Genomic DNA, 72,089 nt, shown 5'->3' with positions numbered 1-72,089 from the left:
GGTTGATTAATCTAATTTAGAGTTAAAAACTGCCCTCTAATTGTCTCAAATGGTTTCCTTTAACAGGCTTTTCCCATTTGTTAATGCATTTGCAGCGTCACAGGCTATAAATGAGAGAAATATCACAATTTAATTGCAGGCCTCTGTTGCTGGCCAGATGACAGGATCGCAGCACTATTAAAAATGATGGTGACCGTGTAATTGTGATGAATGTAGTGTGTCAGTGTGCGATCCTGATGGAAACTCTAGCCTCTGGGCTACAGTAACCCACCGGCTAACTCTCGCCAGGCCCTGAGGAAGTAATGAACTCAAGTAGTCAACTCAGTTCCCTAGATGTCACAAGGTATTTCATGATCATGATGTCACATCATTGTGCAGCCTGAGATTCCCCTGGCATGCACATGTGCAGAGAAACATGCACTTTTTTTCTAAAGTAAAAATAAATTCCTAAAATTCCGTCTTTGCATATATGCAGAGCAGAGAGACAGTCGATAGTTTCTTCAGTCACAAACAACACAATCTTTAATTTCACGACATCAAAGAGCCGTTTCTTCCTCTCAGTCCCAAACCTTACTTTTATTTCCTCCACTGAGATTCAATTTTCCTCTTGAGTGTAATTTCTATGAGCAGTACGGCTTCTTCAGCCTTTCATGTCTGTGCTTATGTTATTTTTAATGCCAATGTGTGTCTTTAAAAATGTAAAGATGAAATGTCCAGAGGATGATTTAGATGTTTCATTATTTGCTTTCCCTTTAATATCTACAAATGCTCAGGTAGATTTGTTTTGGCAGAATCCTCTATTGTTTTATATATTGGTGTAAGGTAATAAAATCTGATACAACATCAGCAATTTTCCATGTGAAACTCAATTTCAGCAGCAGCAGAAGGAATTCCTTGTGGTGCACGCTATGGCTGCAATTTCTTCTTTTTTTTATGTCTCACTTCAGTGCAGTCCATTACAAGTATTTGCTATCAAGGGAGTTTATTACGGGAAAGAAAATCACCATGATCCTTCCATTTCCACCTACTAGTGTGTGTTTGCTGTGATGGCAACCATACGCTATGACATGTTTGTAAAATAATCTGTGCTGTGACCCCTCCTGACAAGGGGTTATGAACAAAACCATTTTCCTGCTGTTTTACAGTCTCCCCAATGATTTCTGCTCCTGCTGGCTGGGTGCATTTGCTGTGTGCCCCTGATCCGTCTCAGCATGAACCTGAGGTCGCCCTGTAATGTCACAGCAGCGTTTTCATGCACGGAAAAGAAGCCTAATCTGTGTGTTTGTTTTATTCGGTTAGTGTTATTTTGATGGATGGGATGCGCAGCTGTAAAGAAAATGGTCATTGCCTTGAAAAGTGGTGAAACCGTATTTGTGCAATTCATCACCAGTACTGGCACACATTTACGGACATACACACATGTATTTGAGCTCACCTATTGCTGCACAAGTGTAAATATGTCTCCTCACGTCTGCAAGTCAGAGATATTTTTAAGAGTTTTATGAATTTCTTCTCTGTAATGCAAAATCCTTCAGTAAAACTTCCTTTCCTTATAGTTTACAGCTATCAGAGTTATCAACCTTGAGTCATTAGACTGACATTTTAATTTTCTATAAAGCCTTGATTTGCACGACATCAGTTATTGCAAAACAGATTGGACACTCAAAGAGGAGCTTTGATGTTCCATTTGCTGTGCAGAATGTGAGAGTGCTTGTAATTGCATGCCTTCCTTTCATACAGCCATACTGACCTCCACCATTAAATTACAAGCAGACCCTCATATACAAGCCTTGTACCTTATCTTTGTCCAATCAAAGTTATTTTTTTATTACCTCAACCTTGTTAAAAAGTTGCCTTGTCATTAAAGGAATAATTAGACATTTTGCAAAATACACTTATTCGCTTTCTTGTCGACAGATAGGAACAAAAGTGAAAAAACAACAGTTTGTCATTTTAAGTTGATTATGTGCAGCACATGCGTAAACCCCTGTAAGACAACAAATTATAATTTTTTACACCCCCATTTTTGTTCGGATTAAACTAACAAAATATGACATGTTAGTGAGTTTTAGAGGTGTATTTCCTGGCTGTTTCCCTTGTTTCCAGTCTTTATGCTAAGCTAAGCTAAGTGGCTGCTAGCTCCAGCTTCATAGTGAACAGACAAATATGACTAAACTGAAACCTAACGCTTGACAAGACAGCAAATAAAGAAATTTTCAAAAATTATTAACAATTCTTTTAAGACCTTTCAGTAAGTCTGTTTCGTAATCTATAATCTGCTTTCTTCCCTTTTTACCTGATATATAAAAATAATCACTTTTTTGCTGCTTTTTGTGCTGTGAAACAATAACCAAGGACAGACTTGGCTGACACTGTGTAGTCCAGTTTCAGGTGTAACAAATATCCAACCTTGTTCAGTCCAGGATATCTGGCCTTGACTTCTCAAACAGATGACTCAAACAGATGATCAAATCTGCCTTAAAGGGAGATTTTATTCATTTACACAGTATCAGTATCTCTCTTTAACAAATGTGTCACATTTCCATCTGTGTAAACAGAGCCAATCCATTAAATGTCACCTTTTCATGCGTAAAATGCGGCCATGCTGGATTTCACTGACAGCTCTCGTGGACACCTCATCCCCTGTGGTTAGCCACTGATCCAGCCATGGGAGGTTCAGTACACATCACAAACACACCCACACACACATACACACACACACACACACACACACACACACACACACACACACACACACACACACACACACACACATACATACACTCCACAATACACAAAACACACTTCACTGAACACTTTACCTCCTGTGTGGTTCTCCATTGAGTCTCCTTCAATCTCCTCCATGCTGCGATGCACAGGCACACATCCTTGACACTCATACAATTAGATATATATCCAACCTACAACATACAGTCACACATACATCCATATACAGAACCACACATGCACACAAACTAATGCACGTAATGCACTTCAATGCAGACAGGATGGCCCTCACTCTACTGGAATCGGTGCCACTCTTTTATCTAGAAATATAGACAGGTGTCTACATTTAGTTTGACACTAAGGACTTATCATTCTGCAGGTTGCAGGTGATTAGAGAGCCTGCTGGTTTTAAAGCTTGTGTGGATTCAACTAATTTAGTTAATGTGTCTAGCCAGGGAATTTTCACAGCAGACTGATAGCTTGGTTTATAACATTGAGACTGTCTTCCTTCCTCGCTGTATTGCTCACAAGCTCTCCTTCCCTAAATTTGTCAATCACCATAATCTAATAATCATCCCTGTTGGTGGTGAAATGTGCAACAAAGCACCTAATAATAATAATAATGATTCATCTGAATAAGGCTGGTGATCCTCTGAGTTAAGCCTTTCTGGTGCTTGTTGATACATTTGGGTTCACTCAGTTCATGAATTGACTCATTGCAATGGTAATGATAGTTGTTTCTGATCTGACTGTCTTGCCAGCCACATCCGCTGTGTCAGATCATGTTCTCATTAAAATTGAAGCATCATTGCCTGTCCTGCTAATGTCAGCACAGATGTATTTACCACTTGCCATATTGGTCTATCCACTATGGCTGCATATCGCCGGCAATTACCTGTCTTGGCTCCTTTCACTGCAGAGACAGGCTCTGTTGAAAATTTCACTAATGACTTAAATGTGGCCCTCTCTAGTCCCCTGGATTCAGTTGCACCTCTTACTACCAGAACTAGGCGACTAAAGAGGTCTTCACCCTGGTTTAATGAAGAGACACATGCTCTTACTATTGGCATTGTCCCAAGAAGTTTTAAGATGGCTCTGGCTCTACTTAAGAAGGGTTAGGGTTAAGGTTACTAGAGAGAGTTGTGTCTCAACAACTTTCAACCCATATAAAAGAAAATTATCTATATGAACATTTTCAATCTGCTTTCAGGGCTGGTTACTCCACTGAAACTGCTCTAACCAGAGTGGTAAATGATCTTCTACTTGCTATGGATTCAGATCCCACCTCTGTGCTTCTATTACTGGATCTCAGTGCAGCCTTTGACCACACTGATCATACTATTAGATAGACAAAATTGTAATTTTTGTGTCTCTGGCCTAGCTCTCTCTTGGCTTAAGTCATACTTATCTGGAAGAACACAGTGTGTCTGCTATTATAATACTACATCTAAATTCTTTGATGTTGAATATGGAGTACCTCAAGGTTCGGTTCTTGGCCCTCTGCTTTTCTCTCTTTATATTTCGACCAAGTGTGGCAGCCAAGAATCTTGGAGTTACGTTTGATCTCAGCCTCTCCTTTGATGAGCATGTTAAAGAAATCACCAAGATTGCCTTTTCCCTCTAATACATACATTTGTTTCATCTGGACTTGATTACTGTAATGTTCTGTTTTCTGGTCTGCCACATGCTAGTACTAAAAGTCTTCAGATCGTTTAAAATGCTGCAGCTAGAATCTTAACTAAAACAAAAAAATTACCATACCATACATTACCATATTACGCCGATTCGAGCTTCCCTTCATTGGCTTCCTATCTATGTTAGATTAGACTTTTAGGTGCTTCTGATGACATCCTCCTAAATCCTAAATGGGCATGCCCCATCATACCTAATCTCCTTAAACCTTATATTCCATCTCAAGCTCTCAAATTGCAGGGCTCCTGTGTGTACTCAAATTAAAAAGACGTCAGCAGGCAGCAGGACCTTTTCCTAACGGGCTCCGTTCTTATGGAATAACATCCCTGCTGACATCAGTCAATCTGAATCTGTTGAGTTCTTCAAATCTAAACTTAAAATTCATCTTTTAATTAACCTACAATTATTTGTCTTTAATTGAGTACTTCATGACCTTGTAAGTTCTATCCTGCCGATGAGATTACTGGTTATTGCAACTATTTTGATAACCACTGAATCCTCTTCATCACATTATTCATATATATTATAAACTATTAGGATTCTGTTATTCTGTTATGTTCCATGCTGCATTTCTGTAAATTGTCTTTCTTGTTCTATTCTGTACACACATCTATTGCACATCTGTCCATTCAGGGAGAGGGATCCCCCCTCTGTTGCTCTACCAGAGGTTTCTTCCATTTTTTTTTCTTCTTGTTAAAGTTTTTTTTTTAGGGAGTTTTTCCTCTTCAAGGGTCTAAGGAGGATATTGGACTGCTGTACAGATTGTAGAACCCCCTGAGGCCAATTTGAGATTTGTGATATTGGGCTATACAAATAAAATTTGACTTGACTTGACTTAACAGGCTCCCAATTTCACACAACACACATACTGTATACCGGTTAAAAATTCATGCATGTTTGCTCTACGCTTCTGGGACTCAGTGCAGGTACACTACAGTAGCTCCACAGACTTAGTAGTGGGGTGGGATGGAGGGAGTTTTAAAGAAATAAGTTTTTTTGTGCTGAGGTACTGAATGGATTACCACAGAAATTTGAACTGATGTATTTATTCCCCAGAACATGAATTCTGATCATCCAGTCAAAATTTCAATCATTTTTTGGAAGACTCATTAGCAGCGAACAAATTGTACAACATCGCCTCCGCCACTTCTCCCCTGATGCTATGGGTGTATCAACACTGGCTGGCAAGGACATGGAGATGTTTACGCCACAATGTCAACAAGTTTTTAGACTGTTAGCATTTCTTAGCAAGCACTGTGTAAATAAACAACTCTTTCTCTGGCAATTTGTGCAATTATCCTTGTAATCTAGTAGAGAAGGGTCATATAAAAGTGGAATTCCCAAAATGGCAACAAATATTTTCTTCCCATAGCTTTGTGGTCCACCATCGTAAGTTTTGCTGCATCACCATAATTATCACCCTCATTCGCATAAAGTTCAAAATTTTCAACTTTCGACCCCTTCCGTTTTTCCCGCCGCTGGTCCTGGAATTCCACAATGCCTTGTGAAGCAATTTGCTTGTCTCTCATAGAAAATGAATGGGGACAAACTTCTGACACTAGTAGTCATTTATGTTCAGTTTATAGAACAGATTCACTGTCAGTCTTCTAATAATTACAACCTTCTTTTTCAGTGGAAAGAAGCAAAGTACTATGTACAGATTCTGGTGAGCCCATCTGCATATTACATGTCCTCAATTTGAATCTAACATATCACCATGAGTGTATTATGTGCTGTCTCAAACACTGCGTCACATGTTGTTAATGTATTCCTTGTTATGGATGAGTTAGTGTTTCTGCTCCCTCACAAAACTCCAACTCCAAAAAGCCAATCTCCAAAAAACGTGGTTATTCCTTTAAATTGATCCAGCTGACTGTGTTAGATTCGCGTGGTACAGTACAGTATCTGATGTGTGTGTGACGTGTGAAAGGGCTGGTGGTGCTGGCTTGATGGACCCCTGCATGAACAGTGAAATGGGCAGAATGTCAGAGCCATATGGTGGCAATGAGGGAGCTGATTAATAGCTTGGATGTGTGAAACGAAGGGGTGATTTTTTTGTCTGAACCACTGACTCAGTGAGAGAGCATGTGGCGTACATGTTGGTCCGTGTGGATACAGAATGACAGTGCATGTGTGGACATGAATGCGTGTGTGTGTGTGTCATGTGTCTACCAGATGGAGCTCTTGACATGTTTCGGGGTGGGGGGGGGGGGTGATAGGCGACATTGAAATGATGTCACTCAGTCCTCTTCCTGTCTCCCCCCTAATCAAATAAACTCTCTCTCTCTCCGTCTCCCTCTACCTCAGTCCCTCACTCTATCTCACTCTAATTCCATCAGATCCGGATCCCCTTGCGTACATTGCAGGGGCATGTGGTGTGTATGTGTGTGCATGTGTGTGTGTGTGTCTTTTAGGAGCACAGGGGGTTAAACATGCGGATAAGACAGCGGGTGCAGTAAATTCATGGCCTTTCCCGTTTGACAAATGACTCTGTCAGCCTCTCGAAGGGCAGCGGCCTTCCATCGACCCTCAAGGTGCCCTTCCACACATTCAACTGCGACTGAGGATCAAAACCACAAGTGCACTGAACTTAATGAACAAATATGCAGCTGGTGACTCTGGAGAGCACTGTTAACACATTTTATTGTGTCCTGCAGTGCATCCACCTTTAGCAGGGTTGGCTGCAATGGAAATCAGACCTTCAAGAGAGCTCAGTTTATGCTGACTTATCCAAAGTGATTTCCAAAGAGAGAGCATTAAGTAGGTGGTACTCAAAGTAGACACATCAGCAGGCACATTGCTATTGCAAGAATTCAAAATTTGACCATCCAGAATTGATAAATTGCTTGATTAATTGTTATTTTTCAAGCAAAAATACCAAAAATTCTCTAGTTCCAGCTTCTTAAATGTGAGTATTTGATGTTTTTCTTTGATATATATAACAGTCAATTGAATATCTTATGATTCTTGACTGTTGGTTAGACAAAATACCAGTAAACAAACAGAAGACCTCACAGTAGGCTTTAAGAAATTTCACTACTTTTTAACTTTTCACAGAACAAATGATTAATTGATCATGAAAATAATCGTTAGCCCTACATTGCTGCTGTGAAAGTTACATGTATCTCAAAATGTCTTTGTTCACAAGCAAAGAAAAGCAGCCTTGTTTTAGGCATTCGTAAAAATGCATTTTAAGATTATCCAATCGTTATTAAAGGGTTTTATCAGAAACCAGAGATGCCCTTCTCGTTATGGAAGGGCGTTATGGGTAATTTTAGGTCATAGAGGTTTGCAGAGGAACTAATGGGCAAATCTGTGTCAAGCAAGCTGATTGGTTGATTCAACTCCTTTTGGCAGAGAGGTTTGAAAAGGAGAAGAAGAAAAGAACATTAGGGTGCTCTCCATTCTGCTAATTTATGCTTCCTCCCATCCTTGCTTCTCCATCCTCTGGCCTTGACCTGAAAATCGTTTTCCCTCCGCAATCATCAAGCATCAAGGATCTTCAAATCCCTTAAATGCACCTCAGAAAAGACAAGGAGAGAGGAGAGAGGAGGCTTCTGGAGGAGCTTAGAATGAAGAATCACAGGTGTGTATCAGGTGTATAAGTTTTTTACTAGATGGCAACAATTCTTTGATTGAATGTTTTTATTGATTGCTCAGCTGACCTGTCGGGACAGTAAAAAATCGGGCTGCTGTGGAAAGAGGTTTAATATATTAATATTAACATATGTGATTTATATTTTTATATTTATATATTTATTTACTCATATTCATAAAATAAAAATTACATGTGTGTAGAATCTGAATCATGAGTCAATCATAAAAAATACTACTATAACTATAACACTATAACTTTATTTTTTCTTCATAAGTCAGAAGGCTTATTTTCTTCTCCTTTTCTGTGTCAAGTACATCTCAGCTCCTTCAGAAAAATATGATATAATATAATATCATCCTGAGCCTGAAGGATATCAGTCTTTCACAAACTTTTTTTTTATTTTTAAAATTTTCTGTAGGCTACAGCTGTTTTTATTGCTCCTTTACATCCATTCTGTTGTCTCAGTAATTAACAGATTTAATTTGTCTACTTGTGTCTTATTCAATGACAGCCAGACGGTGCTATAGATCTACAATGAAATAATAAAAAATTGGAGCAGTTACCAGGTGTTTTCCTTGTTGTTAGGCTGCTTAATAATTTCTACATATTGATAGCTGATATCTTCATATTTGACAGTTAAGATGATGTGCATCATGAGTAGTTGTGGTCTCCTCAAAATGACGCTGGAGTGAGCGAGGACGTCCCGTTTGGTGATTTAAATTCCTCTGTCTCACATTGCTCTCTCGCATCCTTGCTGGGAGGAGCTAAGACGCAAGGAAGAGACTCGAGTGAGGGAAGCGAGGAGCCATGTTAGCCAAATGGAATGCACTCTTAGTGTCATACAAGTTGCAGTACAAGTATAAAAGAAGCAGTGATGTAAAAGTTATGTGCATGTTTGCCTACAGCAAGCCGGAGGAGCATGTTTCAGCCTTAAAAAGTGTGATCATTTTCCTAAACCCCAGTTAGGACCCTTAACCTTTCAGTTTATCTGAAAAATTCAGAAATCCCCAAATTTGGAGATCACACTCCAAACTCAACATGACACAAAATGATGTTCCTCGAAACAGGGACTCAATAAGTCAGAAAGAATCATGCAGCTTTACAAAGTACCACTTTGATATCTTATTCACTCATTTTAGCCAGTTCTTTTTTTAAGTTAATTGACATTAGATATTGTTGGCATTTCAAAATCATGTCACCCTGTGTTTTTTATTTATTCATTATTATATTTTCATTCAGAAAGAATATACAAAAATGACTCACAGAAAAAAGACCTACGCCAAATGTTACCCTTTCTCTACTAATAAGTGTGATTAAATAATATAACTAATAAAAAAGACAACTGAAAAGTATAATATTATTGTAATATAAAAGAATTCCATCATTCTCATTGTTTTTTCTTCTTCTTTCTTCTACAACGACAGCATCGGAAATCTGTTTTGCTCCCTTTTCCTCTATAAAGAGGAATAATTGTGCTAGTATAGGCAAGACTAGTTTTTATTGCTTTAGATATTGAATTTTAAACTATAAAACTAGGAAAAGGCAAATAAAATTAAATTGGTGCATAAATGATGGTGTAAAATAAACCTTGATCTTACACTGCAGCCATAGCCTTCACTTGTTTTCCCTGCAGATCTACTAAATTACTGAATTATTTGTCAGTTCTCCCAAATTGCTGAGCTAAATCGCTTTCATTGCCAAAACATTATTAAAGAACTAGTTTTCACTTGAGACATTTGGGAATTCGAATCTAATCAAAGTCATCAAAACTGTAGCTTGTCTGCTCAACGCTCTAATATTAACTTTATTTTTTATACCCATTACAGAAAAAAAAGTGTGGATTTGATTTTCAAAGCAATTTTCAACAACTGCTCCATAACAGAATGTGGTTTAGCTGAGTGTCAGCAAATCATATTTAATGGAACCGTTGGGTTGCTTCCATTAAGTTTAGACATTGGGTGACAGCGGGGGAAATGAGAGCTGGTTTAGAGTAGGCGGGTGGGATGTGACTCCCTGTGATGGAGAGGGATGAGGGGCTCTGTTAGATAGAGTTTGGTCAAAGTGGGCTGGTACAGTTGAGCTCTACAGTTATGAGAGCAGCTCTGAAATGGAAGCGTGTGGGTGCCAAGTGCCTCGCTGAACACCCGCTTATCTAATTGCATGTCGACAAGTGTGTGTGTGTATGTGTTGGGGGGAAGGGGAAGGAGGGGGGGTTAAGAGAAAATTAGCTGTGTGCATATGTGTGCGTGTCAGGGTATGTGTTCATTCATCCCATGCCTATTGTAATCTCATCATATGAAATCCATATTATTGCCTGTGTGTTTTGTGGTTTCCAATGCCAGCTTGTGTATTTGTTGTCACTCGCTTTGAGGACATAATTAGGTTATTTAATCATGTAGTTACAGAACATTTGCACTGTTAATTTCTTCTCTGCATGTGTGTGTTTGCTACAGCTTATACTGTACTTTCATGTGGATGAGCTCCCCTCTCCCTCTACTCAGAAGTAGAACTGGAGTGACTAGGATTGCGCAGCATGGATAATTGCTGCTGGGATTCAACACAACAGCTCCCCCGGTGGAGGATTCCCAGGTCAGCATCGCAGTCAGCACTGACTCCGTTGTTACACAGTGCTGCAACAACAATGCTTTGCTCTTTCACTGCCAAACAAGAACAGTCCTCCCCCTATTTGTCCCGTCTCCCACAGTAGACACTCACCTGACACTCTCTCAAGGAATGAAGACCTGCAATTGCAGAAATTACATTATTTTTGTTGGTCTTTTTATTGTTAGGTTTCTTCAACAACAGAAAACCACAATTTGGAGTTTAGAGTGACCATTTTCTCAACATGCAAGGCAATCAAAGGGAGGCCCAACAAGCTCTCAAAACGACAAACTACATACTGAACGTTAAAGCAAAAAATTCACTCCTATGACCCTTTTCTGATCTGCTACAGCTCTGGTCAAGGTTTGACAATGTTTAGACAAAAAAACTACTTGGTTATGGTTAAGAAAAGAGCATAGTGTTAGTTTAGGCAGAGCACTGAGGTTGCACCTGCGTTAGCTGCTTCATTTATGCTTCACAATCATCATAACGTTTCTGTCTGTACATTCAGTGTTACTCACCAATGGATTGTGTGGATCCTTGAGGCCTGACAAATGTATTGAATATATTTACTTCTTTATAAAAGATTTTAAAGAAATTATTTGAAGATTTATTATTTGTGTATTGTTTATATCTGTTTGCTAGCTTGAAGTCTTCTTCTTCCTTTCCATTGTTGGAGCATTGCTAAGCTTCCTTGCATGTTAATGCCACCAATTATTGACAACAGGAATAGCGTGAACCCAGCAACAGGAATGTGTATCAGATTGTTTGATACAAACAAAACAGGGACCTGCTCAAAAAACTAATCCCTATAGCCTTCCTGTTGGTCAAACTCCTCAGGGTAGCTTTAAGGTTACTTGACAACTGTTGGTCATAGATAAAAGAAAACATCAATGAACAGAAGTCTACACACTTGACAAAGAGAAAAGTCATGGCCCCCACAGTAAACAAGAACAAACAAATGCCATATTTTTTCTTGTGAGGACAATCTCAGAAGGCTCAGTGTAAAGACACTGTGAATCAAAAACATGCACTCTCAAATGGAATAAGTAAATTTCAGCATTAAATTTAGATTTTCAGTTGATTCAGTTTCCTTTCTTACAATGTGATTATACTAAGTCTACAGCAAATACAATTACACAACAACTGGTTCGTGGATAGGGACTTTGACATGCGAATGATAAAACAGTTGTGACAGGTATGACGGGCAAAGATGCAGGAACCACTGGCTGACAGGTCAAACAATATTGGCGTGTGTGTATTTCAGTGTGTGCATGTGCTCTTGTAGTCCTATCTTTGTAAGGACCAAACTAATTTTTACACCTTGAGAATGAGGACATTGTTGGAAAGTTGATGATCCTCGCTTCCTCTGAGGCTCCTTAAGACTTAATCAAAGGTATATCCAAATTTAAGTTAGGATGAAGGTTGAGGTGTGTAGTTATGTCACTGATGGTCCTCACAAATGCAGAAATCCAAAAGTGTGTGTGTGTCTGTACAGTATTAACAATGCTGTATAGAAGTCCTCTACTGTGATCAGTATGTATGGCACACTGTGCACCTGCTGCATTATTAATGCAGAGCGTGTGTATGTGCGCGTATACATCCATGAGTGTGGAACACCAGAGGAAGATGAAAGAGAGATTCAGAGGTTCAGACATGTGTCCCTTCCAGTTTCCTTCTCCTTACTCTCCTTCTCCAAATTTCAGTTATGAGACATTCAAGTGAAAAGGTCAACTTGAGTCCTACTCCTTCAGCCATTTACCTTTCAGACCCAGCACATCTGTCAATACCATAACATACAGATTGAGATGGGAGATTTCCAGCCTCCCCATGTGAGAACTAACAGGGGATGCAGCTGTGGATGTTTCAGTCAGAGAAATTAACGATGAGCTGGGACACCGTCGACTTCATGTTTCATTCATTACTACCAGGGGCGAACAGGAAGAGTGCAAAGCATGAGATCAGGTGTGCAGCTATGTGCTATGTATGTGTGTGGAGTTAAAGTTTATGCATGCACGCTGCGCCTCAGAATGTCTTTTATGTGCGCATGAATGAGCAGTGGTCGACAGGAGCTAACCCCTGAGAGGAACGCTTGTGTGCATGTACGCTATGTGTTTTGCATGAGTGAGCCTTTGACTGTGTACATACACATGCATACTGTATGTACACATGCAAAGATGCATCTCAGTTTGTTTACCTTGGTTGTTCATATGAACAGATATGCACGCTTGTTCTCTTAAGACTCATGCTGTGTGACTAGCAGTGATAAGCACTCAGATCATTCATCTCATGGAGGACAGTCCTCGATTCTTTTTGTTTAATTAATCACTGAAGGATGCATCTGGGACTAATCTGCAACTGTCAGTGCTTCAAAAACATCTCTGAGCACCACTGCAGCATGGAATTTAAAGTTGTACTCCACCCAAAATCTGTACTTTGAGTCTCAAATACTCACATTCATATTTACCGTGCAGTTTCCAAGAGGCTTTTGGAGCTGGTGGTATCAAAACACATCTTATTCAATTCTCTGTAACATTGGACTGCACTCTTAATAAATGACCCCTTTAGTGTTCTTGTTACTCAATATCAAATGAAGAAATGGCTGAATATGTGTATCTGCTGAGGCTACTCTTTGCACTTCATTTTCATTTATGATTTGCTAGCATGAGTAACTGCAGGTTAAATTTCATTTTCCCCATGAAACCTTACATTTTGGTGTCATCTCCTGTAGTTGACTTCTAAACTAATGGAGCTCCTGCACTTCAAAGATGCACGGTGCAAGTGTACCTTGAGGCTACTGGCTATATCTACAGCTGACAGTATGAGACACCCTGAGCTGAGATTTTATCTTCTACAATTTCTTCATGATGTGTGAGTTCAAATACTGTGATCATCTCCTCTCTCCTCATTCCTCTCACCTATATGACAAAGCAAGTAACTGAGCTTAAAGAGTCAGTTCATCCAAATTACAAAAAACATATTTTCTTACTTACCCTCAGTTATATCTATCCATGCAGATGCTTCACTTCAGTTAACCGTCTCTGGTATTTCTGACTCCTCCTCAGTACATTGGAGATTAACAGATTTTCAAAATTTGGCCATTTTAAAGATATGAGAAGGAGGAAGTGCAGAGAAATTACACTTTCTGATATTTGTTAGATAATATCTTTAAATGTGACTGTTCAGAGACAAAAAAGCAGGTATTTCTCCATCAGAATAACAGGCAGTGTGGACAATTCTTTGAAACAGCATGTAGACCTTCTTATTGGGCAGTGGAACCCAACCAGGCTTCCTTCTCATCTTTAATTTATGTTTTAATTACTGAATAATATTACCTCTTCGGGGCTCTAAAAGGTTTTCAAAGAAAATATCTTAAAGGGATCCTGCAAGTGCAAACTGAAGAAATAAGCTGTGTCTGAAATCATTCACTCATTCACCACTCCGTGCATGAGACACTCAGTATTTTACTCCATAGTGAGCACTAAATTGAGATTTGAGAGATATTTAGATTGATATATTAAGAATCTGCAATATATGTTGCACTGCATTGTGGGATTGTGAGCAAAAAGTAGTGGTTGTGTACATGCCATGGCAACCATTTTTTCACTCTAGTGTTGAGTGTTGAGTGTGACTGTTTGAGGGCACCAGTGTCTGACTTTGGACACTCAAACAAAATGGCGGAGGATAAAGTAGGGCACTATATAGTAAATAAGGAGTGAGACAGAAAATTTAGAGAAAATGTTAAATATAATGTGAAAACTTTGAGATTGTGTTGGGGGAATTAGGACTCATAACATCAGTATTTCTCAAATTCTGCCTGTAAGAGTGAGGGAGATGACATGTGACTAAAGGCCCCATTCAGAATCAGACAGGAAGTTGCAATTACATGATATTTGCTTTACACCACTATTCCACAGTGACACCCTGAAAAATTTATCAGTGACATATCTTTTCAGAAACGGTGTCCCAGTTACTCTGGATAATCCCCAGAGCTCACTGTGAACACTGTTGTGTGGAACAACCATAAAGTTCCTTTGAAAACCTGTTTGTTTTGTGGATTATCCAGAGTAACAGAAACATTGTGCGTGGAAATTTTCAATAATCAGAGCAAGAGAAACAAAATTCAATACAAATCCAGTGTATTGGTGTGGATGCAGAATGCTCAGAGATTAAAATCTCAAGACTTGAGCAAATGAAACCAAAAATATCAGCATAGATACCACAAGAGTCAAGATGCTTTAATATGTGCATCTACTGCTGGTGACATAACACAACAGACACGGCGGTTGTCCTGTAATAATCCTTTATTGCTCTCCTTCACCTGGAGTAACTCTAAAATGAGGTCATCTATCTCCCAGTTTAATAGTTCCTCTCAACTGGTGCAACGTCTATTAAAAATTTACATGTAACCCCAAATACTTAATTAAAGGATAGGTTCACAAAATTTCAGGTCTGTCAGGTAAACAAACAACAGTCAGGTGTCCATATGGATATTGAAACAAGTTTTGCTTGCTGTAATCATTCTTCCCGTTCATACTGACCATGAGAAGATCCCCCAAAATGCACCATAGTCTTTGTTTTGAGCAAAATTGTATTTAAAAGTTTATCTGATAATAATATGAGGCTTTACCATACAGTTTCCAAGAGGCTGTTTTATGACACACTTGAAAAATTGTGAACCTATCCTTTAAGACTAGTTTCAAGCCATTTCTGTGGAACCATTTTACTTATAGTTGCTCACATTACCCATTTAAACCTTTGTACCCTCTCCCTGGTTCTGACATATCCATCCTATGTTTCACTTTACTACCTTGCAGAAACCCAGCAATAGGCTTACAAATAGATTTTCTTTACAGAATGAGACTAAACCAATGTCATCTGAAATTCTGCTGTAACTGTTGATTTGCTTGAGCAATCTTGTGTTATCTCCTGCAGGGCCAGAGCAGTGCTGATGGCTGTAACCTCACAGCAAAACACGTTCGCTTTCTCAGGGCCGGAGGTACAAAAGAATGTGTTTTACTTTAATGGCTTATGCATTTTTAAACAACATCTCTTGTACTGAGTGCCCGAGCGTCTGAATTTTTTTTCCCATATCTTGATTCTCATCTGTGTCCTCCTGTAGTCCAGTTCAGCAATTTCAGAGCTGGAGGGGATGGTGGGGGGTGGTTGGGGGGGTGGTGGTGGAGGGGGGGGGGGGGGGGGGGGGGGGGGTACAGAAACCTTCTGTCTGATGTTTACACCATGCACCCAGCATTGAGTAATGAGTAAATACTGTATGTACGTTAGGCCAACATGTAAATGTGTTGCCTTTTACTGTCTCACTCACTACAGATGCTTTTTTCCTTCTTCCTCTCTGTGCTTCTCTGATTTAAGGTTCACAATCATCAGTAAATCACTGCACAGCACTACTAACAATCAATTAGTCCAGTTGATTAATTAATCCAATATCTTGATGCTAATAAAACCAGTGCAAACCTGAAATTGTCCCTTTTTAACCTATTACCCACTCAGGCAGGAGTGAAATGGCCATAGCTAGTGTTGTGTCTGATTTTCTGTCTCCTTCGTGTATTTAAATAGCTGGACAAAGTATTGTAAAATCACTTTTCAATATAATCCAGTTCAATGCAACACCTGCACTAACTAAAACCTCATACTGTAAGAGGGAATCAGCACTTCTCTGACACTGTCAACAAAAACTGAACATCATAATCTTCACAAAGAGAGAATTGATTGCAGCACACTGCACAGAACTGTGTAGCAGACTCACCAAGTTCATTTTGATGCCATTCCTCTCATCACATATCAGGCACAGTGACCATTGACTCCTCAAGATTAAATACATTTTTCTGTCTTTAGCCTCTTCGAATCTTATCTTGCCCTTTCCTTCCCCTGACTGTCCAAGCAGCTTTTCTCAAGGTCTGCATGCTCACTGGTAAAGCGATTAAGATATTAGTATGGTGCAGCATATTGGGATAAGGCTTGGGAAATGAATAGTGGACAGAAATCACTGACTGTCTTCAGGCCTTAGGGGAAGAATCATGACCTTTCACTCGTTTTAGCTGAACCAAGGGATTTTACCTTGAAACAATAACAGAGATATGCTATGTGAGCATCTCTCGAAGGTCGGCTGAGGCATAAATCTGCCACAGGCAAAAATCTGAAAATTTCCCCAGACAATCAGAACACTATGTTTTTTATTTAGAAAAGGCTGTTTTTGAAATGAGACAGCAAGGACACCTGGGGAAATCAGGAAACGCAAAATGAAGATTCTAATGGGTTGAGTCAGTTTATGTACATAACAGAAATATAAAAGGACATTACTCAGGTTAATGAATGTTGTGTTACTAAATATATGCTGCTGCATAACTTGCAGACATGGAAAAAGAACAGAGGCAGCACCAACAAAAAGCAGGTGCTCCTGACGCAGGGGGCTGCCAAAATACTGTCAAGAAATGGAATTAATTCACTTAAAAATTCAAGGCACACTGCTTTGTACAAAAAGTTGCAAAGCCTTTTATCGTGGCTATGTGATTAAAAACAAGACTGAAGCATGTGTGTGATGATTTGAAGCAGAGGAAGACTACTTTTAAGAGGCAGTGTGATGCAGTGTGGCTTGAATTCTGGAGGGAATTCATTTCCTTTCTTGAGAAAAGCACTTCTAGACTGACCTCAGAGTCTGAGCTCATCTTATTTATTCAGTGGTGGCAATAATAGTTCCATTTTTTCCTGGGTTGTGACTTGGTCTGACCCATCCTGCCCTTATGATTTTGTTATATAACATGCTGGTGAAAAGAAATTTACTCTCACTAAAGCTATATAAAGGTGGAACTTATGAATCTTTTTGCTGATTAAAACAGTTTCATTCAGTTTAGTTTAAAGATTCAGAGTCATTTTTAGCCATCCTTACAGCATGGTTGGTCAGTTAGTCCACCACTTTTGTCCAAACTGAAATATCTCAACAATTACTTGGATGGGTTGCCATGAAATTGTGGTCATTTGTGGTTCCCAGAGGATCAATCCTACAGACTTTGGTGAATATATGGCTTTTCCTCCAGCACCACCAGACCAGGAGGATGTAATTTGTGGTTTTGAGTGAAATATCTTGACTGTATTGTCATGAAATTTGGTACACCCATTCATATTCCCATCAGGACCAATTACCTGACTTTTCCTCTCACGCCAATATTTGTCCAATATTTTGGTTTGTGATCAAATATGACATTTAGTTACCTCACAGAGCCACTAGCATGGCTGTAGACTCTTAGTCTTGTTCTTCTAAGCTCAGAGATCACATCACTATTAAAACATACATCAGTATATACATCAGTATGCAAATGCAGATCGTGCTGAGATACCAATGCTGCATCTGACTGTCTTCAGTTCAGTCTGTTGCTGGTTCAAAGTGTTGCGTTCAGCTCAGTACAAACTTACACCTGCAGAAGCACTAATAAGCTCTGCAGCCACCAATTTGCAACTGAGTTATCACATCGTGATTTCAATAAGCTTTGAAACAGGAAGTAACATACTGTGTATCACGACTGAGCTGACAACTGTGCTTTCGGTATAATCAGTTTACAGTCAGAGTACATCTATTTTTGATTTTAACACTGTTTGTGTACAGCAGGCTATGTGCTTCACGTGTACTGTGACTGAACTGCTGTATGGAAACTCAAGGTAAATTCTCCTGAGGACACAAACATTGAGCACAATCCAATTATCCTGCTCATAAAACATCCTCAAAGCTTTGCTGTTGCTTTTCAGTGTTCATAGGCATTTTACAGTCAGAGCTTTTTTTATTAAAGGTCTCCTGATATATATTTGATGACCCTTAGTTTAATCAATTATTTAACTACAATCCAAGGCTAACAAATGGTAACAATCATAAATATATGATTGAATTATGTAAACACGTATGTTTTTGTGGCATGTATGTAGACTATAGAACAAACGGTCATGAGTTTTTCCAGTAGCTGCCCGAATCGAGGACAGTCTGAGGCTGGCTGAGTGTGCCGGTTTCTTAGTAGTTACTCTGTTGATTAAATCATCAAGTAATCAAATCAATCAAGTAATCAAATCTGAAAACTTCTCCAACTGATGGGGCACACGGTCGAGTAAGAAACCACAGACCTCCACGGAACAGCCAATCTGATTAAGTCCCTCTCAAACACAATTTGTCTGCTGTTAATGAAAATGAATGTAACCTGCCTCCACACGCTGTTTCAACAGCACCCCAGTAAGGATGCAGAGCAGTGTAGTTAGTCCAATCACTTCGATGTAAACACATATCCCAGCTGTCAGTGTGTATTTACGTCTCACCGTCGCCTTATTTCCATTTCAGTATTTTAGACTTGAGGCTCTTGTGTGGAGGTAGCTTATAAAGATAGACACGTGGAGGAGGTGAGTGTCTGTGGCTGCTGTGACTCGAATTGGGTTGTGAAATCTTTCATTTTAGCTGCAGTATGATCCCTTTAACTAAAAAAATCCTATCATTGCTCTGACAGCTGAGCTGGACATTAATATGTCTGTCACCAGAGGCATCAATGTGACAACAGCTGTAATGAGATTCATTCCAAAAGGTAAAATGCAGCCACATATTGGTGGAGTCAGCAGAAACAAGATGTATATGTGTGTGTGTGTGTGTGTGTGTGTGTGATTGAGTGAGTCACTGACTTGTGCCTGACGTACTTGTGTCATAATGTTGTTGACACACTTGCCAATCATAGGTAATGACGCCACGGGAAGAAGTCAGTCTTGCGATCATCCCAGGTCTCGACTGTCACAGATGTTACTGTCACTCTGCTGAGCTCTTGAAGGGCCCCCTGATGTGAGGAATTACCTCTCTGAGTTGTGAACAATGCCCTGAAACATGCGGTGAGAACACAGGCCAAAAGGAAACATGATTCACAGTCATAAAAGAATAAAATCTTCCTCTGCGCTCAACACTTTATGCACTCACTGTTGTGCAATGTCTTCATTTACTTATCAGTGTGCCTAAGGTGCTAAGCTGGAGGCTTATTTTATGTATTGTGTATATATAGTTCTGTAGTGGGTTTTACCAAAGATAAGCATGCTAAGGGTTTTCAGAGAAAGTGCAGTGAATCCAATATGTTGCAGCAGTTTATGGGGAGAGATTTTTTTTTTTTTTTATTGGAACAGCAGCTACCTGTGTTCAATGATGTTTGCTCATGTTTCACACTTCATATGAAGCCAGTAGCTGCAGATAGTGTGGAACCAATAAAACATCACATAAAATACAAAGCTGCAGCTCTTCTCCGGATAGTGTTACATGCTGCAGTATCTCCTGAATCCAGCTTTCACTAAATATCATGAAAACTGAATGAAAGCCACTGTAGCTGGTGTTATTAAATGCTTGTTTTCTTTATGCAGTGTGCAGCCACCTCTCCTCGTGTAGCTGTGCAACAGCTATAACCATACAATCTTTAACATCAGAGCTTTTTGTTGGCAGTAGTTCAAAAGGTCACCCCTTGAAACAAAAAAAAATCAAACAACCGACTTTTTAAGTGGAATATTGATTTGTCATGGGAATGATATTCAGAGGACCAATTTCATCTGCCTGTTTCCCCTTTATGGTAAATTAGAGCGTGGCAAGTCTTATCAAGTGCATTTCAGGACACTAGACTCGCTGTGAATACTGATGAGAGAGAGGGGGGTGTGAAGTCTCTGCCCAAAACTGGAGCTGAGTCAGTTAAAGGGTAATTCCTCTCAATGTAGGAAATCGTTCATAACAGAATAGAGTCAACACTTGTTGATGCCCTTGTAAATATTTCAGTATGTATCATATTAGCCAGTATATTTCTGGATCCATTTATGTGCATGTTTTGTCTCCAGCCTCTAACCAAATTTGATTTTATTATGAGATATGAATTTCCTCTTCCTTTTCTTAGATATGAAATTCTGGCCAACATCTGTAAATATGCTCATTTGAATACCCAGAGATTCTGACTTGCACACCATTTACTGCATATTGTAATTGGCTGTAAAAGTCCAAATCTATGACCTGCAAACATCTGCAAATCACTCGGCAGGCAATAAGAACGAGCTCCGTCTAGCAAATTAGATGATTAAAGATGTTTGACTTTTAAGAGGAAATTTGCCTCTGAAGTAAATCATTGCAATAACCTAACATATTTTTAACAAGCAGCACAACATTAGACTCAAGTTTACTTTCATGCCTCCAGGATGATGGAAGTGGTCATGACAGCTGATTCAGTTCACAGAATCAACATTGCGCTTTATAAGTTGTACCATGAATATGTGCTGTGGGTCATGCTTGCACAATTCAAGTCATGAAAACCATTTTCTGCTTATCCTAATTACACAAATGTGCTTCTAGGAAACAATTACCTCACAGTTCAATAGAGCCAGATGGCAAAGAATCACTCTCTTCTAAACCTTTCAGCATGCAAAAGATATATTTTTATTCTTCCAACATCTCAGGTGCCATATTGTCTTGTTAGAAACTCTGCACGTACGCACGCACATTAGCACATACTGTACAATCAGCTTTTCACTCAAGGGCATTTTAACATACAATATAAGCCAACCTCCTCCTCAGCCGATAATTACCATAACACACTATGCTGCAGTAACATTGATATAAGCCTTTACAATGAAAAAGACTTTCATCAAATCCTGGTGTGAGTAGATCACTTGACCCACTTTACTACCACAAGGTCTCAGAGATTGTTACAGAAGGTCGCCAAACCTCCCTGAGGACACGCTTTTAATGCTCCCTTAAGTTTTATTAAGTCCCCTGTAATGGACTTGGCTTGACCTCGACAGCGGACATGGAGTGAACAGAAGGACACACGTTGTAGCTGCCCCACCCATATACTGTGCTTTACAGCCTCTAATTGCCATGGAGAAATGTGATTAATTCATGTGCTGCTTGCTTTAAATAAATCCACTCTGCCTCTGCTTTGGATTCATAGATATAAAATGTGATCAAAAATAAAAAAAATGTGCCAAAGTCAAAATAGTGAAAATTGTGCCCACAAGACGTTTTGTCACAAATGTTCCTTCCTGCCAGGGGACTTGAAAATATGCTTTTTAACCACAGATGGCCATCTCTTTTCACTAACTGAGGACTTATGGTATTCCCTCTAGTGCAAGTTACTGCATTAGCTGCTTTAGCAACCCCCGCCCCCCACCACCACCACTGCTGACAATCTAGTCACAGATGGTCAGTGCGAGTGTACAGGAGGATTATATGCACGGCAGAGAGAAGGCTAAGAATAAAAAAATTGAATTTCATTGAGAACTCAAAAAGAGTCACATTAGCTTTTTTAAACGGTGATGTGAAAGATGCGGTTCACTCATTTAAAATATCCTGTATGTGTGACAATTTTGTCACAATGCTTAATGAGAACAGACTGAGACACAAATAATAAATCGCGTATGCCAAGTGGGAATCATGTCATAGTATTAGGGTGCAATCAGTTTTTCTGCCGGTGCACCAGGGAGTGGACAAGAGATACTGTAATTGCTGTTGTCTGAATGAATCCCATAGGGACTTGCTGGGTAAATAACACAGAGTGAAAGTGACTGGAACTACTCCCAATAGATCGAGATACTGGAGCTATTATAATAAACTACAGAAGTCACTGCCTTTGGTGTGTGAAAGAGAGATGTTAGGTAAAGGCTCGAGCAGTGTGCACACATGTTCTTTTTCAAAAGAGCAATAGTATAAACATCAGAAAACAAACATAAAGTCCTTCCCTTTTCATATCTGCTTGATGTCCCATTTTTCCCCATTTAACTTTAACCTGAACTGCTGGCCATTAAAAAGTTTTTCTGAGTAATAAATGCCCGCTCCACTAAATTGGCTTTGTAGCGCTGTACTACCAACTATTACCTGAATAAACTGCTTTCTCAAGTGAGATGGAAACGCAGAGGTCAGTATCCAAGGTACAAATGACTCACTTTTTGGCTATACCAATTCGTCCCCAAGCAGTGATTAACCTCACCCAGAGGCTGTAAATCAACCTGCCAGGAGTTGGATAAGCAAGAAGGTTCAGGGCACAGATGCAGCTTCGACACAACTTACATCCTGGCTAGCACTGCATCATTTTCCCAGAAGACAGACTGGCATTGTGGCCAGTCTGGGACATGTGCACTCAACATTTGTGTGTTTGCCAGATTGGAGAGCCTGTTTGCTCAGCTGCTGTTTTTTCTTGAAACTGGTGAATGTGCGAGACAGCATTTTATTGGTCATTATTCTGCTGCACTGATATAAAATCTGTTCAGAGTTTTCAGTTTGGCAGTCAAGCTCTTGTTGTCGTGACAAGTATTGTGTCCAAAAACATTCAGTGCTAATTAAGTGTGTGACCTAAATACTGCTTTGTTAGTTGTTTCCTTCATTTTCATGTCTTCAGATACAAACTACAACCTCCTGCATTTATTGCCAAGGGGTATGTGGAAAGATTGTGGAGCAGCTCAACTAATTTGCTAAGAGGAATTTGTAATTTGTTTTAAAAATATGTCCACATATTTAGCCTGCTATAACAGCTGAACAATGTTGCAATTAAGAGTGTTTTAAAACTAGTTAACAAGCCAGGAGAAATTTTTGAAACAGTTAGCTAAAAGTGGATGGATAAATGATTGAGATGACTTAAAGCAACAACCATTGAAGCGATGGTTGGAATATCTTTACTTTAAGTACAAACCGTTGAAACTATATACTAGCTAAAAGCAATGGATACATGGTTACAGTAGCTGAGAGCAATGGATAGCAGTTGAACAGTTAGCTAAAAGTAAAAAAATAGTTAAATAGTTCAAAGAAATGGATAAATGGTTGGAACAGCTTCTGCCACTCCAAGTATGAAAAAGCAGACTTAATCAAACTGACCCTATAATGGATAAAAAATTACTGAAATAAATAAAAGCATTAATGGAACTGTTGGACAGTTAGCTGTAAGGAATAAAGTTAAAAGTAATAGATAAACTGTCAAAATACAGTTAGCTTAAGGTATTGGGAATAGTTAGCTAAATGTATAAACAACTGAAATAGCTAAATATAGCTAAAAGTAATAGATAAATTATTAAAATAGCTGAGAGCTAACCGTTGATATGGTTAATTAAAAGTAACAAATAAATGGTTTAAATAGTTTAATTTGGATAAATTGTTGGAACAGCTTCTGTCTCTTCAAATGGTACAAAACTGCAAACTTAATCAAACCAACCAATCCACTTATTAATAATTAAATAATATCCTGTTTAAAATCAGTTCAAGTGAACACATTTGGAAGATGACGGGTATCAATGAAGACGTTAATCCGTCAGGGCTGTGTGAGTATGTCTGCTAACGCTAACCTATAGGCAATAATGTCACTTTTGAATGAAAATTTTTTTTCTGCCTTCAAACTGAACAGGGTACCTGCAGGTCAAAACATACATTTTATTTGTTGCACTTCAGTTCCTCGAAGGTGCACTCACTTACTTCCAGCCTCCTCAGTCCGGAGAATCACTAACTTACAGCAGCCACTGTTGTCTCATCTCAGCTCTTCTGGGAATTGCTTTCTAGCATCTGGGTATAATAAAAGTTTGAATTATTTATCAATTTTAGTGTGCATGAAACATCCACCACTCAATCAGCTGTCACAGCACTGCACTGAATAAGCCTGTGTGCACAGCTAATCAGATTTATTTGTGTTGGAATCAATTTAATTTGATTGGATACACCTGAACAAAGTTTGGAAACTGACTGGGTAGAGAATATTAAAGCCAACTGAATTTTGTACCAACATGCTGTGGATTGATGAAGTCAAGGAAAGTTGGAGTCAGACCAGCAGAGTTTCTTGTAGTATTTTCAGTATGTGAATGCTTCTTATAATTTGTAGAAGTTTGAGAGCATGTCATATAACTCACACTCGTTTTGAAGAGTATTACCCTTTTAGCCTCTCAACTGACAAATGATTAGTTGACGTCTCATGTGTCACAGTTTAGACAAAACTCTGTCATCTAAAAGTTGTGAGGATGATGGAAATCAAGAAGAGGAGCTGAGACATCTTCGTGTCCCAGAAAATATGTAAATTTTCTGAAAGTATGCAAATTTTCTGGGACATGAACAAATCTTCATTCTCGAGCCTCTCTTTGAAGATTACTAAATTATCCCACATGGTATTTACTGAATGTGTTACTTAGGTAATCCAGAGGGGGAAGATGAATTAATATGATGAAGACTGCTAACTGTGTGAGCAATGCAAGGCCATTTGGAGGATCAAAGGTTTCAGTTTTAGTCGGCCGAGGCTGTTAAGTGGTGAGACTGCATTTATTTAAATTATTTTTTTCACGTTTCAAAGACAATTATCAGTAGTGTTAACTGTCTTTGACTATTGGATTCATCTCAATATGGCTACTGTACCCTTCATCAGCACACACACACTTTAATACTTTGGCAACATTGTTCTTGAAACCTTCATGCCCCTTTTAATTGAATTGAATTGAATTGAAATTATTCCATTGTCACTCACTGAAGGTTTCACCTGTATGAAGGCTCATAGTAGAGCTGGTGTGTGGGAGGGATAAAGAAAAGACTTTTATTTTACTTAATGATGAGGAGTTTACAGCTTTGCAAAGACTCAAAATGAGTCTCTTTTCTGTACCCATATTCTTAAATTTGTAACTGCAAAAGTAATAAAAAGGATCACTTATTCTTAAATCTTTGCACCACTGAAGCCTGTAATAATATGGCTCTAAGACATCTAACTTAAAATATTTAGGTCATCCTTCTTGTCTAGGGTTTTTTGTAGACCTATGAAGACACAGATTTAAGCACTGCTTCTCTCTTATTAAAAGATTGATCAAATATTTATTAGACAAGCACGCCTTTCACAGGAGAGACGAACATGCTCATAAAATTTCAGTCATGTAGCAGACCATAAATGATTCTGTCTGCTTCACTAACTCTTCGCTAAAGTCTTAAACAATTCAGGATCTCTTCCATTTAAAGCAAAAGAAAAAAGCCCTGTGAAGACAATTACTCATTCAAAGCAGCAGCACCCGCTCCCGAGGTGCATCATCTGCTAATGTGCACTGAGTGATTTTGTATTCACAGTGGTAGGATTGTTATTCAGATGGTTTGAAAAAGTCTTGGTGGGGAAACCCAATTAGGATACCAAGAAGGGCAATGTTGTAATAAGATTCTGTCACTCTATAATGGAGTGACAGGGCTGGTAATAAAGCTGGCACATGTTGAGCTCTCACTCTGAGCAGATTTCAATCAGGGTCGCCATGGGAAGCATGACCAGCCCCGAAAAGGGAATATAACGTCCTCCCCTTCTGGTTTAACAATTCCAAAAGAGTATCTTTTAAATACATAATTACTCATTAAGCAATTTCTACAATACTCGATACATGTACAATAGCTGACTGAGAGGGTTGAAACATTTTGTAACATATCCATGATTGATTAATAATCAACTATTCCAATGCTACAATGAGCCCGAAATGAATAAATAATTACATACGTGAATGGTGGCTGTTTTGACAACCCATTAACAATTTAATTAATTGCATGCCAAACATTTGCTGGTTTCAGTTTCTCAAATATGAGGATTTACAGCTTTTGTCTGTGTCATATCACTGTAAATTTAAAACTGCTAAATATTAAATATGGAGACATCACCTTAAACTCTTGGGACTTGTGATTTAAAGGAAGTGAAAACCTGAAAAATCGTTCACAATCAGCCTCTTATCATGAGCGCTGGGGTCTACACAATTCTCAACCAAGTTAGAGCAGTTTTGGATATTGATTTCACATGAAAGATCTCTGTTGTTGTGTTTTTCTCTGAGCTCTTTGCATTGATTTGAAGAGGGCGGGCAGAATTTAGTAATATCTGAATCAAAATCTGATGACAGTTGTCATACGTGAGGATTTTTTTTTTTTTTCAAAACTTCATCTTTAATTGTTCCTTGTTTAGTCATTAATGTTGCATTAAGAGATTATTTGGCCTCTTGGGGGCAGTGGAAACAAGCTGTAAACACAGCATTTACATAGTATCAGCCTCAAAGTTGTTATACCAAACTTCTTAGTTGCTTATTTAAACATCCAGCACAGAGCAACATCTGCATTCATTCGAGGTCATGTTTCCACCTGACAAATTTAAGTCCAACATTTCCTCTCCTTTTTGCTCAGTTTTTGTCTCCACCAGGTCCTGAGACAAATATTTGACTCTTTAAGAGCTAAATTCTGTTTTATTCACCAGCTAGTAGCTAACTTTGCCTGTTGTGGCTCAAAACAATGTTGAGAGCCGTGAGAGTGAATAAAACTGAAAAATTTCAGATTTCAGGTTCAAAACCATTAGCTGATGATAATTCTCTGTGGGTTGGAGAGACCAATTTTCACATTACACATTAGATCTTGATCCATTGTTAATATAAACATTTTTATTAGATTTCAAACATTTTTAGGGGCTTTAAGATACTAATTCTGGGACATTCTTGAAACAAGCTAAACTTTAGCAAAAATTTAAGAAATTTCTGCACAGAAAATGTATTTAACCCAAACTTTTCTATCACACTGTTTGGAAGCAATATCTTTATCTAACTCTGTGTGGTGTGATTCTGAACTAGATTAAGGTGTACAGTGAGACTGCAGCTGAGATCAATTGAACTATTTTTTACTGAAACCTTCTCTCCAAGAAACAATCTATATTCTTTTATTGCTCAGGTTTATCTCAAACACTGTTTTGAAAATATTTTATAGTGTAAATAACTTAAGGTCATAATACTGCTGACAATATAAGTGAGTGGTGAAAAAAGACCCCTGAGATGGTATTGCTTTTAATGTAAGCAATCTTTTGCAGTAGGGGTGAAAAAGCTGAGAAACATTTATCCTGAAATAACCTTTTGTCAAGTGGAGAATGCTTACTTTATAGAGGTAACAGAACCAATACACGCCTCAGTCTGCAATTTTAGCGGAAAGGACACCACAGCAATAAAGAGCACTTGAATTGATATGTGGTGACTCATGGAGAAAGCAAAGAAAGAAAAGCAATTGAGATTCTGTAGGGGAGAGCTAAGCACTATTTACCTAGGCTGCCCAGAGCAAGCCTGTGGGCACAACACAGCTGACACCACGAGTAAATGATGCCCACCCCGCCTTCTCATGGTGATCAAAAGGACATTTTTAAAATCTGGTAGGTTCTCTTATGACCATTTGGACATTTCCTGCTGCATAAAATGTCATGTGGTACCTCAAGGTCTTAGACATTGGACATTGTCTAATTAAAAGATTTGTGTGAAAATTTTCCTACCCTGATATATTTCTGTGTCTGTTTTGAAGACAAATTCTGCTAATACATGTGAATAAAATAAGTAGTGTGCATTTACTGTAAAAGACAGCATCCGGTGAGGGAGGGAAACTCCCACTCCATCTTGTTCAATATTGATGGTCTCTTCATTAGTGAGTGCAAACTCACTTAACACTTTAAAAGTGATATCAGCTCATGGATACACCTTTATTCATAGTTGCACATCCCAGATGATCTCTTACTTCACAAGATCATCCAGCTCACAGAGCTAATGGCACTGTGCTTTAGAGAAGCGACAAATTTTGTGCTCATTGACTATGGATGAGCATCTGGTCAATGTGGATGTGTGATCTGATCCCTGTGCAACCTCCTGAGAGTGTCTCACTGTGTTTCTCTATGCACAGAGACAAACATGCAGACATACAGAGCCCAATGAGTCACGCTCTACACCCACAACTGCTCCTATGGTGGCATACAAATGCAACTTTCCACTATACATGACAATGAACTATTGTGAATGTGAAAGAGCCAAGCAACTGGGAAAAGGACCTGTATTATAATAATAATAATAATAATAATAATAATAATTTTATTTATAGAGCACTTTTCAAACAGTAAGCACAAAATGCTTTCCTAAGGAGTGGAAATTCAAAACATAACAACATTAGCAATAATTGCAAGCAGTAAAATAATGAAACACAGTAAAATTTAAAAACTCTCAATGATGGAGGAAAAAGATAAAAACTCAATAAAAGAAAAAATCAAACAGCTCATGACCATAGAAATGTAGTCTATCAGCTGCCATTCTATAAATGGTAAACATCACACTGATTATTCATGTGTTTGGACTGTTAGACTTTGCGAATAAGTCTGTTTTATGGATAGAAAAAATGAACCAATATTTCAACAATATCATTATCATCAGAACAGTCCAGATGCTGGTGTATCTGATAGCAGCACAGTAGGTACTGTAATAATCCAAACAGAAGATTTAATGAGATACAGCTGCATGTTATTACTTTATCCATTTTTCAGCAATTATATAAAACTTATTTGGATTGCTAGAAGTATTCAGTGGTGGAAAGTAACAACATATTTTTACTCAATTCCTGTACATATTTAAAATTTTAAGGTACTAGTATAAATACTCTACTTCACTTGAGTATTTACTACATCACTACTGTTCAGAAGGAAATATTGTACTTAATTACATTTATTTGACAGTTATAGTTACTAGTTACTTTGTAAATTATGATTTTACCATCAAAATGTTTAAAATATGATACATTATTAAGACAGTATACTCCTCAGTATACTGTAGTTCATATTGACTAGTTTGATATAAGGTAAGAGCAGGTAAAGCTCCAACCTGGCAACACTGGAGGTCCATCTACAGTACCAGTCAAAAGTTTGGACACACTTTCCTATTCACTTGAATGAGAAAGTGTGTATATGAGTGTATATGACAGCAACATCAGGTCCATCCTAATGTATGGTTCTCGATGCTGGTGGGAAACCGAAGCTGATATGAAAATGATCACAATCTTGGAATTATACAGATACCAAAATCAAGAGCACTATAATAGAAAAAAGGTACAGTACAGTTGACCACAATGAGACCGTCCTCCCATGAAAAACATCTGCATTTGTTGTTTCAGCAAATGCCTGAAAAATACATGAGTTTACGATCAAGTGACAAAGCGCTCTAGCAGCCGTAGTAATTAGTCTGCAAAGAGAGGAGGTCGGGGTGAATGGGTCTTTCAGTTTGTTTTTTGTTTCCTATCGACAGTCAACATTGGTTTCTTTTACCCATGACTGCAGTCATTCCCTAACTCTAACCAAGTTGTTACTATTGTAGCCATATTAAAGAAGGTCCCCTACCCTTAACAAAGTAGTATTTTTAATCCAAACCACAATGTTTGCCTAACCAAGTTGTTTTCGTGCCAAAACCTAACCAAATCTTAACCATAGCATTGTCAGATCATAAAATGGTTTGATTTTGGAAAGTCTTCATGCTGACAGCGGCATCAGATCAGAATATGCATGTGTAGTTCTGGAGAGCATGGACCAAAAATATATTTTGTTGTTTAATTTGGAGGACTTGTTGACTGCGATGGCTGGGCCATGTGCTTCAAATGGAGGTAGATGTCATCCTGAACATTGCACTGAGATGGAGTCTTCCAGGAAAAAGGAAAAAATTGTAAGGCCAAAAATGACCTGATGCTGAACAAACAAGCTAGCAATGTAGGGAGAAGAGGAGTAGGAAGTATTGTGTTCAAGAAGTAAACACACTCTGATGTTAAACTACTATTCAATCTATCACAATAACATTTATATTTCAAATACTTTTGTCCTGGTTTGGCTGGATCTCCTCCATTTCAGACAAAAAACTGAAAACTGATTCAGATTTGTTAGGGTTTACAAATGTAGCACTTTTTAAAAATCAGACTAATGCCAAAATCTGCTCCTCAGCCATTCTTTGTAGCCACAATCTCTCATCCCCAGTCCTCTGCATTGGTCGCTGTCTCTGTCTCCAGCCCCTGCTCACTTCTCCATTTACTGTCCTCCAACTCCCCAACTCCACAGACCTGCAATCCTCAAGCTGTCCACCAGATGCCCTTGGACTTTCCCTCCTTTCCCCATGTACACACCTGTTCCCACTTCTCATCAGTCCTGCAGTTACCTGGCCTACTTCACCCACTCCTCACCGGCAACTCATTTCCTTATCAGTCACTCACTACTCATGCCGGTCCACTTCCATTGTTCTCTGCCAGATTTTTACATTGCCATGTGCTTCATGTCTTGCTCTCTAGCCTCTGTATCTGTGTTCTGTTCACCTGTTGTACCTGAGACCTGTTATCTGCTTGTTTTGGACTTTGGACTTTGGACTTTTGAGTCTTGCCTGCCTCTTGTCAGATTTATTTGCCTGTTTGAACTGTCTTCTCTGTTTTTGACCCTTGCCTGCATCACCATTCCAAAAGGCTTTGTACCCCCATTTTTGAACTGCATCAAGCTCTGCCTCAGGCATCTGCATTTGGGTCTTTCCCCTGTATCCCTGCTACCCTGCTTGCACCAGCCATGGCAGAACAATCTGGTCAATAATGGACCCAGCGGATGGATTGTTTTCTCAGGAACTACATGAGGTGACTTATAACCTTTTGTGCCTTTGTAATGACTGGAAATATGCCTCCAGTAGTGAGGACAAAGATGCAACCTTATCATTGGCACACCAGGCAGTGTCTTCAAAATCTTGATTAAAGAAATTTTATTAACACTCATGAATCCCAGCCTGCACCTCAGTCAGCTAACCTGCAGCATGCTCGTCACCAGTATCATCCCCTTCAGCTTATATCTCAGCATGCACTCTAGCCTGCATCTCGGCTAGCACTCTGGTCTGCTAGCCTTCAGCCTGCAGTTGATTAGGCTTGGGTTCGTGAGCCTGCAGTCTACCTGTCCTGAGCCAGTTAGCCTGCTGCCTGCGCGTCCTGATGCTGCATTCCCTGAACCCCTGGAGCCTTATATGGACCAACTAGGGACTATGTCTTTGAAGGGACTTGCCTTGCCTTTTCCTCGTGGTACCATGGAGTCTCCAAAAGGAGGCATGTTCCACATAAATAATTTAACAGCATGAAGCTCTGCCTCAGACATCTGCATTTGGGTCCTTCCCCATTATCCCTGTTACCCTGCTTGCACCAACTGTGGCAATTAATCCATTTCCCAAGCCCAATTTAATGACAGAGAAAAGAGCAAAACAGATTTTCCTTCACAGATGAATCCATCATTATACAGTATAATGTCTGTATGAAGAATGGTCTGTGATTTATTCCTTTCCTCCTCATTTATCTGAGTTAATTTTATCTTAAGCTGGACAGAGGTCATTTTGTACTGTCAATGAATTACATAATCAAATTTCAGTTTTCTGCTATTCTTTGCTGTATGACTGATTTGCTCTGGACATCTTCAGATGTATAATGTCTGGAATAGCCCTCCTCTAGACTTCCATCTCGATAGCCAAAATCAAGACAAAATAAACTAGTTTGCCACTGACCAGTCTGGTAAATGTGATGACTTCAGCCCACACCTAGTGGAAAGGGTCAAGAACTTTAATTTCAAGAAAGCAGTAATCTGGAGTTTTCTTTACTCTCACCTTGAAATTCACTTTAACAAAGGAACAAATCAGGTGACACATGAGCTGGTGAATCATTCTGTAGGCTGAAATATCTCTGGCTGTTGAGGTGTTGAACACAGTCAGCAAATACATGACTGGAGTCCCCCAGAAAAGGTGAAACAGCATTTTCTATATGGAAAAAAATATTGCACTCAGAGACACACTTGTGATTTCAAAGAATTTATTATTTAGCAGTTGCAATAATTAAGTTTTATCTTACCTTTTATTAGCAATAATACATTTGTCCCTTGATGTCAGCATCTCTGTGTTCCCAAACACTCTACATTTTGATAAATCAGTTTATGATGAAAGGAAGTTGGTATTTAAAAATTGATCTGTGATTACTTTTTGTCACCCATGCATATGACGGGCAATGCAATCACTGCACCAAGAGGTAAAAATAGTCAAAATTGTACAGTAGTAAATAGACAACTCAAGTGAGCATTCAAATTAACAAATATACAGTACAAGTGATTATAATATAAATAAATAAACTGAATTAACCTGACTTATCCGTATCAATTGACCGTTCACTCAGGCCCGCTCTCCTTAAATACTGTTGCTACACGTGTCACAGGTCACATTATCACATAGCAAATATGTAGTTTGGGGGCAGAATTACCATTATTTCCAGTAGTTTTTGAAACAATGGGTTCTTGACTCAGACAGAGGTAGACAAAAGCAGGTTTCTCATTTCTAGTGGACCATTTTATCAACTGTAGCTCCCAGTTGTCCCATTTGAGGCTAGCTAATTAAGCTAACATTAGCTCCATGAGTTAATTGGTTGAAAACACTGTTGCCAACTGACTTTTTAATGTTTCAAGCTGACCTGCTTCAAAATGAGAAACTTGTAAATTGGGCTTTAAATATGAGCTTGATGAGTACATACATGTTAAAATATTGAGGAGAAACCTGCATGTCCATAGAAAAAAGTCAGAATCCTCTAATTAATGATCCATGTAAGACACTGAAATAAGGAAACAGCATTGTTCTTGAATAGCAATGTAGAGCTAATTAGGCCTGGTGACCAATTATAAGAATCACAAAAAAAATGTAAGATTAGGCAGGTTCTAACATAATAATTGCTGGATTTCTATCAAAATGTAGTGCAAATTTAAACAAATTTCCAGATAATCGGAAAAAGAAAATTCAAATTAATGCTTAATGTTTCCATCCACTACTGTTATGTGAATATTTGGAGTTGGGTTGTGGAGATAACCTGCTGGTGCACCTTATTTTTCAGTCAGGGTCCATTGAACCATTGCAGAAGAAGAGGGCCCAACAAAATGACATCATTAAAAGAATGTCATTAAAACCTAAAACAGTGTAAAAACAATGTAGAAAACATGATGGAAATATGGAATTTATGTTTGTTTCATGTTTTAATTTGAGGAGTGTGACAGTCTCCTCATTGCTCCACAAAGATCAGATGTTTTTGTCTGCTGCGATTTTTTGTCTCTTCAGTAGAATGGAAACTTAAGTGGATGTTTATTCACTAAGTCTGTTTCCTTTGCAATTTATCGCATTTTGCTTTTATCAATATATCAACTTTTCCACCTCAGCCAAGAGTAAAAACATTTGGCAATATTTTAGTATTTTTATCAAATTTATGGCGTTTCCATTAAAACCACCACTAATTCCACCACTTTTTATGCACACTAAACTCTGACAGCCACAAGCCACAGTGTGCCAGTCATGAACAGGGTTTTTGTTTTTTGTTTTTTTTTTAATTCGAAACCTGTAACCACACAAACTACTGTAGTGTGTCAGTTAATGATGTGCTCCTTCACCTTTAAGTAACATTAGTTTACTATTGTAGGTAGTAATTTGTTATGTTTGTTACATTAGAGCAGATATGAACAAACTGCTCATCTATTCTTACACTTTTGCTCTTGTGTTTTTTGGTTTAGGAAAGACTAACAGACACCACCCTCACAGCTCAAACTCTTTAAATGAGTATCACTCTTATTAGTGCTCTGTGCACACCACCTCAACGTGTGCCGACAGCCTGACAGCCTAGTTATGGTCGACAATCGCTATTAAGGGGAGGGGTTTAGTGAACGGTCATTTCAAGTCAGTCTTATTTGTGACTGCCACTTTGGTGCTTGATTAGCTGAAAGTGTAGTTGTTTGAGATAATAAGAAAGTTTTTGATGCAACTCTATGAACAGAAGTGAAAGAAAGAAGCACAAGGGCAGAAGAGTTAAAAGTCAGTGGGGGGCACAGATGGTGATCTATCAAAAATGACTCACAGTATGAGCGGATGGATGGCTTATTGGCGTTGTCCTTCTATTTGTGGCCATGGACAACTTAGTAGAGAGCCAGTAAGTAATTGTAAAATACTGGACAAAATCTGCAAGAAAAAAACATATCACAGTAGTCTTTATTTATATGCAATGCCCATCAAGCCTGATTCAATTTTTTCAAAATGTTTTTTTAGTCTTAAAGGTAGTCAGCAGAAGTCAGCGGTCTGCATTCATTCTGCGCAACTTGGGGGGCAGGCTGTCCTCTGGTCGACCCCCTACAAAGGGGATCTGGACTGGTGTTGGGGTTGGAGCAGAGATGGTGCTAATGGCTCCTGGCAGTCTGTGTTTCTCCAGCTCACTCTCCTCAATATCTCCATCCAAGGACAACAGCTGGACCTGCTCCTCCAGCTGTCCTTGCCTAGCAGCAGGGATGGAGCTGGACCTCAGCCTCTGAATGCTAAGGGGCAGGTCTCCTGTGCTAGAAGCCTTCCCCCCAGGCAAGGCTGGCCCCGTCTTCAGCCCCCTCCACAGGTGCTCTTCCTTGGTGGAACTCATGCGCTGGAGTTTGCGGGGCAGCCTGGAGGCTTGATCCTCGACGTGTTCTGCACAGTCAGCTGACAGGAGCCTTTCCCTGCGGCCTCCGCGGCCACCGTTACCAAGCAGAGGGGATGAGGGGGTGGGTGCAACAGGTAGAGAGCTGGGCGACGTCAGCGAGGACTTCTCCTCCTGCTCTTTGACACTGTAAGGAGGCGTAGGGACCTCAAAGGTATTGTGAAACTGGGAGTAGTCAACTCTGAAGAAGCCTTCTTCCAGTGACATGACGGGAAGGAAACGATGGCCCCACAGGACTTCATCTTCAGTGTAAGATGTCCGGGCCTGGCATGTCATACCTACAATGTGGAGTAGAGACAGTAAATGTTGAGTAACGTTTCAAATACAGACAAGAAAAAGACAAAAAGGAGATGACTATAAAGGCTATGCCATTACGAAGAAAATTGTAGAAAGTGGGCGATTAAATAAAAATGAACAGACAGCAAGACAGGGAACTGAAATAAAAAGTGGAGAATCGCTTCAGGGAAAAGAGACATTAATATGAACAAAAATATGACAGAGATGGAGAGCTTGTGCTATTGAATAATTAAAGACCATGAAATTAAATATTCTGTTGAATATTTTATTTTATAATACTGGGAAATATTCTATGCAACAGGCTAACTGACAATGAAACAGATGATTAGGGGAAGTGAAGCTTTTTCAAAGTTATTAGTAAAAAAAAAAGAGATACTCAAAAATAATAATTTGCTCTAACCAGTTGTCTCCACGATGCCTTCTAGGATGACAACAATCTCAAACTGCTCGTTCATGAGTGAGCGCTGCGACAGATCGAAGAACGGGCTCTTGGTGTTGATCTCGTGGCAGATGGTAAGGGGCGACACTAAGAAGAGTTGGTCCGCTCCTGTACCAAAACCCACATCCAGCTCACACTGGTCCAGAGGCAGGAACTCACCTTCTGGGGTCTGCCGAGACTGTAAACACACACGTGATCAGGACATATTACATTTTAACTTATGACACAGGATAAATAATTCTTTTTAAACTCTGTCCTCCGCAGTTGGGTCAGAGCACAGGGTAATGGAAGCAAATTATATCCATAATACCAATTCTGAATGTTTCATGCTGGATTTAGACACCACTAAATTTATAATATTTAAATATTTTACTTTGTGAAAACCATCTGTCTAAATTGATGCCAAAATGAACATTGACATATTTTTTCTTGCTCTTCCTGTTCATACTGGCCTATAAGAGATTCCTTTATAATCTATTTTCAATCTAAGTGATGGGGGGAAAAATGTATTTAAAAGTTTATTTGAAGCTAGCGAGACTTCAGTTGCCCAAATTTGTTAAATCAAGTCAATATCTTTCTGTCTTTTTGGTGCCAAATTCACAGCCATGCTGATACTGTACCTACCCACCTCTCTAACATCTCTGACCTCTGTTAGGGGGCCCAATCATTATTGCTTAGTTTTTTATGGAGCAGTCTGTTATAAATATAAAACACAACAGAGAAATCCCTACCGGCATCTGACAAAAATAATGAACAAAGCAGGTGTTCCTGATTTATGGCAGCGGTGAACAATATCAAAAAGAGAGCCAATGGAATCCGTCCAAATTCCAAGGCACTGCTTTGTTGTCATACAAAACAATGTAAAGGCCGTTATCCACATGGCTACAGGGTTTTTATGACCCTGAGGATGGCTGATGTGCAGTCTGCTAGGCCGCTTTGCCTGCCAGGACAGTTTTTATGATATCTCTGTTGGCTAATATGTGTCACTTTGTAGGACATTTTTCATCCAAAGTCCCTACAGTTATGGTATACAGTATATATGCATGCATTTTTGCAGGTGTAACCCTGATGGGGTTGTAACTGAAACAGTGTTAAAGGTGCCATGAAATAGCTTTGAGAAAGTAATTTTCTTCCATGATTTGACTTGGTTCCACATGAAATGGGGTGTTGAGGTGGGACCTCAAGTGGAGAGGGACTTGATTTTAGAGCTTAAAAGCAGGTGGGACGAAGTCTGCAAAACTGAAAGTGATCACAGCTGTTGAGGACTGCTCCTATCATCCGCACTGAAGGAGTAAGGGGATGAGGATGGGTGTGTTTGTATCCCTTGTCTCAGGCCACATTGATATTTTTGCAAAATGACGGCACTTAAATACAGAGAACATGCAGGTCTGTCAAAGCAGGTCTGTAAAATGGGAGGCTGAATCTTCCCGAAAATGTACAAAGACATTTTATTGAATGGAGTATGTATTTTCCCCTGAGAGCAGGATGAGTCAACAAGAAAATCTTGACACTTTTTGTAGAGAAAAAAAGGATTTTGATGTAAAAAAACAAAATACACTACAAATACCACTACCACTGAATCTTTTGACATATATTTGGCATATAGTGATACCATACAACCTGCTAGCAACAACACTAAAAATACTCTCATGTTGCTCTCTGTTCACTGACTGGCAGACATGTTGGATAAAGGTGAGAAAAAGGGTGTAAAAAACAGTGGTCTCCCACTTCCCCGACATCTCTGTCAGACAACATGGGTGTTTGGTAACCTTCATATTTAGAGACACTCTAGTAATCTTTTACTCTGTACAAACCTCCTCATTGCCAGCACATTAGACTACTTAAAAACTCTCTGTGGTGGCCTGGCCTCCAAGATAAGTATCAGTAGATTATAGAGAAGTGGTTGCTCTTGAGAAACCAAACTCAATCAAATAAAGTACTCTTTTAACTGTTAAATTAAAACATGGAATAGGGAGAAGACTCAAGGAAGTGGGAGAAAAATGAAATTTGAAACCTCTTCTAATTTCAATGACAAGCCTCTTATACTCTAGTAGATATGTCAAAAATGGATGATTCAAAAAAGGAAAACGTTTTTGTTTCAGAAAAAAAAAATATTCCAGTGGCTTTCATGCGTCCAGAAGACAGAAAATTGGTTTTGGGGAGGACCCTGAAGGTCAGAGATAAAAACTCAGTCAACACAAGTGAATAAAAAGCACAAAAATGCAGATTAAGTCCTCTTTCCCAATAGATAACATTCAGCATACCTAAACTCACAGTCAGTCACATTCTGCTATGGCGTAAATCAAATAGCTCTTCCTGTCACCTCATGTTAACTTGTATGCAGAGTAGTTTCCCTGGACCTTTGAGTGAAGAGCCACTTGGTCCACAGATGGCAAACAGACTGTCATTTGTATTCACTGTGATGTTGAGGACAGAAGGGTGTGACATTTCACAGGAAGATGTCTGTTCCCACAGATCCCTGGCTTGCCTTGGTGAGGGAAAGCGTCACCCATTATGGTTTATCAGTGATGGGTGCTCCCTGAATATGCAGACAGGGAGCCAGTGTCACATGTCTATTAATGTTAAATCAGGATAAAGCTCTGTAAGCATTACAGAACAATACTGGAACTCCTGAACACTGAACTCTTGAAAAGCTGTAAAGAAACGTCACATGCCTCCTCCTTTAACCTGGTATTGGTATTTCCTATAGTAAAAGATATAAACCCTCCACCATCACAGTATTACAGTTAAAGAAATAGTTCAACATTTTGGGAAATACGCTTAATCACTTTCTTGCAGAGAGGATTGATACCACTCTCATATTTGTGAGCTAAATTCGAAGCTACAGCCAGCAGCCAGTTAGCTTAGCTTAGCTTAGCTTAGCTTAGCGGGCTTTCAGACGGGAAACAGCCTTGCAGTAAAACAACACAAGGGATTGCATTAGTTGGGGTGTGTTGATTCAGGTATTGGCAATTCAGGAAGTCCAGTTTGAGTAATAGATCAGTGTGTTTGAAGACATAAATAGGGCCGCAACTAACCATTATCGATTAATCTGTCGATTATTTTCTCGATTAATCGATTAGTGTCAGAAAATGGTGGAAACAATGTCAATCACTTTTTCCCCAAAGCCCAAGATGACATCCTCAATTGTCTTGTTTTGTCCCGAACAACAGTCCACAACCCAAAATATAAAATAAAAATATTCACATTTGAGAAGCTGGAATCAGAGAATTTTGACTTTTTTTCTTAAAAAATTACTCAAAACGATTAATTGATTGTCAAAATAGTTGCCAATTAATTAATACTTGGCAACTAATTGATTAATCGACTATTTATTGCAGCTCTAGACACTAAAACACTTGCACGGTGGTTCACAGTACTCTGACACATGATTTTACAACTTTGGAAAATTATCAGTCATTTGTCATTTTATCTTTCATCCCGACAATCATGAGGTAAACAGTAGAAAAATTCAGTCATCCCAATACGAAGTAATTTACCAGGAATGTGTGCTTGCATGTATTTGATATATTTGGACATTGCAGCACCTTGCCAGATGACATCACATTGTGGTCCTACAAAAGTTGAGCCACTTTCAGTTTTTTTGCTAGACAACCCTGCGTTTCCAGCTCCATCGCCAGCCTGACCTCATTCAAATGAATGAGAGGGCTGCATGTTTTCACACAGGGCTACAGTCAGTCTGAATGCAGACTTAGCATGAAAACTGGAAACAGGGAGAAGCTAGCTTTATATTTTGTTTAATCTATACAGCAACTGAAGTGTAAAATTGACAACTTGTTGTTTTAAGACTTAAATGCCAGACAGAATGACTTTTTAAGTCGTTATGCTACGCTAAGCTAACAGGCTTCTGGGTGTAGACCTATATTTAATGGACATATATGAAAGTGGGATCAATATTCTCATCTGAGTCATTCTACAAAACAGGTGCCATTTGGGTCTGCAATGTTTGACGAGGTGCATAAGGCACAAAAATGTCAAGAAGTAGCCAAAGTGTGTTTCCAAAGCTTAAAGTTATATTTTGTAAAAAATTTATGATTTGTGTGCATCCCTCAGTTTGACTTACAACCACATCACACTAACTTGTTTTGTGTAAATAAATAATGTATTGTTGCTTTAAGTGACCACAAAGTAATCACAAAGAGGAAGTGATATCATTTAAGCCTTTGAAGCAGCCAGGAACAAAAGCTGGCAAGTTCTGACATTCTTTTACATTATTTATTTGTTGCTTTTTCATGTTAGACCAGATCTGTCAAACTCAACCCAACCACCCTGTCACGCAAAATAGATAGGGAAAACTGTTTTTTATTAAAATTCTTACACTATTAATGCAAAGAAAATGGAATTTCAAATTGAATGCATACCATGTAAGTTCAGGAACCACATGGAGAACTGTGGCAATTTTAGGATGAAATTTACCACCCTGTCACATGACTGGGTGGTAAGGGATGTGATGGGGTGGTTCTGCTTCCCATTTGAATGTGAAAATTGATTGAAATGGAGCCTATTCCAATGTATAGGTTAAAATGCTTTGAGTAGGAAAGCTCAAGGATGTGTGCTACAAGATTAGTGTTTCTGATGTAGGCTAATCACTTTATTTTCTGTTAAGCCTGTTTGGTTCCTGCCCCCTGTGGAAACCCATAGGTACAGAGATACCTTATCTTAAACACAGATCCCTCTCTTATTTCAATTACTTGCTCATTACCACTCACTCACTCACTCATTCACTCACTGGAGCTGGTGCCAACAGGTTCTTCTGGCCTGCACGAGATGACTTTCTGTGGTACCTCTTTGATGAGGTCCTCAAAATCATTCAAGCAGCACAGCCTGTGACATTTCATCACATGGAAATTCAGAGAAATGTATGGAGGCGACTCTCCCAGTCACTGCCATGATGCTCTTGAAGCTTTTGAGGATGTCAGAGTTCCCACTCTTTTTAGGAAATCATTTTCCAGAAGATTCTCAATCGCTCTGTGAATGTGTAAAGTAGGAGCACCCTAATATAATATGCTCATTTATAGTCACATAAGATTAGATAAGATAAAAAGGATTAATTCTGCAGTTTCATTAGGACAAGGAATGTCAGATGGATTGCTCCTCTGGGAGAGGATTTTTTTTGGAAAAAAAATTCTCATTTCTGGTGACAAATACCTCTACCTCTCTTTTCAGTTTTTCAGGCCATTACCAAAGTTTTCCATTACATTTCGAATTTTAAATATCCCCCTTCACTTCCCACAGTTTTCAAGGACCTAAAGTTGTTTTTATTTATTTATTTATTGGCCTATTTGAACCGTTGTTCATGTTTCATAATTGTTATTGGTCGTTAAAAGTACCTTAATGAGAATGAAATGCTTATTTAATCAAATTTTTGAATGCTGCATATTTGAATTACTGATATTTTTATTCACATTTTGAATGGTCAGTATTTGTTTAGCTTAATACAAGCATAGAGACTACATTTGCACTTTTTTAAATAAAGCCTAATTTTGATATATATTTTGGATCTTGTATCATTAAGTCATGCCTACAATTATATCCAGAATTAACAAAAGTTTCAAATGTTAGATGAAGGCTAAAACCAACAGATCATATAGAGACAGTTTGTCTGTACCACCCTGTCACATCAGGTACCACCCCGTCACAAGGTCATTTTGTTAAAAAATGATGGAAAGGGAGTGAAATGCTTCATAAATCAATGTTGAATAACATTCTTGTTTGTGGACTAATCAAATGAATATAACTTTTATTTGAAATTTTGAAGTAAATTACTATTTTTTGTGCAAACAATGAGGCCTTTAACATGTCGCATTCAAATTTCAAGATTAAGAATCTAAAAATAATAAGAGGAAAACATTAGATTTTTAAAATTTATTTCATGTTTTACTACTTAGAATGTCGGAGTAAAAAGGATAATATTAATAAGGATTTTATGCCTGAGGTGGGAAAATATGTTTTCTCGGAGGATTAGCATAACTTTCATTTTATGGATTTTTTTTTTTTTATTTGCTCTTGATGAAAATTTTGAAAATTGCAAAGTGGAAATGGCATCTGTTTCATAGAATGAGTCGTAGAATGAACTTTAAGCAAATAAGCTTATATTTCAAAATGTCAAACTATTCATTTAACTGCACATTAAAATCACTTATGTTAATTTTTATGTCATGTGAAATATTTGTATTATACTGTATATAGATTTGCTCATTGATGCTCCTTTAAGTTCAAAAATGCAAATGCAAAAATGAAATGCAAACCAGTGGGGAAATAACTACCCTGTTAAAATCTTAATTAACCAGCTTCCTGCTTCAGCAGCATCTCTTAAGATAAAAGGCGTCAAGAACATGCAAAATTTAGGGATTTTGTGACATCTAAATATACATTACTTCATATCTCTGTATATCTCCACCTCTGGCACTGCTTCCTCCATCTTCTGTGAGTGGGAGGAGAAGATGAAATCATTTTTAAAAACTGTCATATTTATATATGAATTTATTTATATTCCCCCAATCATTTACAAATGTAAATTATTATTGAGATACTGCAGGCAGGTGTCCCATTTGTCAGCAAAGCTTGCACAAGTCAATGAGACTGGAAACCAATTTCCTGGGAAGTCATATTCTATCATTCTAGTTATGAAAGTAAAGCTTCTATTTTTCAGATACTGTTTAAAGCTGCATTGACTAGCAATATAGTGTTGCGACAAAATTATGCCTCTGCCAAGGAAGGAGAAACCTGCTTGACACTGAATGGTTTTAACAAGGTGAAAGCCCTGCGTGATCACGTACTGCCGCTAAACAGTCAGTGCCACAAGGGGGAAATTAATGGCCTTTGGAAGAGGACCCGATATAAAGGGAGTGCTTAATTTACCGAGCCACCTGAGATTCAGGTTGAGTGAAAGCAGGCCCTATCCCTGGTGACTCACTTCCTCCTCAGTGAGTGTGTGTGTGTGTTTGTGTGTGATGTGAAAGAGATGCAAAGAAACACAAACAGTGATGGTGAAAGTAAGAAAGAAGCGTGTTTGTGCATTTGTCCTTGTGTGTTTCCAGCTGTAACCTTTGCGCTCTGAGCCAGACATCAAACGTGACGCTTGTACATCACATTTGAGTTGCCGCTCTCAATGTATCGACAGCAACATTAAAGCTAATTCAGCTGTTTCTTTCTTTGTTCCTTCTTCTTTCTACTCATCCTTCAGACAGTGGCAGATGTGGCAAGTCGTGCTCACATGTGTGCCTGCCTGTCTATCTATCTGCTGCTACTAGCATTTACCATTTATCTCCTGCTGAGGACCAACCTACTGAGACGAGTTTCTGTCGACATTGACGAGCACCGCCCAGCTGTCACTCTCTCCCTCCGTTTCTCTTGTGTTTTTGTTCGGTCCTGTTTTGCCACATTGCTGCTTTACTTTACTGTTTCTTTGTTGCTTGTTGGAGCACTTTTCTCCTGCAAGGATGAGGGTGTTTCCTCTCTGCACTGCTGTCAAACCAGATGCAAAAATGTTTCTCTGCTTTAAAATTATATGCTGCCAGTGCTGCAGGGGTCAGTGCATCACTGTATTGTATTGGTTTATTAATGAAAGCTGCATTAATATTTATGGCAATTCAAGGACATTTATGTGGACAGTTATTATGCATTATGTATATAGATAAATGCACAGGGAATCATTTTTCCAATGATAATTAAATATGTTCTTTAAATCAAAAATTGAAGTGTAGGCTATCTCGACTCGGTGAAGCATGTCTAACTTACTGTAACAATAATTGCATCTTATAATAATAATAATTGAAATTAGACACTTCTTGATGGATCATATTACATATTTATCATACATTTTTGATAATATACAAACAAACATGACCAGGTTTGCTAAAAAGTTATAGCTGCATCCAGAGCTGAGTCAATAACTGATTCAACAGAAAATTAATCTGCAGCTATTTTGATAAACAATTAATATAAATAATTTTGTTTTAGTAAAAATGCCAAAATGTAGCTGTTATTATTTGCTGGTTTTCTAGTCATCTATAATTGCAAATCTAATATCTTTTGGTTTGGGACTGTTGGTTGGAAAAAACAAGCATTTTCAATATGTCCACTTGGGCTTGGGTAAATTGTAATCAGCAGTTTTCTCTATTTTCTAACATGTTATACACCAAACCATTAATCCGCTTATAAAAAAGAAAGAATTGGCAGCTTAATCAATGATTAAAATAATTGTTGGTTGCAGCCCTAGCTGCGTCTATGCATAATAAGTGCTATTGTACTGTAAATAACATGAGCGCTGATCAAGAATGTGGCCAACTTTAATTTTTTGGCTGAAGAGTATCCACGTCCCATAAGAATTTACAACCCATGCGTATCCCTTACTATCCCTGACAATTGATTGCAGTTGCCATGTCACAGTGCATTTACACAGCTCCATCATTAGGATTTACTGCACCATGCCTCATTTCTCCACTCAGCTTTGTGGGCAACCCATCAGACAGTGACCTTGAGCTATGTGCTACCTGAAAACAAGCCACAGCATTGTTTCCACAGAGCAGGTATAGTACTACGGAGTTGATGTAGAGTCAATTTACTCTACAACACTCCACAGTACAGTCTGATGCTACAATGGCTATGGCTTTATGGGCTCTAAAACATCACTGTTTCTCTTAACATAGATTAAAAGACATATTGGAACACTTCATCTCTTCAGCAGCAGTGCTACAGTGGTGAACTGCACACAGCAGGCTTCTTAACAGCACATTTCATCTCGCTCACCTCTCTGAAGAGAGGTTTGATCTTTTAAAAAAAAGTCAAATCGCTACATTTCTTCTAAGATTTTATCCTTCTGTTCAAGATAAAGAAAATCCATGAAACAACTGATACTGCACTGGATAAACGTGAAACTGTTGAGTGCAAACAGGAAATTTTTGGTTTGTTTACTTTTTGCCCTCTGTATATGATTGATGGCACATGAATGTGACGCTCCGTAGCAGCCGATTGGGAGAGTCCTGGATGTCCGACTTTCCACCGGCACGTGAGGAGTTGTGGCTTAAAAGATCATTTTTTCATAATTTAAAAAAAAATCATCATTTGCCGACAGCAGAATTCCCAGGATCAAGATCATCACCCTAAATCTAATCAACTGATCTTTGAAAGAAAGCAAGAAACCCAGAGAAACATATGGGTAGCACTTAAAACACCTTCTGTACTTTGTTTTGCTGTAATTACATCATGCTCAGGCAGGTTCATTTACTTAAAAAAAGACCTTCGGTTATAGAGAGAAGTAAAAGGCAAGACTGAGTAAGATACAGTGTAGCCAGTGTATCTATTATTGCAGCTTGTTCTGCTTTAGTTTGCTACCAACCACAACTCAATAAGGCGCAAATTTCAGTTCAAACTACTAGTTCTACTCTATACCGTTGGGCATTAAGGTATCTAATACTGAACATAATCTAAACAATCCCAACAATATCCACAGCAATATCTGTAATATTGGCACATTTGTTGTGCGGACAAATCTGACCGAGATCAAACATGACTGCGTGCCCCATGGGTAAATAACCTACTGCTTTCATTCTGTTTGAAATAACAGAATGAAAACAGTACAGCAGGCGTTGCAGACAGAGTATTAAACCATCCAAATGTATAAGCCTGTGTAGAGGGAGAAAGTTGATGATATTGCATTTTGCGCCTATATGATGCTGCTTTGATTAATTGCAATTAAAGACACCACATTTTTCTATGCCTTCCTAGGCTATTAATAAAGGCGCAAATGATAATGACATGACATCAAAATCCTCCTCATAGAGAGAGCTGAAACATTAAGGATAAGTTATTGAGTCGTGGCTTTTAATGTGTCAAACTAAGTGATTTTTATTTTGCGGAACAGAAATAGCTACATGATATGACAATATTTGCCTGGATAAAATCAGAGTTCAACGCAAAGCATCAAGTATAGCCATATGAATACACTAATAGTGATATTAAAATACCGGGAGCTTTCTGGTGGCTTTCCCTCGAGGGGTCAGAAAGTAAACTGTCACTTGAGATCATCACGCTATTCCGCAGAGGCGACAGAAGCACGACTAACTCTCCCTGTCACAACAAAGCACTGCTGCCCCTTAGATATCTGCTAACGTTGGACTGGAGAAAAGCAGATTTAATGTATAAGAGATGCCTGCTAAAGCGAGCAAATGAAGGGGACTACACTCTATTGAGTAAAAGACATTTTCTGATGAATTGTGATGATGAAAATATTTTTTTTCTCTACCATCTGACAAACAATCAATAATGATAATGCTGAGACATACTCTCGTAAAAAATAATGATGTGAAACTCCATCTAGAAGTCATAAAGTCTGCAGAGAATAAAACATATTGTTGATGGGAATTCAGAAACACATTTCCAAGCAGGTGTGAATTGGAAAATGCAGTGATTGACATTGCTGTTTTCATCTCTTTCATTTATAAAGTTCTATAACACAAAATGCATTTCTCTTCTCTTTTATCATAGCCAGCAGCTGCCTCAGCTCTCCTTTCATTCTCAGGAACCAGCTTTCATACAAAGCTAGATCACTGTCAGCTCTCAGTGCTTCAGAGTAGTGGCATTTGTGTCTTTAGGTAAGAGTGGCCTTAAGAAATACGTTCTTTACCTCATTGTGGCCCACTGAGTATTGGTTCAATTGATCTTTTAGTCAATAAGTGCAGTTTCCCACCTACTGTCCCCTGGGGGCCCATAGATCTCATCTGCGGACATTTGAAGCAGAGGCTGAACTTAGATATACAGCCAATTGAGAGATGTTTTGCTGACTGAGGGGGGACAGTTTATGATGACCCTGACTGTTGCAGGCAACACACTCCTGCTCTGCTCCTTCGAGGATGAAGAGGGAGGAGAGCAGAAACACAAGACGAGCTGTGTGTAAAACTGTGTTCATCATGAAACCAGCACGGAAATAGTTGCTGCAGGGGGTAAATGTAAATGGTCACTCATTAAAATACATCTTATGCTGGAGCCTCATGTTAAAACCATAGCCTCTCTGCAAATCATTGTGGCCCTCAGGGAATGCAATCAATTCTGAAGATGAATGGAAATTCAATGCATGAGTTGGAAAGCACTCATAAAACATAATGAGAGCAATTTCAGAACAAATTAAGTAGCTGTCATTTAGTCTCAGCTCTTGATAATGGCCTTTCAAGAGTTAAGATGCGGGGCGAGGGGCAGATGCTCACTGCGCAAAAGTGCGCCTGCTTTTGTAGTAATTTTTTTTTGTTTTTGGAAAATGTATTGCGCTCCTCAGCTGTATAACCTGTAGCCTACCTTGATGAGTTTGCACCTGATCTGCGCGGACACCATATGGCTGTTCCGCAGGTTCCCCACTCGGAACATGAGGCACAACTTCCCGTCCCGCTGGGAAATGACCGCGTCCTGGCTGAACATCAGCGTCTCCGCGCGCTTCTTCGGCTGCGACATCTTGATGAACATACAGCCGATGAGAAAGGCGTCCACGATGGACCCCAACAGCGACTGGAAGAGGAAGAGGATGATACCTTCGGGGCACTTCTCCGTGATGTAGCGGTAGCCGTAACCGATGGTCGCCTCCGTCTCGATGAAAAACAGGAACGCGGAGGGAAAGTTGTACACGTTGGCGACGCACGGAGTGTAGGACGAGTCGTGGCCGCCGTGGCTCAGGTCGCCGCGGATGTAAGCGATGACCCACCACATTGAAGCCATGACCAGCCATGCAACTGTGTAAGTGAGGATGAAGATGAGTAGGTTCCAGCGCCACTTGAGATCCACCAGCGTGGTGAACAGATCGGAGATGTACCGGCTGGTCTCCCCGCCAAGGTTACCGTGCTGGACATTGCAGCGACCGTTCTTCTCCACAAACCGCTGCCTCTTTCTCTTCACCGGTGCGGAAAAAGTCATACCCCGATTGGTGTTTACCACCTGGTAGTCCTCGCCAAATTTCCTCCGTAAAGCTGACATTGTATCAATCACCTACTTGTGACAAGCAATCAATACTTGTGCCGAATCAGGCTCTTTACGCAAGTTTGGTACCCAGTGCCCAAAAGCATACAATAACATTCAGTGCGTTACTCGCATCCTGTGAGATGAAGATGCGCCTCTCTCATGTAAATTAATCCTAAGTGAGCAGAGATTCTGCGCAATACATGATTCAGAGTCGATCCTTTACGCAAAGGAGTATCTTGCAAGTGCCAACTTTTTGCTCAGGTCTCCTCCATTGAGTAAAAACAAAAAACATCACATAAAAAAAACCTTTAAAACAAAAGCTGCATTCAAATAGCTGGATTCAAAGGTGCGTGTATGTCCTTGCGGATCCACTGAGGTGCAGCTACAGTAAACCTGTGAATGTGAATAACAGACTACAGTGCGCTCTTGTGCCTGAGGGAGCACATTCGGGTAGGAGTGACTTCAAATGAAAGACTGTAAAGGATCAGCAGCACGGGTGGCAAATTTCTCTTTCACTTGAGGAGGGGGGGGTCCTGATGTGGAGTTAAAGAGAGGGAAATGATTTTTTGGCTTGTATCCAGTCAGGTAAATCATCAGTTCGAGCAAACAATGTGATAGTGAAACCAAGCCCGTCAACCTTTTAGTCTTTCATTCATTTTTTTTTTACACATTACTTTGTCATTTGTTTCCTGATGCCCAATTTTCTCCTTCTTGTGGAAAACACTGTACTGTAAAATTGGTTATAATGAATAGGCTACTTGTGCCTATTAGCAGCTATTTGGTGCCCCCTAGTGTTACTGCGGTGGAAGTAACACTGGAAAAATGCCAATATGAACCACACTGTATTGTTCACTAGATAGAATACTCCTGTGTCTGGGGGATGCTGAAGAAATATCTCAACAAAACTACGGGTTTATCTGAATATTACTGTCAGGAAATACGATAGGTTGCTAATAGTCAATCATTTCACGCCAAATTCCCAGTGGAATATGACCAAATTAAGAAGCTATTTGTTATTTGTTGTAAAAGCTATTGACACAATTGGAATATGGAATCATTGCTGTGATTATGTGTGGCTGAGTGCTGTATCGCTTTAATTTACAGGTCCTTCAATTCTATACCAATTTCCTTGATATGTTGAAGTGTCATTTGCAGGTATGTAACAGTCCATTTTTAGGACATTTTACAGACAGGTGGTGCAATTTGTTACAAATTACAAGAAAAAACAGAAAAAAGTGGTTTAGTTGGTTAAAGCTATCTCAATATGTTAGGCTGGTTGTTAATTTGCAAAATATTCTTAATAAATTAGACTTTGACAATAATACACATTAGCATGTTAGATTTTTTTCTTGAACATGCATTTCCCGTATACTACTAAATGACATAACTCTTTCAAAGAAAGGTCCTAGGAATTAACAGATACACAGCTGCTTCTTTTAGGAAAAAAAATATCCTGGAAATTAGTAGGAAAGTAAGGGATCCGTAAAAGAAAGTGTTAATGAGATGGTTGATAGACGCTCACTCATTATAGAGTTTTTAAGAAACAACCTAATGTTCTAATATATCGCTTTACACACAAACTACATGCAGAAAACTACATTTTTTTCTCACAGTCCACTTGCACTGCTGTCTAACTGAAAATAAAGGAATATGAGGATGATAGGGAGCGCAGAAAAACAGAAACATCCAGTGGGAGTCAGGCAAGCGGGAAATGAAGCATTCCACAATGAGTTGTTCAGTGTTAGGTGGGAAGAGTGCTTTTGTTATATACAAAGTAAATAGTAAAAAAAAAAAGATAGTACACCTACGCTTGTTAATGTTGTTTTTTTTTGGGGGGGGGGGGGGGGGGGGGAGGGAGGTTATGAACAGTGGAAAATAATCTGTACCCAAAATGGGAGACCCTCAATTATAATTTTTTCAAATGCAAGTTCAGTTCTCAAACGTTAACTTCAGTGTTAACTCAGCTGTTCCATGTTCATAGAGAATATGTTATTAGTAACACTTTTTTGGGGTTTGATTTTACCACAACACCATCACCAACACTCTCTGACACAATATCAACAAAACTGAACATTATAAAGATCACAAAGAAAAGATTTATTGCAGGACTATTATTTAATTGCATGAGATTAATCAGATGATCTTAATAAACTGGCAACTCAGAGCATATTCGATGAAGAGTTCAGATGTGAGAATGGCTAGCTATCCACTATTTTAACCTTTATATGGTAATAGGTGTTGGGATGTTTTGTTTGTTTGTTTGTTTTCATTTTTTTATGATTCACCTAACACACATATGGCACATGGCAAGTCTGCATCTCTATCATGGTTCAGACGACAGGGGAGTGATGAGTCAAATAAAATGAAATACCCAGAAAATAGAAGCTACTAACACTAACATGTTTTATTGGACTGTTAAATGATTGCTGATGATTGTAAATGATTGTAAATCTTTAAGATGATAACTAACAATTACAAGTTGATAATGAAAACCCCATTTATTTATTAAAGATGAGATGTTGTGCACTTTGACTGTTTTTGCTGGAGGCTCTTGACTATTGACAGGAGAAGACATTAAGTGAGCTCTGAACAGCAGGAAAAAAAAAAAAAACAATTTTAACTTCTAAAACTTGCCAATATTAAATATCAAATGAAAATGCATCAATGTGAAACAGAAAAGCTCTCAGGGATCATTATGCAAGCAATCAGAATAACCAGTTCCACCTAAAACCACAAATCTAGTGCTTCTACAGTTTAAAGGAAAAGCACATTCTCATCACGGTGTATTTTAGACCCAAAGTTTTATGTACACAGTGTGAAGACAATATAAACAACTAGATTTTAACACAGAGTCCCTTTACATTACAGGGCCAAAAGATGAGGTCATAATGCAGGACCCACCATAGCTGATATTGTACTTTAATGGTGCACATTTCAGGGATGAAATTCGCAATTAATCAAATTATCTATAAACAATTCACAGTGAAACTGGAGCTTATAGGGAACTTGGCAGTCTGTAGCACTGGGATGGTTGCCTGCTTTGGCCTGTTGGCAATCCAGAGCTGTTTTTTTTGTTTTGTTTTTTGTAGGGATGCACCGATCTGATACACCAGATCTGTATTGGCACCAATATTCACCTTGTTAAGTGGGTTATCAGCCATATGTGACTGATCAACATCAAATACAGTTTCCTTGGCAAAAAATTGCCAAGTTTTTACAAATTTATTTAAGAATATCTGTCAAGTGAGCACAAACTAAACAAATGTAACTAGGTGTTAGGTCATAATTTACTTAATTAAAATTAAATGTTGATGCAGTGCCCCTCTACAAAACAGGGCAACAAAATAAAGTAATAATGCAGGACTCGCCTTAGTTGATATAGCACTTAAGTTGTGCAAATTCCCTATCAAATTTACAATTAATTAATTTGCCAAGATCAAAGTGACTTTCAGTAAACCTGGATGGAGGCACCTGGAAGTCCTGAGTCAGTTGCCCATTTTTCTTGGTTGGTAATGAAGCCTTGATTAAATTAAGTGTTTCTACTGTATCATTAACTGACTCAAATAGCAACACAATCCCCTGGCATGGTGTGTTACATCAACACTACTTTTGTTATTATTATTAATTGCAAACTGCACATACACTATGAACATTTGCACACTCCCAGTCAATATTTTGTACATTTAATTTCATTGTCTCTGATTTGAATTTTAAACCTGTAGCAGCTCTTCTCACTTAGAATATATTTTACACATTTTTTATTGTAAATTATTATTTTAAAAAAAACCCTTGTTCTATGTTATTTAGGATTACTTGATGCACCACAACACCAAGGCAAATTCCTAGTATGTGCAAACCTAGTTGGCAATAAACCTGGTTGTGATTCTGATTCTCATGAGGAGGAGCAAATATATCTGTGCAGGCCTCTATTTGATTGCATAATGATATACAGAGAGGCCTCATTTGGGAAGCCCCCTTGGCTATAAACAATATATCATGCAATCCTATTTTAAGAATGCAGCCTAAATAAACATCCGTGTTCAGTGTTCTCAATCTGACACAGTCTTTACAACAAAAAGATCAGAAAGGCGGGGTTACTGTATTGCACTATACTGCATTAATACTCACGTTAACGTGGCCACATGTTTTCAGTGTGTTTACATCAGTGTAGCTCACAGGGCCATCTGAAGTGTCCAGTGCGGCTCTCTCACACCTCTGCAGCCTTCTTCTGTCTCCTCTCACGACCCGTCCGCTGCACCCACAATTCCCCGCGCCAGGACAAGATGGAAGAAAGCAGCGACCGCCGGAGAACAATGTTTTGGCAATAAAAAAAAACCCAAAAGCGGCGACTACGAAGGGATTATAGGCACGTTTGAAACCAACTGCGGTCATGTGTAGGTGAGTGGGAGACAAAATGAGCTTTTATTCGATGCAAAGGTTGTGTTTTTTGTCGAGATATACGCGGCGGAGTTGTGTGTCTGGGCGCAAACGGGGGAGATGCGGTGAAAGCCAGCATCATTGTTTCTGTTGCATGGGCCGTAATGCGGGTTTTCAGTCGGGGGCTAGCAGCTAACTAGCTAGCTCATGGCAGCTTGATTGTTATGAACACAGCTGCCTCACAAAGCTCGCAGTTTTTATTTAGCTCAAGTCCACATTTACCGCGGCCGTCGAGGAGTGTTTCGCTAGATTAATGTACCGGTAAGCATTATCCGCTTGTAATTACAGCTAAAGTTAGCTATCAATAAATAGCGCCAGCGTCGCTCGCAGCCAGACAGATTTGATTTCACGGGCGTCATCAAAGCGTTGGGAACCGGAGAATGGAGCAATCCGTGCTGCTGACCTTGTTTTAAAGCAAACTTGCTGTTTAATTTCACCTTCTCGACTGTTATTATTATCCACCAGACACTGGTTCATGTTATTTGATGTTGAGAGGTAACCCCCCCGCCCGTCCCTCCTCATATTAAAAGCGTTTCAAGAGTCACCATATGCGTTAATAGCATCCAAACAAGGATCCTGTTTCAGCGTTAGCTAGCCTGATAGCACCACTATGTAACAGCCTAAAACGGCACGTTACTTTGCTTATATCGGATCGGAATTTAATGTATTTACTTTAAATGCGGTTTATTTCAGACCATATCGCTTTGAATGTTGGTGCAACTTTATTTGAATGGGCGATTTTGGTTTGTAGGGCGTCGTAGCCGATTGTTTTGATTGAGGACCTCAAGATGCGTTGATTGTGTCTCATTGTGGCTAGCTAACTATGCTAACTAGCTGGCTAACTATTATGCATCACAAAAGCTCATCCGCTTTCTGGTGAACTGAGTGTCGCGTAGCCAAATGGTCGGCTGGTCTAGATTAAACAATAAATCCTCACTCCATTTGTTTTCTGTGCTTGTTTCGACAAACCTCCCCGCTTACTCACCCAGCTGCCTAAAACGAGTGAAATGTCCAGCTGGATTTGACCTAAATATCGTTTGTTTTAGGCAAGTGTACTGAACCGACTAATTTGCCAGTATTGCGACCAATGCCGCCAGCTTTTGCGTTCATGTTGGGTTATTAGCCGTATAAAGATGGCAAGTGGTGTTGTCCAGCTTGCATCAAAGTGCTAAAACAATAGAGATGTCTGTCTACAAGCTATTAATCTACTGCACAGATTTTGGCTACAGTCCAAGTCACATGTGGAACAATACGAGATGTGGATGAAATATTTCAGAGGCAACCTTTGATGTTTTTTTGGCCCCCTTGAAGTCACAGAAACGTGGTTTTTTTATTGAGTGCTGTTTTTAACTTTAGAGCCACTTAATAAAACCCTCATTCAACATAGATCACAGATGTTATTCATCCTTAATGCATGTCTCTCTAAAGCTTTTTATCCAGATTTTTAAACTTAACAATACATAGTCATTGATATAAAAAATATTGTTTATAAATTCATATTGACTGCATTAATTCATCTTATATTAAAACTATGTTTGATGGATGGTGTAGACAAAACCGCGTACTTTCACATTCAAGCTTAGATGGCTGTCCTCACTAGTCGCATTGATTGTTGTAGTGTTTAAGCTTTGGCAGATTACTGAAGTAAGCTGTGATGATATAACTTAAATAAAGACTTGGAATGACCAGTAATTGTCTTGATTTTGTCAGTAATGTTTACAGTATATCGAGTGTTTCCATATTATCCCTCCTTCTAATGTTAAAGTTAAAGATACATAACCAACAATATAAACAGTATTTATTCATTTCGCTGTTCAGTTTTTCAATATGCACACAGTTGTATTTCACAAAGTTGCAGCCAAGCGAGGGATTTATTTTAATTTAGATTTTTGTCATGGCAAATATTTTCTCAGTATAAATTAAGTGTATTTTAAGGCTTCCAGCTACTGTACACAGTGCTTCCGTTAGGTAAAGCCCAATAAATCCAATTAAGTAATTAATGGGCCACTGAGAGGAAATTCAAAAGAACATTGTACTGTACACAGTACACACAGTGAGGGCTTTGTAGCTGACTAAATTTACTTAACTGCTAAGACTTGTCAGAGATAAGATGCTATAAAGACAGTATGCCAATTATGTTGGATTGCAACTTATTTCTTCATGTCTGTAATTATCTATATTTAACATGACATTTTCTGTCTGTCCTTTTTTTCAGGATATTCTTCTCCTGCATTCCTCTTTAGATTTATTGCCCTCCTTCTCCCCTGCACACAGCAAAACCACCACCATGAGTATTATTCAAGACAAATTAGGCAATGAGTTTTTGCGCAACGGTGGCATGGACCCCAATTTTGCACCAGGTATGCTTATGTTCAGCCACCTGCCGCCAGTCACCAGCTTTACACGGCTGGCCTCCCAGTCTGTTATGGGCGAGCTTCCCCAGGAGATGATCCTGAAGAAAGAACGTGACTCGCCCCCAGAACACCAGGGCACAACTGCTGCGAACACTGGGGGCTTCCTCCACAGCATGGGCATTAAGCAGGAGCGGCTAAGCGAGCTGGATTACCGAATGCCCCTCTATGGCGGAGGTGGAGGAGTAGGGGTGAACTGTGCTGGAGGGGGCGCGGGGAAGAGTGGCACTGACATGCCGGACATGTCTTTCGGCAACCACCACCAAAATCACCAGAACATGCTCCTGCATGATCTCAGCCTCAGCAACGTCCGTTCCCTTGGTGAACCGGTGAGTTGGGGTTGTGGTTCTGAATATTGTTTCAAGTGATATATTGTTCCCGTTTTGTTGAACCTCACATATTCCTTTGTCTTTGTGCGTAGTTTTCCCCCTTACCGCATTGACAGGAATTGTAATGTACAAACTTTTATTTAAGTCACCTTCTACTCTGCCTTTGTCTGCCATCTATAGACTGTGGTATATTTAATTTGTTGTTTGTCTTCAGATGTCTGGAAGATCGGGTAAAGAGCCAAAAGAGTCCTCAGGTAGAAGAGGGCGTAGGAGCAATGGAGATGGACAGGGAGGCAAAGCCAGAAGGAAACGCAACGATGCTGCAAAGGTTAATCATAAGTTTCCTCATATCCATCATTATATCAGAAAATTATCTCTAACTTTGGGCTGATGTGTTGTTTTGATGAAAAATATCTCATGCCTTTTGTGCCCACAGCCCTTGAATTAAGTTTGAACAATGCTATCATGTGGACAAGTCAACAGAATTTCAGCGTTTTTTGTAGGACCAGCTCCAACTACTTGTACTCATTGTTTTGTTCTTATAGGCCATGATGTTGGATGCAGATGGAGCCTGCCTGTCCCCCAACTCAAAACCACATATCTGTGAGCACTGTAATGCTGCCTTCCGCAGCTCCTACCACTTGCGCCGACATGTGCTCATACACACAGGTGAGAGACTTTCACTGCTTGTTTGTGCTTTACCTTTTCCTAAAGACTGTCAGTATTTTCTCAAAATTAAGTTTGAATACAGTTCAGGTCAAACAGTTTGTCACTGGCTTCAATCTTTGACATAACCATTGATCAAGCTCAGTAAGCTCCTTACTTATCTGCGATGAGAGGTTGAGAAGCAGTTTTAGATCCACATGTCAACTACTCCCATTTATCAGACGCACCATTGTTCACTTTGTGATCAGAGCTTGTATGCTGACAAAAATGTAAAATGCACACAAGACATGTAAGATCAGAAACAGCAGATATAGCTAAAGAAGGCACTATCTGCTTCCTTTCTCTACTGTACATCACAGAAGTTTGTGTAAGACAGTTTGATAAAATATACAGCCCAAGGCTACGTTACCAAGGCTTGAGAAAGGAAATGTAAAACATGATTTACCATTAATGAACATAACACTTCTCAGAACAAAATACATTTCAGACATTGAATAGCTGCACTCTTCACTACACTTACTAATCTCTCCTTCACCACGAGTGCTTGAGACCTTATTTAAAAACCAGACAATCTCTAATGCCAGAAATGACTCAATGATTACTCATGTGTTTCTGGATGTCTTAGTCATTCTCTTTGCTGGGAACTCATCACTAGACTCTTTGAACTTGAACTCATGAATGATTTAAAGGAAAACAACCTGGGTTTCTTTAAGTCATTTCCCTGGTTTGGTCCTTATTTCTTCCATAACTTTATCTGACAGAAAGTCTTGTAATCTTGTTTATAATCACTAAAGCTGTAATTTATTAATTGTATGTATATCAGTCAGTCAGAACCCTCAAATATTGGTGTATCACAATTTAGACATGGGAGATACGCTGTGCTGGTGTTAAATATTTTTCTGTAAGTGGGCCCTGTCCTCAGGGGTTAAAGTTCACAGGCACCATGCATGATTTTCAATCATATAGCAGTTTTAAATTCATATAATGCTTAATTCAATACATTATACACATTTCCTCCTGGACAATTTTTCAGTCTTACAAATCTCTTCTTGCTTTAATTCCTGTGTCTTGTTCTAAATACACAGTTCACATTTGCTTTAACATCTCTGTTAATAAATTGTGAGTGTGAAGAGTAGACTGCTCAGTATGTCAGTCATAGGTCATACTTTGCTTTGTATTCAGTGGACCAGGTGTGATAAAACACCACAGGTTCATTGTTATTGTTACCATATGGTGAACACAATTACATGATAGGATGAGTGATAATTAATGTGGTGAGCGGATGGTTGTATATTCTTGATCGCACAGGTGAGAGGCCTTTCCGGTGCAGTCAGTGTAACATGAGCTTCATTCAGAAGTACCTGCTCCAGCGGCATGAGAAGATCCACAGCGGTGAGTTTCTGTGCTTAGGATGTTTAGAGTATCTTTTCACAAACATGGCAACTGGAATTGGAAAATGATAAAACTGAGAATATCACTCACAAAATATATGCCTTGATTAAATTTTTGGGTGGGATATTAAGTATTGTTCATATTATTGTTTTTGAATATTGAACGATGAATGTTTTTGAAATTCCAGGCAGCAGATTTTTATTTCCTCCAAATTGGATGTGGAGTTTACTGTAGTGTTTTGGAATGAATGCTTTCACTTTTCATCAGTATCAGTTTATGGATAGAATTTTGTCAGAGTGACACAAGTCCTAACATTATCACCACTGTCTTTTGCAGGGGAGAAACCTTTTAGCTGTGACCAGTGTAACATGCGCTTTATCCAGAAGTACCATATGGAGCGGCACAAAAGGACACACAGCGGCGAGAAGCCATATCGCTGCGATACATGCCAACAAGTAGGCAACATGTAGTCTTTTTTACTAAGTATCTTACCAGGCATTTGCCCTTATTTTTATGTATTTTTCCTCTTAGATTTTTTCTTCTAATGCTTTGATGGTGTCATTCTGTACTTTACTCGTTTAAATCCCTTTATAGAGCTCTGTCCCAATACAGTAAATTTTTTGTAATTAAAATGAAAAAATAGAGAATTTCAGTCAACTGCTCACATTTCAGTGTGGAAACTAATCTTGTGTTTCTCTCCTTTTTTGCCCACTTTTAGTTTTTCTCAAGAACAGACCGGTTACTGAAGCACAAACGGACTTGTGGAGAAGCCATAAAGAAGGGCCTGGACCCAAACATGCTGGAGCTCAGCGAAGCAGAGCTAGGCCAGGGCAGCTATTCACTCACTCAGGGAAACTCTACCACCTCCGGACGCAAGAGGGCCAAGTCCAAAAATGGTGAGGGCGGTGAGCGCAAGAGGAAGAAGAATGCCTCAGCATCAGTGGCAGCAGCCTCGTCCTCTGGGGGAATGGCCCGTGACCTGGGCCTGCAGGACTTCAGCATGGAGCATCCCTCAGGCTCTGGCCCCACCATGCAGGGACGTACTCCCAAATTGGTCTTTAAAAAAGCTGGCCGCAAGGGCCTGGACAAGGGCCTTCTCTCTCTGGAAGACAGTGCTGACGGACAAAAACTGTTGGGCCAGAAAGCTGGCTCCATGGATCATGTGGAAAGTTCTGGCCTTGACAACATGGGTCTACTCCAGGTAGCTGGGGGCAACAAGCAGGGGCCCACCACCAGCAGCAACTACGATGATGCAATGCAGTTTGTGAAAAAGCGGCGCTACCTCCATGCAGTTAACAATGACTATGGAGCCAGCTCACTGCACATGGCATCCCAGGGAAGTAGTGTAATCCAGGGCTCCCTGGGGCCCGAACCCACGCTGGCAATGCTGGACTCCTCGCCTTTGGAACTCAAGCACGACAAGTCTGGCATTCCAGATGAAGTACTGCAAAGCCTGCTGGACCATTATAGCCATAAGCCAGAGGGGACACACCATCATGATGTGACTTTTGACCTGTCAGACCACCCACACCATGTGGACCTCCAGCCAGCAGCCCCTGTTACCCCTGAGTTGGAGGACGATTCACCCAATGGTGGTGATAAGACAGCTGTGATGAGCGAGTACTCAAAGTTCCTCCTGCAGGCCCTGGAGCGCACCAGCCATAGTGGACCCTTCCCCAGCCTTGGTCCAACAGGGCCTTTCCCACTCCTGTCCAGCAGCTCCAGTCCCACAGGGCCCCTGTTCTCTGACAAACACGGGTACACCACATCTCCACTGGATTGTGGCTACCCGCCTGCTGTCTCCTCCCCGCTGCCCATCGCCGCCCCTTCGTCGACTTCCTCATCGTCCTCCTCCAAATCCCACTATGGCATGCTCGTCGGCTCCCCCTCCCAGGCAGGCTACCACCTCACCTTGGAATCTACTAGCCACCAGCAGCTGACTCCATCTCAGGAACTGACCGAGCAGTTGGAGAAGCAGCACTCCCCCGGAGCCTTCAACCTACCTCCCCAGGACCTGACTGCCTCGGCAGAAGGCCCCAAGGGGCAGCAGCCCAAGGCTGGAGGGAGCACTGCGCCCACCAACGGTTCCAGCTACCCAGACCTGTCCCCACTGAACCCCCCTAAAGAACCCACGTACCAGATCGAGAACTTCGCCCAGGCCTTTGGCTCCCAGTTCAAGTCAGGGCGCCGGACCCCTCTGAGCTATGGCAGTGATCCTGGGGCAGAGGTCGACCACCGAATACGGACTCCAGTGTCAGAATTCTCAGGGTATACCAGTTTGTTAGCTGACGTCAGTGAGCCAGTGAGTACAGGATCAAAAACCCCGACAAGCCAAAGTTTCAGATAAGGGTCAAACGAGGTGAATCCAGTAGGGGGCTGTTCTGTTACTGTCCATACAGTCCCTATACCCATCCTAATTTTGTTCTTGTAGCAAAGTTTTGTTTTTTAAACACTGCCATTAAATGTTAATACAAAATGACCAGGGAGGGTCTTCCATGGCCTCAAATGCAATTTTTTTAAATATTCTCATTTTTATTATGTATTTAGTCGCTTAATTTTTGTTTAAAAGTAGTGATTTTGATATGAACGTAAACCGTAGATTTAAATGTAATTTAAAACATTTAGAGGGTAGCTATAAACTTGCTTGATTTTTTTTTTTTTTTTTTTTTCTTCTTCTGAACCCTTGTGTTTTACCAATCATCATACCATTGTAAAGTAATAATGAATAATGTTGATAATTTCAATAATAACATTTGTGGCAGGGAAAGGCCCAGAATTCAAATGGCAAAAAAGTATATATTGTCTGTTACAAGAAACGTATTAACTCAGGAAATAGGCAAAATTGTGTAATAAGACTTTGTATTATGAGATGCAATTAGCACAGTTTTTACAGGTGTACTTTGAAACTACAAAGCTTTGATTTTGTTTTTGTGTTTTTTTTTTTTGTTTTTTTTTTAACTTGTCAGAACAACAAATTACAATACATGATGTTTGGTTTCTACTGCGTGTAGCTTTGTCGAGATTATGGTACTGTTGCGTCAACGTGAAGACATCCACATTTCTTTAAAGAGCCACATGTGTACACGAGGTAGTATGAACTGTAGTGGAGTTTAGCCCATGGTGCGCACACAGCATGTTTTGAAGAGAAGAGGATGTTTGAACATACCTGACTGTTGTTTTTGCAGGAATACAGTGTCAGTTGATGGAGCCTGTCTAACAATGCACTCCTCTGTTTGAGCCCTCCAGTGGCCATTAGGAAAGACACACAGCTTCGACAAAATTCTACTCAAACATAACTGCGTATTGCAGTCATTGCTGTCTCAGAATGCAACGGACACCAATCCTTGATCTTTTCATCATGCTGTTCATCATTTTTTTTAAAAAACAAGTCACCACTTTTCAACTCCACTCCTTGCTGTTCCTTTTTTTTTGTCAATGGAATCAAACAAGCACTTTTTTAAACAAATCATCATTGGAAACAACAACAACAACAACAACAACCCATTCAATTTGCATATGTGATAAGTGATTATTATGCTAATGATTATTAATTTTAAGAGGAGAAAACTGTGAACGGGGGTTGGGAGGGAGGGAGGGAGGGAGGGAGGGTTGAGTGGGAGGGAGGGGAGGGGAGGGAAGGGAGGGTTGGATTATTGTTTAATGGGGTTTGATAGGGATTGACTAGGCATGACCATGGGCATTTAAATGTATTTTGTTGCTTTTTCTTAAGGGTAGAAGAGACTGGGGGGGGCGGGGGGGATTTTTTTTCTTTTTTTTTTTTTTCTTACGGTTTGTCGGGTGATGTTGTAAAAAGATGATTTGCCATAATTTTGTTATACAATATTTTGAGAGTACCTCTTTGTATTTAAGTGTTTTGAGAGACGGGCTGACATGCTGGAACCCTTATATCTTTAAACCCACGGGTATGTTTGATGCATACCTGAACCCTTTTATTTATTCTCCACTAGCCACAACAAAACTCAGTAGCAGATATTTTTCGGCAAGTAATCACCGGACCTACACCCCTACTCCCATCCCCTCTGGTTTTTTTAATTATTTTTTTAACCCCCACCATTTTAGCAATTGCAAGGAACTGCATCAGTAATACAGCTAAGAAACAGAAAAGTTAAGTTATACAAACTTCCCCCTCCCCAAAATGCAGCCCTGCACTCACAAGAATAAACAATGGCCTTCTTTGTCTTCCGTGGCTAAAGCCATTCTATCCCGGCAGCCAGGGTTGATATTTAATTTAGTTGATTTCCTGTGAGCCGTACCCCCCCTTTCCTTTTCCTATGTCTGTGAGCTCCACAGCCAAGAGACTTTGAAGCTGCTCAGATCACAGGGAACAAAGACTGACTGACCAGCCACTTCACTCCAAACACACACTATGCTTTTAAAGGAGAGAAAAAGAGTGGGTGAGAGATGGAGAGAAAAAAGAAAAAAAGACAATAAGATTGACCTAAATATACCTCATATCACTAAAGCGTAAGAAAGCAGGGACACGCGTTTCATGTATGTAGTGGAAATATTTGTAGTATAGGTTCGACATATTGTATAATCATTTAACACTGCCTGTGTTTACAGTTATAGAGCAAGTGACTCGTCAAAATGCAAATGTCTTTTTTTTTTTTTTTTTTCTGTAAAAACATCCACGCCAAGCAGTGTTGCATTCTAGATGCCTCATAGAACATTCATTTTTCTCATGTTATATCCCTTATTTTTGTTACTTGCCATAATGTGTTTTGATATGATCTCTAGAAGGATATTGTTTACAAAAATGTACAAAAACACTAAAAATGTGTGTTCTCAATTTTTTTTGAGTTTTTCTCCAGTATGCATGATAAAGACATTTTTGTATGGCTTTTTTTTCTGTCACCTCAATACCAAATTTTGTAGCAGAAGCCTCCCCATTCCTTTGTCTTATTTGTTCTAGACCCCCTTGTGATATGATTTCCCAGGCTATACCTGTTATTGAGATGATGAACGGATTAGAGAAGCCAATAAAAACTTTTTGTTACAAAAAAGTACATGGTGTGTGATTGTCTCTCAAAAGCACTAAAAATCTGAGATTCCCCAATACTAAAATATACTTCTCTAGGTCTGATATTGGCGTAACCTAATATTTAAGCATTCAATCTGCTACATTACCCAGAAATAAATTCAGTTTGCATTTTTGGCCAAAATTACTGATATGTAGTTGAATAAAATCTATTCTAAGTTATAGTTAATATCAGCTATGTTTAATGTCCTGGTAAAGCTAACAGCAGCACACAAAAAGACACCAGTGTGTAGGATTTAGTGGCATCTAGCGGTGAGGTTGCAGGTTGCAACAAACTTAATACCCCCCACTCCCCTTTCATGTATAATACATCCATGTTTCAAGCGTGTAGGAGAACCTACAGTGATGGCAAAAAACACAAAAGGCCCTCTTTACCGACAGTGTTTGATTTGTCTGTTCTGGGCTACTGTAGCAACATGGTGGACTCCATTGAAGAGGACCTGCTCCCTATGTAGATAGGCTCATTCTAAGGTAACTAAAACACAACGATTCTTACTTTCAGGTGATAATACACTGATTAAAACATACTTGTGAACATTACACACTGCACTTTTAACATATAAGAAAAATGAAATATGAAGAGAATAATGGATCACAAAACACAAGACAAAAAGGATCATATGGGTTGACAAAATAATAAATAGCAATAAATATACCGTATCTAACATGAACAGAATATTAAAATGCTTGAATACAAACATTTATATGTTCTCACATTAGCAAACTAAATGTGCTGTCGGTCCATATCTGCTACTATTTTAATGTTTTTGTGGGCAAACTGGTAATGGACCAGTTGTTTCCATGACTGCATCGCTTCACGTAACCGGGCGTTACAAGTGACCGATAACAAACATATGCCACTAATTAAAACGATTTTTCAGACGCAGTTTTTGCACGTGTGAGACAACCGGACATCACCACAGACTGTAGGCTATCTATCACGCAAGGCCATGTGCAGAGGTGGAAAGGAAATTCTGCAACAATAAGAGGACGCCAGTCTCCAAGGTAACCAGGTAAGCTAATGCTTCCTCAGGTTATCTTTGTAACCGCATTAAAACACGTCACCAAAAAGCAAAATATTTCAGTGTGGTGACGTTAACATTAACTCGCCCCCTTTCATTTGCGTCCACTTTCAGGCTAAACAAAAGAAACTTGTATCTTCCCTATTTTCAATATAACTTCATATAGAAATACCCACCAATGAGCGGTGGGTATGTCTATAGACCTGCTGAGTACCGACGACTGTAAATAACACATAATGTATTTACAATAAAGTAAACAAAACCAGCACTCAGTACTCAGGGCACAAATTAAGCTTCAGCTCTCTTGTTGGGGTTCTGACATATTGCCTACACTTTCATATATATGTCATCAAACTGAATTTAACATTATACCTTGCATTCAACCTCCACTGTTTAGTGTAAATGCACCGCAGTAAAAATTAAATTTCCCTCTGAGATGTTATGGCGCAGAAGTATAAAGTAGCATAAAATGGAAATACTCAAACAAGTGCCTCAAATTTGTACTTATGTACAGTACTTGAGTAAATGTACTGTAGTTGGTTACTTTCCATCACTGTATTTGACAGTGATTGCATCATAGTTTGACAAGTTAATATCGCATTCTGTTGCACAGTATGAGAACACTTTATTTATTTATTTAGCATCTGGTGCCTGTGCATAATTGTATGTTGCAGTCCCAATGCTATTGTGATGTCCATGTCAAATAAAATGAACGTAACAAGTGAATAGCAGATGTGTGCAAATCCTGATTTAACAGGCTTTTAATACTCAAACAAATTGTATATTTTATGCAGTTGAAGCTTTCATTTCCATAGAAATGAAAGACGCTGGATAACACTAACTCGCATGTCTACAGAGGGTGCACTTTGCTCTGACTGTCAGTAAATCCTTTTTACAATCAGTTACGTTTTCCTCACAGTCAGGTGAATCATCCTATCGTTACAACATCCCTGCTGCCACAGGATGGAGCTGTTTTCCACCAAGTAACTCAGGATCCGAATCCAGAGACTGAGCCCAAACATCACTATCTAGATCACTTATACACACCCTGTAACTACATTCTTTCCCTAAACTTAACCACACATTAGTTGCCATGCAGAGATACTGTAGAGAGTGAGAATGTTAAAATCATTCTCATTGATCGTAATCAGGGAGCCCCATGCTGAAGTTTTTGTCTGGCAGTAGGTTGGGTTATAAAGCACCAATAGCACACATATCCAGCAATGTTTTAGTCAGTAATAAGAATTAATGCAAATTGGTAGAGGAGCTGCAACGATTAATTGATTAGTCGATCGACAGAATGTTAATCGTCAATTATTTTGATAATCGAATAATCATTTTAAACATTTTTTGAACAAAAATGACAAACATTTGATGGTTCCAGCTTCTCAAATGTAATGATTTGATACTTTACCTTGTGGTACATGATAGTAAACTGAATAGCTTTGGGTTTTTTATTAATTTATAGACAAAAAGATTAATCAATCATTTGAGAAAATAATCAACAGATGAATTGATAATGAAAATAATTGTAAGTTGCAGCTCTGTCTTGATTTCAATAACGTTTATTATTTAACTGCTCCAACCATAGATGATGACACATTGGTAGTTAATCAACAGCATGGTATTATGATATAGTGGGCTGACAAATTCAAGGACAAAGGGAATTAATTAGCAGAGAACACGTGCAGGGTATCAGGGCTCACTGAATGGCTTGATGAGTATATAAAAATTATTTTACTGATTTACATGGCCTTCTCAACTCCACTGAACATCTGTGGGAGATTCTGGTGAGACAATGACAATGATGAAAATTGGTTTTGTAAAAATATTCTTTTCTATGTAGTGGCATATGTAGTCTCTTCTTGCAGAAGCCTCAAGGAAGGACAGAGTCAAGGATCTTCAGGGGAATCATTGGCACTTAACTATGCTGGTATCTATGTGTCTCCCTCCCCTCCATGATCGTCATTCAGTCTAATCATGGTCACAGTCATGTGAAGAGCTCTTTGCCGGGAACAGCAGGTTGGGTGGGGTTAAGGATGGCCATAACTGTAAGTGACTTTGGACTTAAAGTTAGTAAAAGGACACGGAGGCAGTTATTGCTCTGTAATCGCACCTTTGTTGACACACCTCATAGCAACATGTTCATAAAACCCTCCTTTGAAAAAACAGCTGAGGACTAATTGTCTTCATTTGCAGGAATGGAATATTTATTTTGAAACAAACTTTGACCCAAATGTAAAAAACAAGGTGATAATAAGTTGAACCCTAGTTCAAAAGATAAAAATGAACTTTTAGAGAAATCGTCTTCTCTCATATTTATATAATTTTCTTGTCTTGAGAAACAGGACATTTTGATATTTTGACATGTCATGGTAGGAAAAGAAGATAAGTAATAACATTAACAATGACTCCCAGTGTGGCAGTGAGCCAGCATGTATGATACCAGGACCCTGAAACCAAAGAGGCTAAATGGCATTCAGCCAACATTCGTTTTATTATTCACACACGTGCTTTTCCTACAATGACATGTCAAAATTTTTTTCCGTGAAAGGGGCCTATTCATGTTTTTCCCCATTATTACATCTGATTGTGTTTATTTATTAATTAATTATATATACTGTATATTTATGTATATTATAATATGGGAAATTCGGTCCTAATTTACGATATTATTGGATACCACAAGCTTGATTTTGTTGATAGTTGTGGGAAAAGTAAGGAGTTTCATGTGTATATATATTAAATAGATTTTGTGGGTTTTCATCCTATGACAATTGAAGGCAAGGCAAGTTTATTTGTATAACACATTTCAACAACAAGGCAGTGCTTTACATAGAGCATAAAAAGCATCAAAACAATATAAAAGCAACACAAGTAAAAAGACATATAAAACAATTTAAAAGTGTTAAATTTGGAAATAAAAAGAAGCGAAAAGGGAATAAGACCGATAAAACAAGAGAATAAAAGTTACAGTGCAGTGTAAAATATTAACCCTCAAATTTGGTTTAATAAAAGGCAGCGGCAAACAGAAAAGTCTTCAGCTGCGATTTAAAAGAACTGAGAGTTGCAGCAGATCTACAATTTTCTGGGAATTTGTCCCAGATATGTGGAGCATAAAAACTGAATGCTGCTTCTCCATGTTGAGTTTTTACTCTGGGGACAGAAAGCAGACCTGTCCCAGATGACCTGAGAGGTCTGGATGGTTCATAATGTAGCAGCAGATCAGAAATGTATTTCGGCCCTAAACCATTCAGTGCTTTATAAACCATCAGCAGTATTTTAAAATCAATTCTTTGACAGACAGGAAGCCAGTGTAAAGATCTGAGAACTGGAGTTATATGATCCACTTTCTTGGTCTTAGTGAGGACTGAAGCAGCAGTGTTCTGAATCAGCTGCAGCTGTCTGATCGATTTTTTAGGGACACCTGTGAAGACAGCGTTACAGTAGTCAAGTCTACTGAAGATAAATGCATGGACAAGTTTTTCCAAATCCTGCTGAGACATAAGTCCTTTGATTTTTGATATATTCTTCAAGTAATAGTAGGCTGACTTTGTAATTGTCTTTATGTGACTGTTGAAATTCAGGTCTGAGTCCATGACTACACCAAGATTTCTGGCTTGGTTTGTAGTTTTTAATATTGTCGATTGAAGCTGATCGCTGACTTTTAAACGTTCTTCCTTGGCTCCAAAAACAATTACTTCAGTTTTGTCTTTGTTTAATTGAAGAAAATTCTGGCACATCCAATCATTGATTTGTTCAATGCACTTACTCAGTGCTTGTATTGGACCATAGTCCCCCGGTGATATGGTTATGTAAATGTTTATGAAAAGAACAAAAAACTTTAATAGCACCAAAATAATTGATTATTGAAGTTTTTATCTAGTCTGTGTATTAAGGGAACTGTCAGTCCATTAGAGATGTTTAAAGAAAGATATGTTTTCAGTGGTCAGATATGCCTGCGTAGTGTGGATGAATCCTCAAATTCTAATCTACATAAAGCATTAGTTATTTTGGTCTTTCTTACCAATCATGGAAACTGGCATTCGAACTATTTGACCTTTAGTTAAAACGTACCAGTTTTAATCTTAAAGTTATTTCTGTCATTTTTCAGCCAACACCCATGATGACACTGAAGTGGTGTAAGAGTTGTGTCATGTGTTAATTCAGATATGTAACTGGGATCAAAGTCAACTTGGAGATAATATAATTTTATGGGTGGTGAATGCATGATAGCGCAGATCATACTCAACTTGAAAAGAATTTAAAAATACACACTTCATCCTTACATTCTTAAGGTGACAATTTAAAACAAACAGATATTTCCAGTGCTCCAACTTTTACGTCATGGTTTTGTCAACCTCTTCTTCATTTAGCTGTTTAACTTTACACAAAGATCGCATTATCTTACATCTTATGACGTCTTTGAATCAAAGGTCACATTGTGCTTTGTCCTACCTCAACTTATTTGGTTCCTAGTTTCCGATAACAATGTTGTTAGTGGGTTGAACCACTTTTAAAGCAACATTTCTAGTCTTTTTTTGTCAGAAATAGTATTAAGCTTTCTATCTAGGGTTGTGTGGACACAGGCATGTTTTAACCTGGCTTGTTATGAAATCATGTTTGCAGAAGTTGTGTCAGGGTTAAATGATGACTGTTATAAATTCATAAAATGACTGGCAAAGAATGTAATCTTTGTCTCCTCTGTTCATTACAACCCCTGTCAGTAACTTATAAAGTCTGAAGCTGAGATGTACATCAGAAATTGTGCTTTGAAAAATTGTATTTACTCAGAAAGGAGCTGAACATTGTCATTAGCACTAATGACAAGTGCAGCATGAATATTAGAGCCAGTAGACATATTTTTAATTTCATTATTCTGCGTTTGCATTTTATTCCTGCTGTACAAATCCTCCATTTTTATTATAGAGATAGAAATGACATAAGGTCAGCCAGGAAACGTGTAAAGTATGTGACATCACTAATGATAATAACATTGTCAGTAAACTCTCTCGTCTGCTGTAAAGCTTCCTCTCAATTTAACCAACTGGTATTTTTCCAGCTCCAGTACAAAGAGCCCAGTCTTGACTTGAGTCAAGCTTACTGGCAGAGACCATTGCTTCCTTCTTGTGTTTTCCCTCAACTTTGGTTTCAGACCCCACTGTTTTGTCATGAACCATGTCACTAGCTTGACCCCCAAATATTGTAGATAATGGCAATTCTCTATATTATGAAAGCAACAATAAACCATTTTAGGACTCTATCACTGTCCATAAGAAATCTTGGGTTATAGAATTTTGAGGAAACATAAATATCTGTTTCTTATCTTGAGAACATATAGTTTTTGAGTATATATTTTGAGTAAATTAGTGGGGGTGTGGACAGGTTTAATATATGACTATGAAACAGTGTGTAAATACATTTGGTTCAATGATAGCTATTATTTCTATTTATGATCTGAAACAATTTTAGTGCTGAGTGAAAACTATGAAAATATGACCTGTCCTGTAAAGAAAGATCTAATGTGCACCCAGCTCACGTAGGCCTACAGAATTTTAAATCAGACATTTTCTTGTTATTTATACATTTATAAGCAAAAAGACATTTTTTTAAAAAACAATAGAAATATACAGTATTAATCTGTGTGATAACTTTATCGTTTAATTAATTATATTTCCCTTGCAGGTTTATCATTAGGAGTCTGTGACCTGATCTCTGCTTGCTTTAGATTTTTTTTTTCACAACAAGCTTAGCATTACCTTTTCACAAATCTGTTATTCTCTAACTAATCCTCTCTTGGAGAGGCTGCCTCCAATGAACCATGTCTGATTTGACTTTTAGTTTAGCCAACAAAAAAAGAAATAAACAAACTAAAACATCATCACTTAATTGGATTTATATGAAGGCAATGAAGATATCATTTTAGTAGTGTGGGATGCTTTGTTGCCTTGATAATTTGTCAAACAAACAGCGTGACCAACTGTTTTTTATCTTTGGATTTTCTGTAGATGAAATTTGTCTGAGGTTTGTTTATCATGATACACATCTTGGCTTTGACTTTGACTGACCATTATACTGTATATGTAGCCTAATAAAAGTCTGTGACACACTTACTGGTAATTTACAAAAACATATGACGGAGACAGATGTATGTCATGTACAATAGATAAATAGATAGATGACATAGAGAAATGGAGGCTGGGAACTGAGACGTCTCCACTGGGCAGGAAATGCACTTTAGCACACAGTGCCACCCTGGGAGGAGTGGCTAATGATTAAAACTACCAGTGGAGGACATCTGAGCCCTCATCATCTAAGGTTTTAATGCGTTAACGCCTTACAGCTTACAGCTTTCTGTCTGTCTTTCTTGTGGTGAAGTTTTGTCCTTCAGTTTTTTTCCAATGGCTCGAGAATTCAAACTCCTCTTTCTCCTTTTGTTCATTGTAGCCTGTGGTAAGTAGACTGATTTTTTTTCATTTTAATTTAATCCTTAAATGTGTAAAATCTTTTGTAAAGTTGTTACCATTTGTCAGATAGAATAATTTATATGATTATAAACTCAATTGTCAGGTAAACTGAAGCAATCCAGTCTTTTGATTTCTATCTTTTAAATAAATGTAGTCATTATGGATAATGTTCTAAAATTTTATTGGGTATAAGCCAACTTTCTTCTTTGTGTCAATGTTGGCATGTCTTATTAAATCCATTGCCAGTAAGGAAAGGAAAGCTAGAAATGATGTAGGTCCGGGGTTGCTTGGATGAACGTCTTTTTACCACCATCATCTTTCTCTCCCTCTCATTTTTCTCTGAACTAGGCAAACCTCAATCACAGTCATAAACTGGCCCAGAATATTATTTATCCTCCCGCTCAAGGCACATTGACTCTTGTTTTTCACTTATTGAACCAAACTACATTGTGTTAGTGTTGACAGGAAACAGCATGTTGAGAGGATTTTTATATTTCATTTGTTTTACCTCAGTTCTGTTTCCAGAAAAATTACAACCCTCCTTAAATCCAACTGTTGAGAAATCAACATTTACAAAAAAGGCACAATGGTATAAGAGCTTCAAGCTTGGCCTTACAACCACTTTTTTACTTCGGAACTGGTCTGGTGCACACACAAGCAATAGTAAATATTTGACTAGTGTGTTGATGGAGACAATCTGACCTTACCTTATGACCCTGTTGTTACCCTACCTTCTTTTGGAGGGCTATACCAGACAAGGAAGTATCTTTGTTGCCCTCAGATCATCTTGACTGGTTAATGTTTTATATGCCTGAAACCTAAAAGGCCTGATTAGCCGCAGAATCTGACGCTTTTTCTTTTAAATCTTTTCTAGAATTTAAATGTAACATGGTGTCCTTTATCCTTAGTTCAGGTGTGATTAAATGGCCTGATTCTAAATTTGACACTGAATCGTATCTTAACAGACTTTCTTATCTGAGCGCCTTAATTTCTTCTGAATCCTTGTTCATACTGCATATAGCGCAAATGTGTCTAAGATACTTCTTTCAGACTGAATGGCTTTATTGTAATGCACTTGCATTGAATAATGTAATCTGTTCTGTTTAATATCAGAAATGTTCCTTAATGCTGGTAATCCTGGCATAATTTCGATGATCATTTTGAATCTAGTCTAATATAATGATTATAATAATAATAACAGAGAAACCAGTGGATTAATTATACTTTTGTTTCAGGCTGCTACAAAATTGAACATACAGTATGATAACCACAATGCTCAGCCTTTTACACCTTTGAACAGCTGGACTTTCCTTAGGTTATCAGTATAAGATACGGCATGACCTCGCCTAGTTCACCACCCACCCTTTATGTGGATCTTCTCATTGCTATGTAGCTTTTTTTTTTATCTTCAAATAAAGGAAAAGCACTGCCTGTAAAACTATAAACCATGTTGTATATAATTCTGTCACTGCATATGATTTCATCATGTTATGCTGACTGGCATTGGCTTCTGTTAATAATTCGATAAAGATAAGGCGTGTTATTGTGACTAGAGCTTTATGGTATTATTTATTGGTAATAAGTATGCTCTATCATATATTATCTTGCCAGATCTGGATTAACTTGTTAAATAGATTGTTAAAACAGTTAAATTTCTTTGTTGTATAATTTGGTGTTATGCCCAAGTTAGCTGTAGCTGAACACTGAGGCTATCACTAGGTTATCATTTACCAACTACGATATTGGGCTGCTCTAACCACAATCGTCTCTTTTGATGCAAACAGCGAATCCAGGCAACACAACCACTACACAGGAACCTGCTGCGGCAACAACAGCAAGTCCAGTTATCCCAGCCACTACTCAGAAACCTGCTGCGACAACAACAGCAAGTCCAGTTATCCCAGCCACTACTCAGAAACCTGCTGCGACAACAACAGCAAGTCCAGTTATCCCAGCCACTACTCAGAAACCTGCTGCGACAACAACAGCAAGTCCAGTTATCCCAGCCACTACTCAGAAACCTGCTGCGACAACAACAGCAAGTCCAGTTATCCCAGCCACTACTCAGAAACCTGCTGCGACAACAACAGCAAGTCCAGTTATCCCAACCACTACTCAGAAACCTGCTGCGACAACAACAGCAAGTCCAGTTATCCCAGCCACTACTCAGAAACCTGCTGCGACAACAACAGCAAGTCCAGTTATCCCAGCCACTACTCAGAAACCTGCTGCGACAACAACAGCAAGTCCAGTTATCCCAACCACTACTCAGAAACCTGCTGCGACAACAACAGCAAGTCCAAATATCACAGCCACTACACAGAAACCTACTGCGACAACAACAGCAAGTCCAAATATCACAGCCACTACTCAGAAACCTGCTACAGCAACAGGTTCAGGTGGTGTGTCCACAACAGCATCAGTTCCTGCTACAAAGCCTCTAGGTACTTCTATCAGTATCCAAAAACTGTAATCCCCTCTATAACAAAGAGTTCATTGGATTTATGTGCTCTCATAAGTTGTAAATGCCCATATTGATGTGTGTGTGTGTGTGTTTTTCCTTGACTTTAAAGGTCCTTGTGATTCAAACCCATGTGGCAGTGGGAGCACCTGTGAGCCTCGTGGACCTCAGGATTTTGTATGCTTGTGTTTGGCTGGTGATTACTACAATAACAAAAGCAAAATTT

The 72,089-nt window shown here is 39.0% G+C and overlaps 3 protein-coding genes across 4 annotated transcripts in view; 2 read left to right on the top strand and 1 right to left on the bottom strand.

Annotated features, from left to right (window-relative positions):
* Window positions 1–32,223: 32,223 nt before the first annotated feature.
* LOC122971399 (G protein-activated inward rectifier potassium channel 1-like) lies at window positions 32,224–48,097 on the bottom strand. Its single transcript, XM_044338025.1, has 3 exons — window positions 46,966–48,097; window positions 35,614–35,830; window positions 32,224–35,194 (listed from the first exon to the last, which is right to left on the bottom strand). The coding sequence occupies exons 1-3, from the start codon at window positions 47,632–47,634 to the stop codon at window positions 34,521–34,523; spliced, it is 1,560 nt and encodes a 519-aa protein (XP_044193960.1). The 5' UTR covers window positions 47,635–48,097; the 3' UTR covers window positions 32,224–34,520.
* Window positions 48,098–51,904: 3,807 nt separating this feature from the next.
* On the top strand, window positions 51,905–60,428 carry znf281b (zinc finger protein 281b). Of its 2 annotated transcripts, none has more exons than XM_044338024.1 (7): window positions 51,905–52,017; window positions 54,272–54,796; window positions 55,011–55,124; window positions 55,342–55,465; window positions 56,771–56,854; window positions 57,191–57,309; window positions 57,573–60,428. In XM_044338024.1, the coding sequence occupies exons 2-7, from the start codon at window positions 54,344–54,346 to the stop codon at window positions 59,199–59,201; spliced, it is 2,523 nt and encodes an 840-aa protein (XP_044193959.1). In that variant the 5' UTR covers window positions 51,905–52,017; window positions 54,272–54,343; the 3' UTR covers window positions 59,202–60,428. The 2 variants fall into 2 exon arrangements, with proteins under 2 accessions (XP_044193959.1, XP_044193958.1); XM_044338023.1 differs by having other exon boundaries at window positions 56,762–56,854.
* Window positions 60,429–69,225: 8,797 nt separating this feature from the next.
* Window positions 69,226–72,089, top strand: part of muc13b (mucin 13b, cell surface associated) — an 8,798-nt gene continuing 5,934 nt past the window's right edge. The window contains exons 1-3 of the mRNA XM_044338680.1: window positions 69,226–69,388; window positions 71,187–71,846; window positions 71,976–72,089. The exon at window positions 71,976–72,089 is cut by the window's right edge and continues 9 nt beyond it. Of these exons, the coding sequence (XP_044194615.1) occupies window positions 69,337–69,388; window positions 71,187–71,846; window positions 71,976–72,089 (826 nt within the window). The 5' untranslated portion in view covers window positions 69,226–69,336. The remainder of the gene's footprint in view (window positions 69,389–71,186; window positions 71,847–71,975) is intronic.

This window comes from Thunnus albacares, chromosome 20 (genome assembly GCF_914725855.1).
Source record: "Thunnus albacares chromosome 20, fThuAlb1.1, whole genome shotgun sequence".
Taxonomy (NCBI): Eukaryota; Metazoa; Chordata; class Actinopteri; order Scombriformes; family Scombridae; genus Thunnus; species Thunnus albacares.
This window is presented reverse-complemented; position numbering and strand designations above follow the sequence as displayed.

What these genes read in the sequence shown, in the direction of transcription:
- LOC122971399 (XM_044338025.1), bottom strand. Translation starts at nt 47,634, where the DNA reads ATGTCAGCTTTACGGAGGAAATTTGGCGAGGACTACCAGGTGGTAAAC. An exon ending in TCAGGTGCAAACTCATCAAG is followed by an intron (nt 35,831 to 46,965) that starts GTAGGCTACAGG and finishes GTGTGTTTACAG; the next exon opens with TCTCGGCAGACCCCAGAAGG. An exon ending in AGGCATCGTGGAGACAACTG is followed by an intron (nt 35,195 to 35,613) that starts GTTAGAGCAAAT and finishes TCCACATTGTAG; the next exon opens with GTATGACATGCCAGGCCCGG.
- znf281b (XM_044338023.1), top strand. Translation starts at nt 54,344, where the DNA reads ATGAGTATTATTCAAGACAAATTAGGCAATGAGTTTTTGCGCAACGGT. An exon ending in ACATGTGCTCATACACACAG is followed by an intron (nt 55,466 to 56,761) that starts GTGAGAGACTTT and finishes TGTATATTCTTG; the next exon opens with ATCGCACAGGTGAGAGGCCT. An exon ending in GCATGAGAAGATCCACAGCG is followed by an intron (nt 56,855 to 57,190) that starts GTGAGTTTCTGT and finishes TGTCTTTTGCAG; the next exon opens with GGGAGAAACCTTTTAGCTGT.